Source organism: Gossypium arboreum, chromosome 13, assembly GCF_025698485.1.
Source record: "Gossypium arboreum isolate Shixiya-1 chromosome 13, ASM2569848v2, whole genome shotgun sequence".
NCBI lineage: Eukaryota > Viridiplantae > Streptophyta > Magnoliopsida > Malvales > Malvaceae > Gossypium > Gossypium arboreum.
Window position 1 is genome coordinate 56,458,060 of NC_069082.1, and position 72,089 is coordinate 56,530,148.

A 72,089-nucleotide genomic window follows, 5' to 3' on the forward strand; every position below is an offset into this window, starting at 1 on the left:
TTTTAAAGTTGCGACAGGGAACCCAGAAACCGTTCTGGCCCTGTCTTACAATAGCTTTAATATCTCTTAACATGTAACTCCTATGACCATTTCGTTTCTTCCATATGAAAATAGACTCATCAATGTTCATTTACATAGCTGATTCACTATTTAATACCATTTCTACAAATTTTGGTGATTTTTCACATTCACGTTACTGCAGCTGGCAGCATCTGTTTTAAGGTAGGTCTTACCTATTTTGTAGTCTCCATGAACCAACTAGTCTTGCCTTACATAGGTCCACATATGATCATTTTAACCATGCCAATGGCTGATCATGTGACCAACATTCCCATTTCCAATTCATAGTCACATCATGACACCATATATATATATATACAAACCGCAAATAGTTTAAGTTGATACTTCACTATTACGAGCCATTTTCGCATGGCCGCATACATATACATCATAACATATTTAAACCAACAAGGGTAGTCCTATACATGCCATTTCAAGTTCAACCAAGAATTTATACCAAAATGGGGGCTTGATAGTGTGGATGACTTCGACTTCAACGATCCCGAATCCGATTGCTATCGAGCGAAATCTAGAAAACCGAGAGCCAAAGTAGCGGAGTAAGCATTTTTATGCTTAGTAAGTCTCAAGGAATATAATCAACTCTAATTACAGCAATACATTCACATAGTTAAATGCATCATTTCATTAATGCACATTCACATAATCATACTTACTTCACCATCCCAACTCTTATGTTCATACACAAATAACGGCTTCATTAAGGCCGATAACTCGTTCCATCATAGGAGCGGATATTCGCGACGCTCTTACTCCTAGCGCCAAAGCACACACCGCACTTACCTTGTCATTGGGAAATTTCACAAGTGCATTAGCTGAAATTTTCCAGCAAGCTTATAATTTTCAAATCACATACCTTCGAGTTTAACCGGATGTCGCTACTCGATCAATCACCTTCGGGACATAGCCCGGTTATGGTAACCCGCACCAAGGCCTCACGGACTTAACCCGGATATCACGATTTGCACAAATGCCTTCGGTCTTAGCCCGGATAGAATGACTCGCACGAATGCCTTCGGTCTTAGCCCGGATGTAGCCACTAGCACAATTGCCTTCGGTCTTAACCCGTTATAATTTCCAGCATAATTGTCTTCGGGCTTAGCCCGGATATCATTCAATTTCTCATGCACACATACATCAATAATCATTGGACATACATATTTATTTTCGTTACTAAGGCTCAAACACAATTATAATCATTAGCATATTCGCCGGGACTTAGCCCGTGGAATTCAAATACTCATACACACATAATCAATAATCATACACATCCATATTTCATCTCACATAATTCAAGTAAGGTCACTTCTTGAGGACTTACCTCGGATGTTGTCGAACGGCTTTTACGGCTATTCGATTACTTTTTCCTTCCCCTTGTCCAATTGTGGCCCTCTTAGCTCTTGAGCTTAATCTTGATGCAAACTTAGCCAAATCTCCTTCTAGATCTCTTCCAAACCAAGCATGAAGCAAAAATCCTCCTTCTTCCTTAGTTTTGGCTCAAAGAAAGGATGAACAAAATTTTTTCTTTTCTTCTCTACAACTCACGGCAATGGGGGATTACCACACTCACACACATTTTTTTTCATTTTTTTATCACCCATACACCTTTGTTTATTATTTCACCCTAATGCACCAACAAAACATGTTTCATGACATGTTTAGCCCATCCTCCTTGTCATGGCCGCCACCACCTATAAAGGGGGAATTTGACATGCAAGTCCATTATTTTGCATGCATGCTTTAATTAGTCATCACACATTTCCTATCATACTTTCAAAGTTCATTACTAAGTCCTTTCTTGTGGAATTCACCCTTATAACACTAAATCAATCATCATAAAATGTCATACATGAGCACACACATATTATAGGCATCAAAATAAATTTTTAATTATTTTTATGCCTCGGTTTTGTGGTCCCGAGACCACCTTCCGACTAGGGTCAATTTTGGGCTGTCACATTCATCCTTTCTGAGTTCTCACAAAAGCCGAAAACGCAAATTCCTTCTCCTTGGTGCCGAGTTCTTCTTCCTCTCTTTTTCCTCCATTTTCTTTCTTCCTTTTTGCTTTTTCTTCTATTCGAAACATTTTGACCACCTTACTCACCTTCTCTGTCGATCCCATCCTGCACAAAACCTCCATAGCCGATTACCATAAAAGCCGAAATCCCGAAAACTCACTTCTTGTGCCGATTATTCCAAGCCAAAATCCTTCAGTTATTTTTGTTCTTTTTGATCAAATTTCATCTTCTCTAAACCCTTAGTATCTGTCGGCAACATTATTTCAAAGTTATATCCTCAAATCGTCATCTTCTTCATCACTTAAAAAGTCGAAATACCATAGATTTAGGGCCTTATAGCCGAAACTTCAGATCTCCTGGATTCAAGTTCTACTATCATTTAGAGGATAGATCTGTATCAGATCTACGTAGAAATCAAAGAGGAATAAGTGGTAAGTGCTCATCACCTTAGATCTAGTCTTATTTTACAATTTAGAAAAGCCGAAGTCTCTAAAATCTGGGGAGGCTGTCGATTTGGGCATAGGGCTTTAACGGTCTTTAACTGACGATTTCTTTTGGTGATTAGTGTCTTCTAGAGATTGGATCGAAGGCTTGGATCTTTGGAACAACTAGACTTAGATCTAGTTATCGGTTTTCGGCAAAAAGGTAAGATTCTAAAGGCTTAAGGGGTATGGTTCGAATATGGGTAGGTGAATATTGGGATTGGTTGTTGTGGTTTGCAATCTAAGAATTATGGTAATCAATTGTAGGACATCGTAAGGGATCTTAGTAGTACTCGTCGCAAAACAGGTGTGTATCGAACACCCCCTCATAGTTTAAATCGGCAAAAGCCGAAATGCAAAAAATCTGGCATTTCGTGGGCTTGTGAGTGTGTGAGTGCGCACAAGATGTTTAGAAATCATTAGATCTGAAATCGCAAAGTGGTAAGTTAGTCGTGTGTGAAATCTCGTGCACTTCGGTAATTGGGCCTCGATAGGCTAAAACTGGGCCCAATGGGCTTACGGGCCCATACGGGTAAAATAATAAGAAAATAGGCAATAAGTATGTTCTGTTAGATCAGAGAATCTAAATCGCTTAAACCAAGAACCGGTCATAAAACTTGAATTAAATGGGCTTAAATTGCTAGTGGACACCAAGGGCCCATTAGGGTTTTAGGCCCAATGGCTAAAATTGTGAAATTGAGACAAATAAATTATTGCGATGACAAATGGGCTAGTAAGGACAAGAATATTCGTAAGAGTCCTTAAACCGATAAAATTATCGAAATACCTTTATAAGTGGAAAATTTACAGATTTACCCCTATGAACAAAATTACTGATATACCCCTAGGGTTAAGGTTTACCTGAATGCATGTTTGACTGTCACATTATTTATCGCATGCCATGTTATTATCATCGATACATGGACTGGGTTATTGATGGAGGAAGTACTGAAAGTGGCTTGTCCACGATCGGAGGCTTTGCCTCAACTTATCGATATCTGAGCAAAGAATGTCGCAGAATCGTGGAGTGTAGGGCTGGAGGGGTTGAGCTATTCCCCAAATGGAGTGTAGGGCTGGTACGTGTGGAGTGTAGTGGTTGGTTATAGGCTGGGTTGGGCTTGCATACACAAATTTGTCTATTCTATTCTGGAATGGGCCTATGGGCTATACTGTTATCTGAAAAGGGACTAAGGCCCGCCATCAGATTCGAAAAGGGCTTGACCAAGACCGCTATTATCTGAATAGGGTTTAGGCCCAATGGGCTTGAGCTGACTTGGGCTTTGGATGGGTTTTCCATACACACTGAGTTTTCCAAACTCACCCCTTTCTCTTCCATCCTTGCAGTGAGCCCTAGTTGGTGGACTTGGAGTCAAGGAGATTCAGAGGGCCACGAAGATTAAATTTCTGGTTTTTTAAATAAGTTTCAATTAGCTTCCTTTTAAATCTCGCGTTTATTTTTGATTATTTCTATTTTGGTTAAAGTTGTAATAAGGCCGCTCTATTATTTTTATTTTGGGTTTTTAAATTACTTAAATCGTTTTCAACTTGAGATTCACATCACTTAAATTGATTCCTTAGAATTGGTTAGCTCTAGGGCTAGTTTTATAAAAGTTACTTATTTTCAAAATATCACAATAACCAAGCAAAGCTTCCGCAACGTAAATGTTTTCAAAGGAAATAAATATTTTAAATAGACTTAAACTTAATTTGTTGTTCGTGGACAAGTAATAAGCTTAAAGTGTGGCAATGGATGTGTGCATGTCTAGGATTGGATCATGGTAGAGCTAGGTACTTAAGCAGTCTAATTGACTCACCTCCTCTTTTCTTGAATCCTACCTGGTGCGCAGCTTCCATTCACTTTAATTTAAAACAAAAATGTTCTTTAAACACTAAGAAAGATTTTAGATAAAACATGACTTCTTTAATAACGCTTCAATGTGACACGCCAGATTTGGTCGTAACGTCTAGGCCAGGTTTAGGGTGTTACACATTCTTTGAACTTGTTTATTCTTTCAGCATTCATAATAAAAAGCATTTCCCTTGACTTGAGAACGTTAGAGATGAATAATTTTTTGTGATTCTCCCCTAATATCCTCCGGTTTTCGACATTCTATTGATAATAACATTTGAAGATTTCGGTCTCACCATTAATTTTCATAGTTAGCTCTTTTTTCTCTAAATCAATGGTGGATCTAGAAGTGGCCAGGAAAGGTTTTCCTAGTAAGATCAATATCTCCTGATCTTTCTCAAAATCAAGTATTGGAAAATCTACTAGAATAATAAAACTTCGCACCTTGACTATCACATCTTCTAGTACTCCCTTCGATGCACCAAAGACCTGTCAGCTAATTTTAATGTTATTTGAGTTGTTTTAAGATTCTCTAACCTGAGTTTTTCAAAATTGATAAAGGCATGAAATTGATACTAGCTCCTAAATCGCATAGAGCTATATTAAGATGAATGCTCCCTATTTCTATAAGAATAGTAATGCTTCTCAGGTCTTTCAACTTTCGAGGTACTTGTCTCGAAATAATCATACTACATGAAGCACTTAAATTAACTTGTTCTCATACCTTGATTTTCTTACGCCTTGCCATCATCTCCTTTAAAAATTTATCATATTTGGAAACCTTCTCAATTAGCTCGATTAAAGGTAGGTTAACATTTAAGGTTTTAAATAAATTCAAAGAACTTATAGATTCATCCTCATCCGGCTTTTTTCTTTCTTCTAATCTTGATGGAAATGAAACCTTCGTGATTTCGGTATCTTTAGATGTCTCTTTTCTTGTCTTAGTTGCCGGTGCATTCTCCTCTTCTGGTTTAGGTCCGTCTTCTAATTCTAGGGAATTGTCTCGAGGTTCATTAGTTTCATCCATAATTACCTTTAGAGTAGGTATTTCTGGGCTACTTAGTACCTTACCTGATCCAAGTGTTGTAGCTTTCACATGCTCTTTACCTTTCCTCTGTGGATTATCTCCCGTATTATTGAGAGTGCCTAAGCCAATTTGTCTTTTCATATCGCCCATCATGCTCATCAATTGGCTTATTTTATCCTCAAGCTTAGTCAATGTGTAATAGTTCGTTTTTAGTGAAATCAAAATAGTGGTTTTGGGACCATAAATCTGACATGAAAATATTTATTTTATTTTTATTTTAATGTCTATGGTGTGTTATTAGTGTTGTATAAAAATTTTGTTAAGAAATTTTGACGTTTGCATGCTTAATTAAGTGAAAAGGACTAAATTAAAAATGGTGCAAAAGTGGAGTTCTAGTAGTTAGAAGTATCTATTAGCCATGAAAATTTAAAGTTAAAGGAATTAAATGGTAATTAGTCCATTAATGATGTTAGTGGATGTATATGGCTTGGTATTAATGAAATTTTGGTGTTAAGTAAAGGTTAAATTTGTAAATTAGTAAAATAAGTTAAAGTAAAAAATTAAACAAACAACGTGTCATCTTCCAAAATTAGTTTCTTCCACTGAAAATAGATGAAGGAAAAATCCATGGATAGGGTTCGAAGCTTTGATTATTTTGCTAGCTTGCATGGTACGTGTTTTGATCCCGTTTTTAATGATTTTTAGGTTTTCAGGATCGTTGTGGCTTATCTAGCTAGCTCAGGGACTAATTTGCAAAACTGTTAAAGGTCTAGCATTTTTCCATGAATGTTTTTTCTTGATTTATGAATTTTTTTAAAGAAAATGAGTCCTTGTTGTTAAATAAAGAACTTTTGTAAAGTGATTTTCGATGAAATTATCATTTAGGGACTTATTTATAAAAATAGTAAAAGTATATGGTGAAATTGTGAAATAATGATTTGTATGAGTTGATATGTGTTCACAGTAAATTCGACTAGCATGGGTTAGGGATGAAATTGCATAAATTTCCATTTATGAGCTTAAAGACTAAATTGTAAATAAGTTAAAATGTTAGGGGCAAAAATGGAAATTTGTAAAAGTATGAATTTTGGATTAAATTGAATAATGTGTATTAAATAGATTAAAATTTCTTTTTTAAATCAAGATAAATCTTAGCTGGACCTAAATCGAGGGAAGGCAAAAGTCACGGATTAGCTCGATCATATTTCTTCATCCTAGTTGTCAAAGTAAGTTCGTAGTATTTAAATGTATAACTGAATTCCCATATATATTATCATCTTATAGCTATGTAATTAAATACTTATGTTAATTATACCTGAATTGCATATACGTGCCCTTGTTTGTACTTCGGTACCCTTGATTGCACACACGTGCCCCTGGTTGTACTTCAATACCCCTGATTGCACTCAGGTGCCCCTGTTTGTACTTCAGTACCCCTGATTGCACATTGTGCCCCTTTTTGTACTTCAGTACCCTGATTGCACATACTTGCCCCAGTTTGTACTTTAGGACCCCTAATTGCATATGTTAAGTAAAAAGATTTACTATGTTCTTACTAAGCTCTGTAAGCTTATATGTATCCACCGCCAGACTAGGGTTAGAGGCATTACCAGACATATCGGAACATTTCGCAATCATTTCACAATCAAAAGTCATGCATCGTCATATCATAGTCAAACATCAACATTAAGTCCATTTCTTAGGTCAATGAGACCATAAACATGCATTAGGAAGAGGTCGGGACTAAACCAAACACATACAAAATTTTTTCAAAACTTAACAATTTTTCTAAGTTACAAAGGTCACACGCCCATGTAATCAGATCGTATGCCTTACACGGCATTTGACATGCCCGTGTGTCTAGGCCGTGGCAAAACAGGGCATACATATTGACTTGTCCACACGGCCACAAGACACACGCCCATGTGTCTAGCCCATGGTTGAAACTGACTTGGCCACACGGCATGACACACGCCTGTGTGTGCGTGACTGTGTGGTTTACCAAGACTCATTTCGAAATGGCCCTCGAGCAACATGGCAGAGACACACACCCGTGTCTCTGCCCATGTGGACAAAAATAGGCCATTTACAAGGCCAATGTCCCTTCCATTTGGGTCATCCCTACAATTCCAAAATCAAGCATCATATATGCAGCATTTTCAGCCAAATTCAACTCCAAACATGTATCAATCAATCCATAATATCATCAATCAATTTCATGCTCATTCTCTATCTCAAAGCATATTAAATTCACATACTAAACATTACCAAATTCCCAACTATGAACATACCAAAATGACTATTTCACTTGGCCATATACATTTATATATATCTCTAAACATATCACATTATTTTCCTTTTCAAATAGTATTCAAATAACTAATGCATCATCAATGTTATACTCATTATTTTCCCTATAGGAATATGAAGCATAAGTAAAAAATATATCCAATATTTCACCTCAATGCTCAACCCAAATCATATAACCAATTACACCATACATATAAACCATGAATCATACTTCCCAAAATGAGCTCAATACATAACCAAATATACACAATATTAGCATCATAATTAAGCCATTTCTCGTGTAACACCCCGAACCCGAGACCGTCGCCGGAGTCGAACGCGAGGTGTTAACAGACTTCAACCCACTTATTGACAATTTTCAGACAAGCTGCCAATCTGAGTACTAGTCGCTCTAAAATTCATAACTTGAGTTTTACAACTCGAAAATCAGTTCCGTAAATTTTTCCTGAAACTAGACTCATATGTCCATCTACATATTTTTTCTAGAATTTTGGTCGAGCCAATTAGTACAGTTTATTAGTTAAAGTCTCGCCTGTTGTAGGGATCGACTACACTGACCTTTGTGCGTTACGAATTGGATATCTCCCTGTACAGGGCTTCAATACTAATGCCGTTTATTTCTATAGAAACTAGACTCAGAGAGGAATCTACACATATATGGAATGACTCCTAATTATCTCTGGTTAATTTACAATGATTTTCCAAAGTTGGAACAGGGATCCAGAAACCGTTCTGGCCCTATTTCACAAGAACTTTAAAATCTGTTAACTTATAACTCATATGACCATTTCGTTTCTTCCATATGAAAGTAGATTCATCAAGGTACACTTACATAATTTATTTGCTATTTAATACCATTCCTACTATTTTTAGTGATTTTTCACATCCACGTCACTGCTGCTGTCAGCATCTGCCTTAAGTAGGCTTTACCTATTTCATACTTTCCATGATTCAATTGGCCCTTCTTACATACATAGCACAAAGCGTGATCATGATTAACCATTCCAATGGCTAATCGTTTCAAAATAATTCCATACCTCATAAGGGTCAACATACAAACGATTATAGTTCTATGCTAAAACGTATATAAGCCATTTTCGCATGGCTATTCAAGTTTACACAAACCGAAGGTACATGACCTTCAACAAAGGATGGTCCTATACATGCCATTTCAAAGTTCAACCAAAATTTGTACCAAAATGGGGCTTCGATAGTGTGGATGACTTGACTTCTTTGATCCCGAATCCGATAGCTAACGAGCGAAACCTATAAAACAGAGAGCCAAAGCAACGGGTAAGCATTTTAATGCTTAGTAAGTCTCAAGCAATGAAATCAGCTTTGACTAAGGTATTTTATTCACATGGCTAATTAAACCACTTTACTAATTCACATTCCCATACTCATACTTATTTCACATCACCGACCCTTATGTTCATACACAAAAGAACAACTTAGCCCAAGGCCGGTAGCTCGTTTATCAACTTAGCGATACTTACTTGTAAGAATTCAATTAGTACAAGCACATACAAACATACCTCATTGCTGGAATTTTCACAAGTGTATAAGCTGAAATTTTCACAGCAAGATTGCTCACTTCGAATCACATACTTTCGGATTTAACCGGATATAGCGACTCAAGACGATTGCCTTCGGTCATAACCCGGATTTGGTGACTTGCACAAAGGCCTTCGGTCTTAGCCCGGATATATCAACTCGCACGAATGCCTTCGGTCTTAGCCCGGATATATCAACTCGCATTTAATGCCTTCGGTCTTAGCCCGGATATATCAACTCAAGACGAATGCCTTCGGCCTTAGCCCGATATATTTCCAATGTTCACTTACATATATATCAATATTCAAGACACGTCCATAGTTCATTTTCGTTACTAAAGCTCTAACACAAAATATCTATCAACCTTTACTATTTCGGCTCAATGGCCACACAAACAAGGAGCATAATTTTGATATAATTCAAGTAGGGTCATCACTCAAGACTTACCTTGGATGTTGTCGAGCGATTTCGACGGCTATTCAACTACTTTTTCCTTCCCTTTATCGGATTTAGCTCCCTTTGCTCTTGAGCTAATTTACACAAATTTAACTTATTAAAATCTCATCATGATAGCTTATGGCCGAATATGACAAGGAGTGTAAATGGTCATATGGCCATCCTTTAGCTCAAATACACAATGATCATGCACATTTTACATCACAACAAGCAATTCAATACATTCAAACATCAACGTGAAGTTCAAAGTACTTGGCCCTTATATACATTAGGCATCAAAGTTGTATATGTACGAAATCATAAATCGAACTCAACACATTAGTTAATATTCCTCTTAGCGAATTTTCTAAGCCAAGAATAGGCATCAATATGCTTGCCTCAAACCGAATGCATGCACACTAATTACCCTCATGTGGCCGAATATACACTTAATACCACACAAAAAACAGCATACATTTTACTACTAACACATTACATATCGTAATTCATTGCACATCTCTTATTTACTTCATAATCAACACATCATCACAAGCGAATATACACTTTGAATTAGTATATATGTCATACCAATCCATCATGTGCAAACATATATTCATGTAGGTGCAAGGGCCGAATTCTCAAGTGGCTTATATCCAAATATATACACATTTCCAAAGCTTAAATCTTACTTACCATGCAACATGCATGAATTATACTTATGGATATATCATGGCCGAATACCACAACACCACACCATTTCAATTTGGTCATGGTGAAACAAAGAACTTAGTGTCTCATTCAAAAAAAATGCTAAAAGAAAATCTAAGAATCTTCAATCCTCCATCACATGTATCACTTTCAAGCTTGTTATTTAACATGCAATGGCATTAACACCACATTCACTTTGGCGAATTTCATTCCCATGACATAACAAGGATTTGAACCATGGGCTAACAAGAACATTAAGCTAGCAACTAAAACATACATGAACCTCAAACATACCTTAATCTTGATGCAAGTTTAGCCAACCTCTTCCTAATCCTCTTCCAAACCAAGTATGAAGCAAAACTCCTTCCTTAACCTTAGTATTTTCGGCCAACAAGAGAGTGAAAAGAGATGAACAAAATTTTTCTTTCTTCCTTTAGGACATTCGCCAAGCTATGGAGGAAGATGGACACTTTTTTTTTTTTGTTTCTCATCTACTAACATTAATTGTTTATTCCATAACCCTTATTTTATTCTTTCCATCATAACCCATTTACCAAACATGTTTCATGACATGATTTTTGCCCATAAATCCTTGTCATGGCGGCCACTAGCTATGGGGGAAATTTGACATGCAAGTCCATTGTTTTGCATGCATCCTTTAATTAGTCATCACACATTTCCCTCATACTTTCAAAGTTTATTACTAGGTCCTTTCTAGTGAAATTCACATCTATAATTCTAAATCAAAGCATAAAAATATCACACATGAGTTAACACACATTATAGGCAATAAAATAAATATTAAATTATTTTTATGCCTTGGTTTTGTGGTCCCAAACCACATTTCGACTAGGGTCGCTTTTAAGGTCATCACAACTCTCCCCACTTTAGAAATTTTCGTCCCGAAAATCTTACCGTAAATAGGTTTGGATATTGCTCTTTCATAGAGTTCTCGGGTTCCCAAGTAGCTTCTTCTATCCCGTGTTTGAGCCATAACACTTTCACTAGCGGAACCCTTTTGTTTCGCAACTCTTTCATTTCACGAGCTAGGATACGAATCGGTTCTTCTTCATAACTCATATCGGCTTGAATTTCAACCTCGATGGACTAATTACGTGCGACGGATCAGATCTATAGCGTCAAGCATTGAAACATGGAAGACGTTGTGAATCTTTCCAAGTTCAGGGGCAAGATCAAACGATACGCGAATCGGGCCAACTCGTTCGGAGATTTCAGACGGCCCAATGAATCTCGGCTCAACTTGCCCTTACGGCCGAATCTGAGTATCTTTTCCACGGCGAAACTTTAAGAAACACTTTATCTCCCACCGATACTCAATGTCCTTTCGTTTCAAATCCGCATACGATTTCGACGATCGGAGGCTATCTTCGATTTTCACGGATTACTTTTACTTTCATTCAGCATCTTTAATCAAATCCACTCCAAAAATTTTGTTCTCACCGAGCTCGGTCCAAAACAATGGTGTACGGCATTTACGCCCGCATAAAGCCTCGTAAGGCGCCATCTTAATACTTGATTGAAAACTATTGTTGTGCGAATTCAATCAAAGGTAGGTACCGCTCCCACGAACCATCGAACTCGAGGATGCAACATCTCAACATATCCTCAAGTATCTCGAATTATACGCTCGGATTGACCATCGGTTTGGGGTGAAAGGCGGTCTTGAAATGCAACTTGGTGCCCAATGCTTCTTGTAATTTCTTCCAAAATCGCGAGGTGAACCTCGGATCTCTATCCGACACAATGTAAATCGGTACCCGTGTAATCTCACAACTCGAGAAACGTACAATTCAGCTAGTTTATCCAATGAAAATCCATACGCATACGGGGATAAAGTGAGCCGACTTAGTCGGTCTATCAATAATAACCCAAATTGCATCCTTCTTACTTGTTGACAACGGCATCCGGACACAAAGTCCATTGTGACTCGATCCCATTTCCACTCGGGTATCGTGATCACCAAGTAACCTCAAGGCACTTGATGCTCCGCTTTCACTTGTTGACATATTAAACATCTTGCAACAAAGTCGAGATGTCTCGTTTCATACCATGCCACCAAAACCGACGTTTCAACTCATTGTACATCTTCGACTCCCGGGTGGATTGCCATTCGGCTACAATGAGCTTCGCTTCGAATTATCGAAATAAGTTCAATTCTTTGGAACACACAAACGACTTCGAACCTCAAACAATCGTCATCATCAATTTGAAACTCCGATTCCTTGTTCGTAACACACTCACCCGCTTTTGCACGCAACTCCTCATCAATTTTCCGAGCTTCACGAATTTGATGAGTCAACAATGGTTTGGCCTTTAATTCGCTACTAACACATTGTCGGGTAGGATAGACAAGTGTACATTCATCGTCAGAAAGCAAACAAAGGATTTCGCTTAAGGCATCCGCAACCACATTAGCCTTTCCGGTGATAGTCAATGACCAGCTCATAATCCTTTAACACTCGAGCCAACGTCTTTGTCGCAGATTTAAGTCTCTTTGAGTCATCAAATATTTGAGACTTTTGTGATCCGAATACACATGGCACTTCTCACCAAATAAGTAATGTCGCCATATCTTTAAGGCGAATACGATGGCGACCAATTCGAGATCATGGGTCGGATAATTTTTCTCATGTGGCTTTAATTGTCTCGACGATAGGCCACAACTCGACCTTCTTGCATCAATACGCAACCTAACCCAAGTAGGGAGGCGTCACTATAGATGACAAACTCTTTGCCGATTCGGCTGTACTAGTCTTGGAGCTTCGAGTCAAATGAGTTTTCAATTGGTCAAAACTTTTCGACACTTTTCCGTCCATTCAAACTTGACATCTTTCTCAAGCGGTTTCGTCATGGGTGTGGCTATCATCGAGAATCCTTTTACAAACCGTCGGTAGTAACCGCAAGTCCCAAAAAGCTCGAACCTCGAATATTTCTTGGAGGTTTCAGTTGAGTATGGCTGAAATTTTGCTTGGGTCGACTCGAATACCGATGCGATACCACGTGACCCAAGAAGCTAACCTCTCTTAACCGTAACTCACACTTGCTAAACTTAGCATATAACCGCTTATCCCGTAAAATTTGCAACACTAATCTCGGTGCTCGCATGTTCGGTCTCATCTCTTGAATAGACCAAGATGTCGTCGATGAACACAACTACGAACCGATCCAAATATGATCTCAAGATCCGATTCATCAAATCCATAAATACCGCGAGGGCATTAGTGAGCCCAAACGGCATCACTAAGAACTCGAGTGACCATATCTCGCTAAGGCGGTTTTGGGTATGTCCGAATCTCGGATTCAAGAATCGATAATAGCCCGATCTCAAATCTATTTTTGAGAACACCGAGGTTCCTTCAGTTGATCGAACAAATCATCGATACGTGGTAACGGATACTTGTTCTTTATTGTCACTTTATTAAGTCGACGATAGTCGATGCACAACCTCATGGTTCCGTCCTTCTTTTCACAAACAACACCGGTGCACCCCAAGGTGAAAAACTCAAGCGAGCAAAACCTCTATCCATCAACTCTTGCAACCGAGCTTTCAACTCCTTTAATTCCGTTGGTGCCATACGATATGGAGCTATCGAAATCGGTGTGGTCCTGTACAAGCTCAATGCCAAACTCTATCTCCCGAACAGTGGCAAACCCGCAATTCTTCGAAAACGTCCGGTATTCACAAACCACCGCAGACAGATTTGGGTTCTATTCCTAACTCCTTATCATCAAGTATATACGCAAGGTATGCTTCACACCTTTTCTTACATATTTCGGGCCAACATTGATGATATTACACCGGCAACCCTTCAAGTTCGTAGACTCAACTCGGATCATCTCGTTGTTTGCGCATCTCAAATCAATAGTCTTGCTTTTGCAATTCACAACCGCATCATGCACGGTCAACCAATCCAACCCAAGAATAACATCAAATTCATCGAACGGCAAAAGCATCAAGTCCGCGAAAACAGTACCTCAATTACTAGGGGCATTTCTTACACACTTTGTCGACCAAAGACATAACGACCCAAAGGATTTGACACCGAATTACGAACTCAAGAGACTCAATAGGTAAAGTCTTCTTGGATGCTAAGGTTTCGCATATATAAGAATGAGTAGAACCAGGTCAATCAAAGCAATCACATTAGTATCAAAGAGAGTGAAAGTACCAGTAATAACGTCTGGCGAGGAGGCATCCTCGCGTCGCCAGATAGCATAAGTCCTAGCTGGAGCGCGAGCCTCGGATCTGGTCGCAAAGATCTCTAGATCCTCTCGACCACCACTAGCCTTGCCCGTATTTCCGGATGGTCTACCTCGGCGGTGGTAGTACCCGGTTTCCCACTCCGATCTACATTCTGCTTCGCACAACCTCGGGCAATCTTTAATGAAGTGGTCAACTGATCCACACTTGTAACAGAGCGGTCACGGAATCTACATGACTTCAAAATGCCATTTGCCACAATATCGCACTCGTCCTCTCTCGTCGATCATTCCCACCATCGGGCGATCAAGTGATTCGTGGTCACAGGGGTCGATCGCGATCTCGTCTAGAAAAGCCCGAAGTGTCTCTAGATCGGCCTAAGCCATCTCTAAGTTTCTTTGATGATCTTGGAAGGGCTTCCCGAATACCTCTTACTGAAACTCCCTTGCTCCCGCTTCGCTTTCCTTTTCTCCATACTAAACTCCTCGGCTTTGCATCGCTCGCCGACGAGAGTCACAAACTCTGATTTCCAAAATGCCAACATACAGCTTTATCTCATCATTCACCCATCTTCGTTGTTTACACATCACGACTTCAAGAAATGCATTCTCGCGCAGATCGGCTAAGCCTCACGAATTTTCGCTCATAGTCAGAACCGACATGGAACCTTGTTTAAGTTCGAGAAATTCCTTTCGTTTTTGGTCCATAAATCTCGACGATATACTTTTTCCAAACTCGGTTTGGAAGAACTCCCAAGTTACTTGTTCGCGGGCACAACAAGTCGAGTACTCCACCAATAGTAGGCGTAATCACGTAGCAAGGAGATGGTACACTTTAGGCATTCATCGGTGTACAAGATAGCTCATCGAGTACGGATCGTGTTGTCCAACCAAAATTCGCTTGCTCGGCATCATCACTATCCGTAGCTTTAAATTCAGTAGCCCCATGTTTTCGGATTCTATCAACTGGGGCTTATTCGACCTTATTTGGTCAATTACCGGAGGCATTGTAGGTCTTGCGGGCTGTGTTTGTTGGGAATGGAGGTTGTGGAACAGTAGTATTAGTTCGAATGTATTGGTTGAACCAATCATTCATCACGCTATAAAAGGCTTGTCTAGCCTCGTCATTCGGATTGTTAGCAACAGGTTGAGAGTCCGCGGCGCTGTCCCTTGTGCGGAGCAGCGCCACACTCTCCACATCATCAGCTATCGCTTTCGGTTGGGATCGGATCCATTACTATAAATAAACACAAGTTCAAACGTCGAAATCACCACACTATCATATAATCACATAAAATGGCATGTATAGCTAGACCCAAACGCATTACGGTAGTCCTAGAATCGACTAAACCGTAGCTCGATACCAATAAAATTGTAACACCCGAACCCGAGACCGTCACGAGTCGAACGCGAGGTGTTAACTGAACTTCAACCCACTTATTGACAATTTTCAGACAAGCTGCCAATCTGAGTACTAGTCGCTCTAAAATTCATAACTTGAGTTTTACAACTCGAAAATCAGTTCCGTAAATTTTTCCTGAAACTAGACTCATATGTCCATCTACATATTTTTTCTAGAATTTTGGTCGAGCCAATTAGTACAGTTTATTAGTTAAAGTCTCGCCTGTTGTAGGGATCGACTACACTGACCTTTGTGCGTTACGAATTGGATATCTCCCTGTACAGGGCTTCAATACTAATGCCGTTTATTTCTATAGAAACTAGACTCAGAGAGGAATCTACACATATATGGAATGACTCCTAATTATCTCTGGTTAATTTACAATGATTTTCCAAAGTTGGAACAGGGATCCAGAAACCGTTCTGGCCCTATTTCACAAGAACTTTAAAATCTGTTAACTTATAACTCATATGACCATTTCGTTTCTTCCATATGAAAGTAGATTCATCAAGGTACACTTACATAATTTATTTGCTATTTAATACCATTCCTACTATTTTTAGTGATTTTTCACATCCACGTCACTGCTGCTGTCAGCATCTGCCTTAAGTAGGCTTTACCTATTTCATACTTTCCATGATTCAATTGGCCCTTCTTACATACATAGCACAAAGCGTGATCATGATTAACCATTCCAATGGCTAATCGTTTCAAAATAATTCCATACCTCATAAGGGTCAACATACAAACGATTATAGTTCTATGCTAAAAACGTATATAAGCCATTTTCGCATGGCTATTCAAGTTTACACAAACCGAAGGTACATGACCTTCAACAAAGGATGGTCCTATACATGCCATTTCAAAGTTCAACCAAAATTTGTACCAAAATGGGGCTTCGATAGTGTGGATGACTTCGACTTCTTTGATCCCGAATCCGATAGCTAACGAAATAAACCTATAAAACAGAGAGCCAAAGCAACGGGTAAGCATTTTAATGCTTAGTAAGTCTCAAGCAATGAAATCAGCTTTGACTAAGGTATTTTATTCACATGGCTAATTAAACCACTTTACTAATTCACATTCCCATACTCATACTTATTTCACATCACCGACCCTTATGTTCATACACAAAAGAACAACTTAGCCCAAGGCCGGTAGCTCGTTTATCAACTTAGCGATACTTACTTGTAAGAATTCAATTAGTACAAGCACATACAAACATACCTCATTGCTGGAATTTTCACAAGTGTATAAGCTGAAATTTTCACAGCAAGATTGCTCACTTCGAATCACATACTTTCGGATTTAACCGGATATAGCGACTCAAGACGATTGCCTTCGGTCATAACCCGGATTTGGTGACTTGCACAAAGGCCTTCGGTCTTAGCCCGGATATATCAACTCGCATCGAATGCCTTCGGTCTTAGCCCGATATATCAACTCGCATACGAATGCCTTCGGTCTTAGCCCGGATATATCAACTCAAGACGAATGCCTTCGGCCTTAGCCCGGATATATTTCCAATGTTCACTTACATATATATCAATATTCAAGACACGTCCATAGTTCATTTTCGTTACTAAAGCTCTAACACAAAATATCTATCAACCTTTACTATTTCGGCTCAATGGCCACACAAACAAGGAGCATAATTTTGATATAATTCAAGTAGGGTCATCACTCAAGACTTACCTTGGATGTTGTCGAGCGATTTCGACGGCTATTCAACTACTTTTTCCTTCCCTTTATCGGATTTAGCTCCCTTTGCTCTTGAGCTAATTTACACAAATTTAACTTATTAAAATCTCATCATGATAGCTTATGGCGAATATGACAAGGAGTGTAAATGGTCATATGGCCATCCTTTAGCTCAAATACACAATGATCATGCACATTTTACATCACAACAAGCAATTCAATACATTCAAACATCAACGTGAAGTTCAAAGTACTTGGCCCTTATATACATTAGGCATCAAAGTTGTATATGTACGAAATCATAAATCGAACTCAACACATTAGTTAATATTCCTCTTAGCCAATTTTCTAAGCCAAGAATAGGCATCAATATGCTTGCCTCAAACCGAATGCATGCACACTAATTACCCCTCATGTGGCCGAATATACACTTAATACCACACAAAAAACAGCATACATTTTACTACTAACACATTACATATCGTAATTCATTGCACATCTCTTATTTACTTCATAATCAACACATCATCACAAGCTTAATATACACTTTGAATTAGTATATATGTCATACCAATCCATCATGTGCAAACATATATTCATGTAGGTGCAAGGGCCAATTCTCAAGTGGCTTATATCCAAATATATACACATTTCCAAAGCTTAAATCTTACTTACCATGCAACATGCATGAATTATACTTATGGATATATCATGGCGAATACCACAACACCACACCATTTCAATTTGGTCATGGTGAAACAAAGAACTTAGTGTCTCATTCAAAAAATGCTAAAAGAAAATCTAAGAATCTTCAATCCTCCATCACATGTATCACTTTCAAGCTTGTTATTTAACATGCAATGGCATTAACACCACATTCACTTTGGCGAATTTCATTCCCATGACATAACAAGGATTTGAACCATGGGCTAACAAGAACATTAAGCTAGCAACTAAAACATACATGAACCTCAAACATACCTTAATCTTGATGCAAGTTTAGCCAACCTCTTCCTAATCCTCTTCCAAACCAAGTATGAAGCAAAACTCCTTCCTTAACCTTAGTATTTTCGGCCAACAAGAGAGTGAAAAGAGATGAACAAAATTTTTTTCTTTCTTCCTTTAGGACATTCGGCCAAGCTATGGAGGAAGATGGACACTTTTTTTTTTTTGTTTCTCATCTACTAACATTAATTGTTTATTCCATAACCCTTATTTTATTCTTTCCATCATAACCCATTTACCAAACATGTTTCATGACATGATTTTTGCCCATAAATCCTTGTCATGGCCGGCCACTAGCTATGGGGGAAATTTGACATGGAAGTCCATTGTTTTGCATGCATCCTTTAATTAGTCATCACACATTTCCCCTCATACTTTCAAAGTTTATTACTAGGTCCTTTCTAGTGAAATTCACATCTATAATTCTAAATCAAAGCATAAAAAATATCACACATGAGTTAACACACATTATAGGCAATAAAATAAATATTAAATTATTTTTATGCCTTGGTTTTGTGGTCCCGAAACCACATTTCGACTAGGGTCGTTTTAAGGCTGTCACATCTCGCATGGCTATATATATACTCAAATCAAAATGAACCATCTCAAAACTAGCCTATACATTCCATATAACCAAAACTTAGAGATTTTATTTACCGAAGCGATAACCGAATAGTGTGATGACGTCTTCAACAACTTCCAACCCGAGCAAGTCTCTGAAACCCTATAGACATAGGAAAAACACACAGAGTAAGCTTTGAAAGCCTAGTAAGCCATAAGGAAACAAATCATTTCAATAATATCTATAAACCAATATCACTAAATTGAATTTATCCAATCTCAATCACATATACATTTATTATACTCGTAAATTCATATAACCACATTAAATAACTCCACTTACCTTATTTATCAATGAACGTATAACCATGCTTTCAAATTTGAATAACAACCGTTAACTCAATCATATAAGTCAAGCTCACACATATTCATTACATCGTTAGTTGAACTATGTTCTTTTATAATCATACATAAGGTTAAATCAACTTCTTTATAAACACTTCCAAACTCGAACATCCATAATTCCCTTATTGACATAAACCAAATTTGCATATATGAATCATATGGCCAACTCAACCATTTTAATTTCATTATCTATTCAAGTTTTTGAACCAAGAAATCATACATCAAAGCCATGTTTCATATTTTATAAATCTCATGTCTGAAACATAGAGCTTAATTTCATATAACGAGCATATATAACACATCATTCATTTATTCATATCATTCATTATCATATATTTCACATATGATCATATGATACATACTCACCTTTCGTTTCTAAATTTCATATCAAATCACACGTACCTGAATCAGATACAATTTCACATGGTTATTCATTTTTCGGAATGCTCGTTGAACCGATTGGAATGACTAAGGATACTCGGATAACTCATAAACTCGTACAATGCCAACGTCCCAGACATGGTCTTACATGTAGTCAAATATCGATGCCACTGTCCCAGACAGGGTCTTCCATGAAATCATATACGATGCCAATGTCCCAGACATGGTCTTACATGTAAATGACAAACCAATGCCAATGTCCCAGACATGGTCTTACAGGATAACACATATCGGAATCCTATGTATTGCAATATGTATCTGATAAACCGTAAATTATACATATTTTTACCACACGGCCTGAAGTAATCGAACACAGCATGTCCCTATCGAGCCCAAGTTGAGTCCAATTCGGAAAAGGCCAATTTTGAGGGTTTCTAGGCATTCCAAAGCCTATAAATACGCACTAGAGGAGGAGGAAAAGGTGGACGGAGAAGAGGGGTAAGGAATTACCCTAAGGAAGCCGATTGATCCATCTCAAAAGCCCGATTCATCATCAAGACTGAAGATCTCTCCTCAATTTCCCTTCAAGAGTTTTGGGTTTTCTTTATGTTTTTTATTCTTTATTCTTCTGAGATGTTTTCTTATTTAATTATGAAATAAATCCCCTAAATACCTAAGGGGAATGAAACTTAAGATGAATCTTTTTATTATTTTCTGAATCGTATGATAAATATTTAACTTGTTCTTAATTATGTGTTCTTAATTCTTGTTTTGATATCCCAGGATACTAATTCAAGACACGCTCTTATTCAGAGGAGGAATAGACCTTGTCTAAGAGTACATTTTCCATAATTAAGCGGAGTTGATTGCGCGCCTAGAAATAGGGTGACAAGATTTTGCCGGATTAGGGTAAACCTAATAAGAGGATCCATAGATCGAGTTAATGCAACCCTAGAGTGTCAATTAGAGAAAAGTCTCGGTTATTCAATCCAAGGATTAGACGTTATTGGTCTTGAATAGGGATAATAACATAACTTAGGGATCTCTACGAAACAAGTTGAATGAATAAATCGTCCGATTTGGAGCCAAAATAACAAGTAAAGTCTAGGTGGATTTTTCCTTAGGTATTGTCTCAAGTCAATCGATTTTCCCAAAAGCAATTCCCCTATTCTTTTCTCTGTGCGTTCTTAGTTTAAATAATTAGTTAATTAAAACAAACCCCTTTTATTCTTAGGCTAGATAATAAAAAGATAGTTATTACTAGTACTTTTGGTTCCCTTGGGTACAATATCCCGGTCTTGCCATTACTATACTATTGTTCGATAGGTGCGCTTTCCTTTTCGTCGTGATAATAGTTAGTCTAGGTCTGATCTCCATTATAAATATTTATTCCTTGTTACGAATCACTGCGATCAAATTTTTGGCACCGTTGCCGGGGAACTGAAATATTACGAACCCTAAATTTTTATCACTTTAGCCATTTATTTTTCTTGCAATTTAATTTAATTTTATTATTATTATTTATTAATTTACTTTTTCTTTCTCTTGACTGGTTTTTATAGTTTATGACTAGAAGAAACCCGTCAGGACCCTTACTTTTTGACGAAGAAATTGATCGAACAGTTCGTAGAAATCAAAGAGAAATAAGGCGTAGTTTACGATACACAGAAACGAACGAGAAGACAATATTCAACCTCCAACCAACGAGATGGCTGAAAACCAAGACAATCAGCTGCCTCCTGCAATTGCAGCTAATCAAAGTCCTGCTCCACGTACTATGTATGACTATGCTAAACCCTCTTTAACAGAAACTGAATCAAGTATAGTTAGACTTGCTATCGCTGCGAATAATTTTGAATTAAAACCTAACACTATTCAGATGATATAGCAGTTTGTTCAGTTTGATGGTTTGCAGGATGAAGATCCCAACACTCACTTAGCAAATTTCCTGGAATTTTACGATACATTCAAAATCAATGGTGTTTCTAATGATGCCATTCGTCTTCGGTTATTTCCCTTCTTACTGAGAAACAAAGCTAAAAAGTGGTTAAACTCATTACCACGAGGGTCTATCACTACTTGGGAGTAAATGACCGAGAAATTTTTACTAAAATATTTTTCGCCAACTAAAACGGCTAAATTATGCAATGATATCTCTTCTTTTGTGCAGATGGACTTAGAAACACTTTACGATGCATGAGAGAGATACAAGGATCTATTGAGAAGGTGAGGGGGTTACCTCTATGGCTGCAAGTTCAAACATTCTACAATGGTGTGAATCCCTCGACAAGACAAATGATTGACGTAGCTGCTGGCGGAACCATAAACAATAAAACATCGAAAGATGCCTACAAATTCATAGAGGAGATGTCACTGAACAACTATCAGTGGCAAGTCATGAGGAGTAAGCCATCAAAAACAGCCGGTGTTTATAACATCGATTCAGTCACCATGCTCTCTAATCAAGTAGAACTTCTCAATAAAAAGATTGATAGTTTTCTTGGTTCTACGCAGGTACATCTAGTAAAAAGAGGAGGTGTGCATACAGAATACCAATCCTTCAATCCTACATCTGAAGAAGACAAGTCAACTATATGGGTAACAATAACTTTCGATCTCAATATAACCCATACAGTAATACCTATAATGCAGGTTGGAAGAACCACCAAAATTTTTCCTGGAGAGGTCAAGGGAATCAAAAGCCACAAAATCCTCAGGGTTTTTAAAAGCCACCTTATCAATAAGAGAAGAAGCAGAACCTTGAAGAGATGCTTTCAAAATTCATATCAATGTTAGAAACTCGTTTCCAAAATACTGAGACAACACTTAACAATCAACAAGCATCGATCCAAGGACTAGAAACTCAGATAAGCCAACTTTCTAAACTAATCTCGGAAAGACCACCAGAAAAATTATTTAGTAATACCAAATCAAGAGAGCATGTCAAAGCAGTTACACTAAGGAGTGGGAAAGTGTTAGCGGAATCTGAAAAGAAGTTAGCACAAGAAGCCATGGAAAGCGAAAGGAGGGAAGAAAAACCCGAAAATAGTGACAAACTAGTGCCAGAGGAATATACACCACTGGTCCATATCTAGCAAAATTAAAAAAGACCGCATTGACTCACAATTCTGTAAGTTTCTTGAACTTTTTAAGCAATTACATATCAACTTACCTTTTGTTGAAGCTATCTCGTAGATGCCTACATACGCAAAATTTTTGAAGGAGCTTTTAACAAATAAAAGGAAGTTCGAGGACTTATCTACGGTAGAACTCAACGAAGAGTGCTCCGCCATACTCCAAAATAAGCCGCCAACCAAGCTAAAAGATCCAGAAAGTTTTACTATCCCTTGCTGAATTGGTAATCTGAATATTGAAAAAGCACTAGTTGATTTAGGCGCTAGTATTAATTTGACGCCCTATAAAATGTTCAAACAGCTTGGTCTTGGGGAACCTAAACCCACTAGGATGAGTATTCAACTAGCCGATAGATCTGTTAAATATCCCAGGGGTACTATAGAAGACGTACTCATAAAAGTAGATAAATTTATATTCCCTATTGATTTTGTTATGCTTGACATGGATGAAGCTGTGGAAGTACCCTTAATTTTAGGGCGCCCATTCCTAGCCACTACTAGAGCCGTGATTGACGTGGGTGACGGTAAATTGGTACTTAGAGTAGGTGACGAGGAAATGATCTTTAAAATTTATGATGCTATGAGATTCTCTAGGGAACAAGATGATTCATGTTATTTCATTGACTCTATTGATCATATTACTCAAGACTCTTTTCAGGAAATTATACAAGAGGAGGCGACAGAATCGTGTCCAGCTCAAGATGAGGCGATAGCTGAGGAACCTAATAACCATCCGTCAAAACAAGTAGAATATGAGGGTATTAAGATCAATGATGAACTTAGGAAAAAATCCTCGATTGATGAGCCTCCCACACTGAAACTTAAACAATTACCAAATTATTTAGAATATGCATTCCTTGGAAATAATTCTACATTACCAGTTATTATTGCTTCTAATTTGCAACCCAAGGAGAAAAAGGAATTAATCCAAGTATTAAAAGAACATAAGAAGGACATAGCATGGAAAATTTCTAACATTAAAGGAATCAGTCCTTTTTTTTTGCACCCACAAAATTTTAATGGAAGATGAATACAAACCATGTGTGCAAGCTCAAAGACGTCTGAACCACAACATGAAGGAAGTTGTAAAAGCCGAGGTAATTAAGCTTCTAGATGCTGGAATTATTTATCCTATTTCTGACAGTTCTTGGGTAAGTCCAGTGCAGGTTGTCCCCAAGAAAGGAGGCATGACAGTTGTGAGCAACGAGAAGAATGAGCTAATCCCAACAAGAACGGTTACAGGATAGAGAGTTTGCATAGACTACAAGAAATTGAATGACGCCACAAGAAAAGATCACTTCCCCTTGCCATTCATTGACCAATTGTTAGAAAGATTATCTGGGCATATGTATTACTGCTTCCTAGACGGACTCTTTGGTTACTTCCAAATCCTAATAGCTCTTGAAGATCAAGAAAAAATGACATTCACATGCCCATATGGTACGTTCGCTTATCGTAGAATGCCTTTTGGATTATGTAATGCCCCTGCTACTTTTCAGCGCTGTATGATAGCTATATTCGACGAACTCATGAAAGATCTTGGAAGTCTTCATGGATGATTTTTCGGTATTCGATAACTCTTTCCATCTCTGCCTTAAAAATTTAAAATGAGTTTTAATAAGATGTGAAGAAACAAACCTTGTGCTTAACTGGGAGAAATGTCACTTCATGGTTCAAGAAGGTATTGTACTAGGGTATAAAATTTCTAGTAAAGGGATTGAGTTGGATAAATCTAAAGTAGAAACAATCGAGAAATTACCACCTCCTAGTTCAGTTAAGGCTATTAGAAGCTTTTTAAGACATGCTGGTTTTTATAGAAGATTCATTAAGGATCTTTCTAAAATAGCTAGGCCTTTAACTAAATTGCTAGAAAAAGATATACCTTTTAACTTTGAGCAGAAAGTTTTAGAAGCATTTAATACTTTAAAGGATAAATTAATTAATGCTCCAATTATAATTGCACCTGATTAGAACTTGCCATTCGAACTAATGTGTGATACGAGTGATTTTGCAGTAGGTGCAGTACTGGGACAGTGAAGAGACAAGCATTTTCAACCTATCTATTACACCAGCAAAACCTTAACGGCTGCACAAAAAACCTATACTACTACGGAAAAAGAGTTACTAGCTGTGGTTTTTGCTTTTGATAAATTTCGATCATATCTCATATTGTCTAAAGTTGTTGTTTACACTGACCATTCTGCCCTTCGCTACCTTTTAACCAAAACCGATGCAAAACCTCGACTTATCTGATGGATTCTCCTTTTGCAAGAATTTGACTTGGAAATTCAAGATAAGAAAGGAGCTGAAAATCTAACAGCTGATCATCTGTCCAAGCTCGAGAAAACAAATACCAGAGAACTAGATGATGTGGAAATTAATGATTCATTCCCTGAAGAACAATTTTTCACTATATCTAACTCTGAGGTACCTTGGTTTGCAGACATCGCGAATTTTTTAACTGCTAACATTATCCCAAAAGGGTTAACACACCAGTAAAAGAAGCGATTCTTTAATGATATAAAAAACTACTTTTGGGACGATCCATTTCTGCTTCACAGATGTGCAGATCAAGTCATCAGAAGATGTGTTACAGGATTAGAAATATCAAAAATATTGGAACACTGCCACTCAGGGCCAATCGGAGGACACTATGGTGGAACAAAGACCAGACACAAAATACTTGAATCAGGTTTTTATTGGCCTTCATTATTCAAAGACGCCAGCAGGTATGTTACTTTATGTGACAAATGCCAACGGACAGGTAACATATCTAAACGTAATAAAATGCCTCAAAACTATATGCTTTCTTGTGAAATATTTGATGTGTGGGGTATCAATTTCATGGGCCCATTCCCTAGTTCATTTGGAAATAAATATATAGTTGACTAGATGTCCAAATGGGTAGAAGCTCAAGCTCTACCTACTAATGATGCTAGAGTGGTAGTACATTTCCTTAAAAAACTCTTTTCAAGATTTGGAACAACTAGAGCAATTATCAGCGACAGGGGCACTCATTTTTGTAATACCCAATTTGAAAAAACCCTTAAGAAATACGGAGTTCATCATAGAACGGACACCCATACCATCCCAAACTAATGGACAAGCTAAAGTAGCTAACCGAGAACTCAAACGGATCCTTGAAAAAAATGGTAGAATCAAACAGAAAAGACTGGGCAACAAAAATAGACGATGCCTTATGGGCTTACAGAATCGCTTTTAAGACTCCTATAGGGACATCACCTTACAAACTGGTTTATGGAAAAAGTTGTCATCTTCCATTCGAACTAGAGCATAAAGCTTTTTGGGCTATTAAATTTCTAAATCTTGATCCTGAACTTGCAAGAAAAAATAGGATGATGCAGCTGAACGAGCTAGATGAATGGCGAGCCAATGCATACAACTCAAGACTCAAATTGTTTCCCAAGAAACTAAAATCACGATGGTTAGGACCCTTCATAATTCAATCTGTTCATCCATATGACACGATAGAGGTAAGTCACCCATCATATGGTACTTTGAAAGTAAACGGACAACGTCTCAAACTTTATAATGGTGAGGATTTTAAAGTCGATAAAGAGGAGCTATGACTCCACAAACCGTCCTGAGTATACTAACAAGGTAACAATCGAGCTTAGACTATAAACAAGTGCTTCTCAGGAGGAAACCCAAGTACTAACCATTTTAAATTATTTTAAATTCAAGTTTTAAACATTTAGGTCACTAATAGAGTATTTGAAGCACAGGTTCCCAGCACCACATGGACGGTAACACGGTCATGTGTAAGGAAGTGTGCCAAACACAAAGAGAAACACGACCGTGCAATACGACCTTGCGAAAACAGGGTAAATGATTTCCCCAAAACACAGGATACGATAAATCCCCACGGCCGTGCGATGTGGCCGTGGGTGAACTTGATAGAGGAACACGGGCGTGGGAATGGAAACCCACGAGCGAGCTAGGTACAAGGCTCGATTCTGTTTCTTCGACACGGGCATGAGACACGCCCGTGCCACTAAGCCGTGGACAACAATACACGGGCGTGGTTCCTTAACATGGGAGGGGGAGAAGTGAACAAAGCTAGGCACGGCCGTACGATATGGCTGTGTACCACACATGCCCAAGACACATGGGCATGAGAGAATAACCAATCACGACCTAAAATTGCAAAATTTGAAACACACGGGCTCACCTTCATACGTACACGGGCGTGGCCCTAAGCCGTGTGGCCCTCCCCTATATAAGCAAATCACTGTTCATTTTCTTCTTCCTTTCAAAAGCCCTAGCCAAAATTTCCCCTTCTTCACTCCTTGATCCCTATTCTCAGCCACCACTACCCTCTCGTTTAGTTCATGTGGCAGCTTTATATGCTAACATCTTTGAGCACCTCATCAGATTCAAGCTTCAGTGTTTTCAACAATTTGACAACATTGATGCTACTCTACAGTAGAGTGGTCAGCACCTTCCCATCTCATTGCCAGTCTCGCCTCGCGAACCATCCAGCGATGAAGATGTTTAGAAATATTTATTTATTATTTTCTATTTTTATTTATTATTGAAACTATTTCTATTATTTTTATTAGATTTTAGAATTTTATTCTTTATTTCGGTTATTTCTTTTCGAATCCTTATACTTCCTAATATCTCCTAAAAAGTTCTTGATTTTATCACAGCTATATAGAACTCCTAAACTCATCATCACATAGGAACTACAACTCCACCAGGGAAGGACTTATGGCCTAATGAACCTCTACGACTGCCGGAGTATCCTCCTCCAGTCTCAAACCGATCACTCTCCAAAACTCTAAGTTTGAGTAATTCATCATACAGGAAGTTTCACTTCTCTCCGTATCTTATTTTTATTCTCTAACATCTATCATTGTACATTGAGGGAATGTACATCTTAAGTGTGGGGGGTATTTATTTCACTATCAGAAAAATCCCTGAATAATCACCTTGTTCTCATGAAAAACTCTCATATCATATTTAGGATAAATTTTAATTAATTTATGATTTTGATTGATATATCTTGAATTAAAACACAGGGATTCATGCATTGATTATTTAAACTTTAAGACATTAGAGAATCAAGCATGATAAGTTGATTTTTAAGAATTTTAAATTATAGGTTGTTTCCCCAAGTCTAGGTATTACTTTGAATTGGAATTCACGAGTCTAAACATCAAAAAGCCATAATTTTTGTGAGATTTTTGAGCCTTTTGAGCATCTATTCATCATTTCATGCCCACTTTTATTATTACTTTGAGTGCGTCAGTATTGAATTGTTATTCTAGTACTTGATTGATTATGCATGTCGAGACTACACCATTTGATTTGATATATCAAAATGATTAAGGCACTTAGGATTAACCCACTTATTCCATGAAAAGCCTACCTCCATGAACAAACCATTCCTTGTATTACCCTTAATATTAACCTTTAACCTATTATTGTTGAAATCCCCTAAATTAATCCATATTTTTGTCGAGATTTGAGTTGAATGGATTGCCTAGCTATGTTTTGTTCTTGATATTTAGTCTATATTATTTAACTTGTTGTTTAAAAAAACAAAAGAAAAAAAACCACAACTATGTATGCATATCTGTAATGTCACATTTTGAGAGAAGCTCTGTTGTACGCAAGTGAAGATTAACTCTTTTTCTAGTTAGGTAATTTTTCAATTCAATCTCAATTCTAACCCTTTCTTTCAGCTTGTGACAACATCCCCTAACCAAGCCTCATTACAACCCTCTAAAGACCTTTCGATTGATGTATCATCTTAAATTATAGTGGTGGAGATTTGATTTTCATGCAAGCCTATGGTAATGACTTTCCATTATTAACTATTGAGTGCTTCCTTTATTGTCCTTAAAACACCTCGAGTGATTTGAGTGAATCTTTAGTGAGGATGTGAAACTCTGTGATATTCTGAATTGAAGGTAAGTACTTAAATGAGGGGAGACACCTATGTTTTCGGAAATAAAATGCTCAACTTGGAATGATTGAAACTTTTATGTTCTTTTAGTTGAATTCTCACTGTATGATTACCTATGGATTATTTTGAGATATTATCGATAAGAATTATAAGTTGAGGAGAATTTATTTTGAGTACGAGTTGAGAATTTTGCTTGAGGACAAGCGAATGCTTAAGTGTGGGGGTATTTGATAAACCGTAAATTATACATATTTTTACCCCATGTTTAATGCATTTTATGGATGCTTTCTCATTAGAATTAGTGAGTTCGATGCTCCTAATGCTTTAATTTGACGTTTTATACATAGGAGAGCATAGGAGAGCGAAAGGAACGAGAAACGGGCTAAAAACGGAGAAAATGGGCCAAAGTATGAAATCAACATGGCCTGGACCTCCTCACACGGGTAGACCGCACAGCCGTGTCAATTTGGCAGGCTCGAACACGGCCTGAAGTAATCGAACACGGGCGTGTGCCACGAGCGTGTCCCTGCCGAGCCCAAGTTGAGTGCAATTCAGAAAAGGCCAATTTGAGGGTTTCTAGGCATTCCAAAGCCTATAAATACGCACTAGAGGTGGAGGAAAAGGGGGACGGAGAAGAGGGGTAAGGAATTACCCTAAGGAAGCCGATTGATCCATCTCAGAAGCCCGATTCATCATCAAGACTGAAGATCTCTCCTCAATTTCCCTTCAGGAGTTTTGGGTTTTCTTTATGTTTTGTATTCTTTATTCTTCTGAGATTTTTTCTTATTTAGTTATGTACTAAATCCCCTAAATACCTAAGGGGAATGAAACCTAAGACGAATCTTGTTATTATTTTCTGAATCATATGATAAATATTTAACTTGTTCTTAATTATGTGTTCTTAATTCTTGTTTTGATATCCCAGGATACTAATTCAAGACATGCTCTTATTCAAAGGAGGAATAGACCCTGTCTAAGAGTACATTTGCCATAATTAAGCGAAGTTGATTACGCGCCTAGAAATAGGGTGACAAGATTTTGCCAAATTAGGGTGAAACCTAATAAGGGGATCCATAGATCGAGTTAATTCAACCTTAGAGTGTCAATTAGAGAAAAGTCTCGGTTATTCAATCTAGGGATTATATGTTATTAGTCTTGAATAGGGATAATAACAAAACTTAGGGATCTCTACGGAACAAGTTGAATGAATAAATCGTCCAATTTGGAGCCAGAATAACAAGTAAAGTCTAGGTGGATTTTTCCTTAGGTATTGTCTCAAGTCAATTGATTTTCCAAAAGCAATTTCCCAATTCTTTTCTCTGTGCGTTTTTAGTTTAAATAATTAGTTAATTAAAACAAACCCCTTTTATTCTTAGGCTAGATAATAAAAAGATAGTTATTACTAGTACTTTTGGTTTCCTTGGGTACGATATCCCGGTCTTGCCATTACTATACTATTTTTCGATAGGTGCGCTTGCCTTTTCGTCATGATAATAGTTAGTCTAGGTCTGATCTTCATTATAAATATTTATTACCTGTTAGGAATCACTGCGATCAGTATCTTAACTATTCCTATGGTTCGTACAGGGTTTTTCAAACATTGTCACATTATCGAAACTTTCTCAATTTCACCTATTTGAACAACCCATGATCAAAATAGTTTCTCCAAAGCTTGAGTCAATTTGGTATCACACACACACACACACATATATATATATATATATATGTCTTTACAACTCAATTCAGCACATATAATGCACAGACATTTCAATTTAACAACATTTATTTACTTATGAACTTACCTCGTACTAACAAGAACGGACCGGAACGACTATTTGATAATTTTCGACTTTCCTCGATCCAAATTCGATTTCCTCCTTTCTTAATATAATTCAATTAAAATTCGACTTATTTAATCATATACTCAATCAAATTCATCCAAAAACAAATAAATGGGCTAATTACACTTTTGCCCCTGACATTTCATATTTTTCTCAATTTAGTTCCTATTTCACAAAACACAAAATATTCAAAATTTGACCACACCCATGCTTAGCCGAATTTCACTAAGGTCCCTAGCAGTCCATTTCTTTCATTTATTTCACATTTTTACACCTCAATTTACAAAATTCACAATTTAGCCCAAATTACACAAATTCATCAAAGATTCAAATACAAAACATATTTATCTATCATCAAGTTTCCATATTTCATCAATTAACATTTCAAAACTCACAAAATCAACAATGGTATAACTCAAACTCATCATCAAATTCTGAAATTGAGGCATGGGCTTGATAGAATACAAAGCAATGATTACAAAAATGTAGAAATTATCAAAAATGGATAAAAAATCACGTACCTAATTGATCTTCAAAGTGCCTAATGCTTAAAACCTAAAATGCTTTTTTCTTTCTTCTTCAATATTCGGCTGCACAAGGTGTTTTTGCATGCTTTTATTTTGTTTTCTTTATTATAATACATATTAACATGTTAATTACTTTTTTAACCTTATTTCATAACTCTAAAAATTCCACTATACTAGGCAATTGTGTCCATTCATTAATCCAATGGTCCATTTACATCTTAAGGACCTCATATTTAAAAAGACACATCAATTTGGCACTTTATCAAATAGAATGCCACTTTTTCATTTTACGCTATTAAGTCATTTTTCACAAATCGGTACTCAAACAATGAAATTTTCATGCAAAAAATTCACACATATCAATTCACATACTTTAAGCATGGAATATAATATTAAAATATTTTTCTGACTCGGATTCGTGGTCTTGAAACCATTGTTCCTACTAGCGTATAAACCGGGCTGTTACAACTCTCCCACTTAAGGATTTTCATCCTAGAAAATCTAACCAGAAAGTAGATTAAAGATTTGCTTCCACATAGTACATTTCAAATTCACACATGACTTCAAATTTCATATCTATTTAATCTCACAACTAAGATTTTGATCTATCTTCTACTATAAATCATAACAAGCTGAAACTGTTTATAATTGTACTGAATTACTTTCAATTTCTGCTCAATTTCATTGATGAATCTAAACCCGTGAATCCTTTTTTCTCACAAAGCTCTATCTCAAAGCAACGGAGTTCGGTAATTGCAACCATACAATGCCTCATACAATGTCTTTTTTTTTTTATAATCACATGGTAGTTTATCAAACAACAATAGTCTTTCTTAGTTGCTTTCATATTCTCAAACACAGTGACAAATAAATATTTCGAGAATTTTCAAAACAACCTCGTACCCATAGCTTACCATAGTTTCTCCCAAAATTACCATATAAATTTGAGAATTTTAATCTGAAATAATGATGACTGACACCATACGCAAACTGACAGCCTCTGTACGAATAACTCAGCTGATTTATTAAAAGAGAAATCCATGCGTACGAAAAGACTTATTTAGACAATCAACAATAATTCAGACAACATCTATCTTTTTCAATGACAAGAGATAATCCCTGTAACGCCCCCACGCCTGAAACCGTCACCAGAGTCGAGCTTGAAGGGTTACCGAACATAATTTATCAAATTAAGAACTTCAAATAATTTGTTTCTACATTCACAGCTTTCTAGCTACCTGCGTCATAGTTACAAGAAAAATCATATCTCGAGTTACGAAACTCGAAATAAAGATCCGTAAATTTGCCCTAAATCTAGACTCATATATATATTTACTAATTGTTTTTATAGAATTTTTGGTTGGGCCAATTAGTACAGTTTATTAGTTAAAGTCTCCCCTGTTTCAGGGTTCGACTGCTCTGACACCTGTGTATTACAAATCAGATATCTCTCTATACAGAATGTCAATGACTACAAGGTTTATTTTTCTTAAAACTATACTCAATAAGGAATCTTTACATATAAAGAATGACTTCTAATTATTTTTTTAGAATTTATTATGAATTTTTAAAGTCAGAATAGAGGATCCAGAAATCACTCTGGCCCTGTTTCACAAGGTTTCAAATATCTCATAAAGTATAATTTATATGCCTTTTTTTATCCATATGAAAATAGACTCATTAAGCTTCAATTTCATAACTTGCTCATCATTTATACTATTTTTAGTGATTTTTCAAATTCATGTCATTCTTTGACAATATTACATTTTAAGGCAAATTTCATCTTTTCATGAGTTGTTATGAACTAGATAACCTATTAAACTTCCATGATATCAAACATGATCTAAATTTAACCATCACCATGACTTATCAATATCAAACATTTTCTCAACCAATCATGGCCATATCATAAAATTATTTATAGAAAATAAGTATATTGCTATACATGCCATACTTAAGTTTTACAAGCCATTTACCCAGATGAAAGTCCTTTGGATAGTGTGATCGAACCTTCGACCCGTCCCGATTCCTAAGCTGGCTTGTTCAAAACTACAGTAAATAAAGAGGAGGGAGTAAGCATAAATGCTTAGTAAGTTCATATGTAAATAACAAGTAACATAACAAAACAAATATACCAAACAACTTTAGCATGGTATCACCAAAACATATATCACATTTCTAAACATCATTCATCATCTTACCACCTTATCGTTGTTGTATCTATTTTCAACCCGAGGGTTAAGGACATACCTGTCCAAAGTGTCTATTTCACAACACTTACCAAAACGTCGCTTGCATCTTAAGTGTTCTTCCATTTCACTAGAAATTTCACCCGTTGAACACATCGGAATATAACTCGGATACACGGATAATTTGCACATAAGTGCCTCATATGTAATCAAGAAATCATGTAACCCGCCCTTAAGTGAACTCAGACTCAACTCAACGAGCTCGGGCGTTTGCATCCATAAGTGAACTCGGACTCAACTCAATGAGTTCGGATGCCTAGTTACATTTCATGAACTCGGACTCAACTCAACGAGTTCGGACATTCGCATCCATAAGTGAACTCGGACTCAACTCAACGAGTTCGGATGCTCAACTATCCTAGTGACATGTCACTTGTATCCTAATCTATTCCTAAGGTTCAACGGGATTTTCCTCGAACACATATCCTTGCCATCTTCCGTAAAATACCAAAACCAATACTCGGTAGTACTTTATATTTAACAATTAATACACATAATTTGCATTTTATTCGAAAATAATCACAAAGCATATATTTCATAATAAAAATCAGCATATCATATAATTAACATCAATAACTTAAAAATAACAATTATGCTACATTATTTACACATGAACTTACCTTGGTACCAAAATATAAAGATTTTGCAATTTAGTCCACAATCTTTTCTTTTCCTCGATCGCGACTTGAATCTCGTTTCTCTTCATCTATAATGCTAAATTAATCTTATTTAATACATACATTCATCAAAACAGCATTTAATACGAACTTTGGAAAAATTACACTTTTGCCCCTAAACTTTTGCATAATTACACTTTTGCCCCTAGGCTCGGGAATTAAACTTTATTCCTTATTCTTATGTTTTATAACATGCTGATCATTTTTCCCTTCTATGGCAACATCAAATTCTTACTCGAACATATACTTGTGACTGTTAGGTATTTTTGCCGATTAAGCTCTTTTACTCGTTTTCACTCAAAACCGAGTAGCATAAGTTGTCTAACATAATTTAAAACCCCATATTCTATCATAAAACATCAAAATACACAAATTTCACCTATGGGTATTTTTCCAAATATAAACCCTAGGTTGAATTATTGCTAACATAAGCTTAATCGAGCTACCGGGATTCCAAAAACGTAAAGAACATTAAAAACAGGGCTTGGAATCACTTACTATGGAGCTTGGAAGCTTGAAACAAACCCTAACTATGGAGAACCCTTGAAATTTCGGCCTAATGAAGAAGATGGACAAAAATTGGCTTTTAATTCATTTTAATAACTAAATGACCAAAATGCCCTTACTACTAAACTTTCCAAAAATTCCATCCATGTCCAATTTTTGTCCATAGACTTAGAAATTGGTCAAATTGTTATTTAAGACCTCCTAATTAATATTTCAATGCAATTTCATACTAAAAACTTCTAGAATGCAAATTTTGCAACTTATTCGATTTAGTCTCTACTTTCAATTTAAGCACTTTAGGCATAGAATTTCATCACGAAATTTTCACACAATCATGCAATCATATCATATTCATCAAAATAATTATAAAATAATTATTTCTATCTCGGATTTGTGGTCACGAAACCACTATTTCTATTAAGCCCTAATTCAGGATATTACAATCCCGATACAAAATTCATCAAAATTCTATTTCCCCATTACTCAGATATCAAAATATGTTGAATTAGTATTGAAGACGCTTTATAATTAACTTTAACTTGTTGATAGCTCAAACATCTAACGCGAGGTCAGAAATATTACGTTTTATACCCATTTCTCAATACTACTTTCTCAGATTATCATGCATCTTGTTACTCCTGTATGAACAGTCTAACTGACACTGTGAGCCTCTTACAATAATGGTTATACAATCTCAGAGCTTATTGGTATACACACTCTATTTCAAAGAAACAAGCAATCATCAATTCCATATCTGAAGTTCTGAATCAGAAATCGATTTATGTTGAACCCCTTTTTAACTTATAATTTGATAACACATTTCTAAGTTTTACGAATTCACTTAGTAAGCATCAATTTAACTTCTAATCTAGCTAACATATAATCATCCTCTGATAAGATCAATCACGTATTCAACGCTCGTAAAGCACACAAAAGTTTCTTATTCAGATCATTCGAAACTATAATCATTTCCCTTAGATAATAATATTTACTTACAGAATCAAAAGTTGTTTGACGATTCGAGCTAGCTTTGCTGTGCCAAGTTCAGATCTCACTCTGCAACATCAAACATTTTTAAACTCTTGTAATCATCAAATATGTCATATAACTCTTTTCATGCAACTTAAACCATATGGAATCACATGATATCTCTGTACACTCTATTATTAGAACACACTTCAAACTGTTCATTGACACATGATTGAATATCATAAACTTTTTCTTCAAACTAGACTGAACCAGTACTGATGTTTAAGTTGACAATATCTCCGTGCAAAAAGGAAAACTTCAACAATCGAACTAACTTTAATTTACCACAACATTTCTCAGATAGAATTGTTTCGATAGATATAATTTTGTATCAAGTCTTTAAGAATACGAGTTCTTGCTCCAGACTATCCTTCAATTTACACATGTACGTTCAAAGTTTATTTCCAATCCGGTGGAGAGATTCAAACACATATAACCCAATTAACTTTTCAATCAAATAACTTCAGATTAGATTAAACTACTGAATCGGTCTTTTCAAATAAATCTTTTCCTCTCGTTAAAAAGGATAACCCAGACATATCATTATACAGATGCCACAATCATCAAATAGAAATCATAATGTCATAATAAAACCAATGTCTTACCCGTAACAATAGCTAATATACAAGCTGTTAATAAAGCATTTGAACCTAGAAGAAAATCAAATATGATTTGAACAGCAACCAATGCAGAAGTACAAATTTTATAACTTTGATAACGGTACTGCAGAACTCACAAATTTCAGAACAGGAATTATGATTATAATAGATATAGCCATTTCCATCAAATAGATATCTCTTATAGATAATCACATAAAATCATAAGAAAACTAGAATAGCGAAATTTTTAACATCTGTAGCTACACAGAATGTCAGAAAATTACAACCCATATAGAATGATATCAACTTCGATGATATCCCAGAAAATGTCCAGAAAGAACAATATCACTCATCAATACTGGAATCCACAGTAAGAGAAACAATATAATCTTTATGTATTTTCAGCAAAACAATAGCCAATAGAAACGGAGTATTAGCATCATACAGATTTTACCGTCGACTTTCATATCCACACAATGGAATAAATACCAGAGAAAGACATAGCAATGTCAAGCATAACTCAAACAGACCAACGATACTTTCTTCTATTAGCATGTTTAGCTAATGTTCTCATACGATAAGAATTCCTTCTGAAATCAAACAATCACATATACTTTTGAGGATAAATGTACACATAGACTGTCTAGAAGAAGTCATAGAACTGGCCGACTATAACTACTGCACTCAGCCATCAATATAATTCAAACATTATTCAATTGTCTAATTCTGTCATCATTAAGTCCATATTATCCCATCAACAAAAAAAATCAATTCAAAAGAACTTTTAGTTAATACCTTTCTTTAGATATCATACCTGAATACTTTTATTTCATCGAATTCAACTTCTTCGTTAACAGTGACTTTATATAATTTGAATAGTCTTCAGAACTTTTCAATATCTTCTTTAGTACTATCTTCATTTGCTGGTTCATTCACTTCTCTAGCCACATTATTAATCTTCCGAACACAGACTTCTGTAATTCCACACTTATCAGCTTATTCAACCCAAATCTTATAGATTTCATTGTAACATTTTACCGATAAGGGGGTGAGGGTAGTAAAGCCTCAAATTTAACTCTCTCATACATGAACTTAAGACATACTATCACAACTAGTCAATTCATTTCTAATTTCACATTCTCAAAATATTTAATAAAAATTTTCTTTCAATCACTTTTGTTCTTAACACATACTTCATATGTCAACTCAAATCACTAATTCACGATCAAAGCATTTTATATAATAATCATAATCCAAATATCATAACCCATATACTCATATAATTGTAACATTTACCAATAACAATATGTCATACTTTTTGATCCATACCTTTATGAGTTTCAACTTCTAATCAACACATTTTGTATTATCAGAATTAGCTCGGTTGGAAAACTTATCTGTCTCATCAAAATAATTTTAGTCAGAGTCGGGAGATATCACACTATGGCAGGTTAAATGTGGCATGTATGGCTAAACTCACATTAGCTATGTTAGTCCTAGAACTGAGTAAACCATAGCTTTGATACCAACCAAATGTAACACCCCTAACCCATATCCATCGCCGGACTAAATTTAAGAGGCATTACTGGACATATCAGAACATTTCGCAATCATTTCACAAGCAAAAGTCATGCATCATCATATCATAGTCAAACATAAACATTAAGTCCCTTTCTTAGGTCAATGAGACCATAAACATGCATTAGGAAGAGGTCAGGACTAAACCGAACACATACAAAGTTTATCTGAAACTTAACAATTTTTCTAAGTTACAAAGGTCACATGCCCGTGTAAACTGGCCGTGTGCCTTACATGGTATTTGACACGCCCGTGTGTCTAGGCTGTGGCAAAACAGGGAAAACATATTGAATTGTCCATACAATCACAAGACACGCCTATGTGTCTAGCCCATGGTTGAAATTGACTTTGCCACACGGACACGCCTATGTGTGTGCGACCGTGTGGTCCACCCAGGCTCATTTTGAAATGGTGTTCGAGAAACACGATAGAGACACACGTCCGTGTCTTTGCACATGTGGACAAAAATAGGCCATTTACATGGCCAATATGCCATCCATTTGGGTCCTCCCTACAATTCCAAAATCAAGCATCATATATGCAACATTTTCAGCCAAATTCAACTCCAAACATGTATCAATCAATCCATAATATCATCAACCGATTTCATGCTCATTCTCTATATCAAAGCATATTAAAATCACATGCTAAACATTACCAAATTCCCAACTATGAACATACCAAAATGACTATTTCACTTGTCCATATCCATATATATATCTAAACATATCACATTATTTGCCTTTTCAAACCGTATTCAAATAACTAATGCATCAACAATGTTATACTCATCATTTTCCCTATAGGAATATGAACTATAAGTCGAAAATACATCCAATATTTCACCTTAATGCTCAAGCCAAATCATATAACCAATTATACCATACATATAAACCATGAATAATACTTCCCAAAATGAGCTCAATACATAACCAAATATACACAATATTAGCATCATAATTAAGCCATTTTTCGCATGGCAATATATATACTCAAATCAAAATGAACCATCTCAGAACTAGCCTATACATGCCACATAACCAAAACTTAGAGACTTTATTTACCGAAGCGATAACCGGATAGTGTGATGACGTCTCTAACAACTTCCAACCCGAGCAAGTCTCTGAAACTCTATAGACATAGGAAAAACACACAGAGTAAGCTTTGAAAGCTTAGTAAGCCATAAGCAAACAAATCATTTCAATAATATCTATAAACCAATATCACTAAATTGAATTTATCCAATCTCAATCACATATACATTTATCTTACTCATAAATTCATATAACCACATTAAATAACTCCACTTATCTTATTTATCAATGAACGTATAACCATGCTTTCAAATTTGAATAACAATCGTTAACTCAATCATATAAGTCAAGCTCGCATATATTCATTACATTGCCAATCGAACTATGTTCATTTATTACAAATCATACATAAGGTTATATAACCTTTTTTATAAACACTTCCAAACTCGAACATCCATAATTCCCTTATTGACATAAATCGAATTTGCATATATGAACCATATAGCCAACTCAACCATTTCAATTTCATTATCTATTCAAGTTTTCAAACCACGAAATCATACATCAAAGCCATGTTTCATATTTTATAAATCTCTTGTTCGAAACATAGAACCATAATTTCATATAACGAGCATATATAACACATTATTCATTTATATACATTCATATCATTCATTGTCATAAATTTCAATATGATCATATGATACACACTCACCTTTCGTTTCTGAATTTCATATCAAATCACACGTAACTAAATCGGATACAACTTCATATGGTTATTCATTTCTCAGAATGCTCGTTGAACCGTTCGTAATCAATAAGGATACTCGGATAACTCATAAGCTCGTACAATGCCAACGTCCTAGACGTGGTCTTACATGTAATCAAATATCGATGCCACTGTCCCAGATAGGGTCTTACATGAAATCATATACGATGCCAATGTTCCAAACAGGGTCTTACATGAAATCATATACGATGCCAATGTCCCAGACATGGTCTTACACGTAAATCAAAAATCGATGCCAACGTCCCAGACATGGTCTTACACGATAACACATATCGAAATCCTATGTCATGACATACGTATCCTAACTATTCCTATGGTTCGTATGGGGCTTTTCAAACATTGTCACATTATCGAAACTTTCTCAATTTCACCTATTCGAACAATCCATGATCGGAACAATTTCTCCAAAGCTCAATTCAATTTGGTATCACATATATATATTTATTTACAACTCAATTAAGCACATATAATGCACATACATTTCAATTTAACAACATTTATTTACTTATGAACTTACCTCGTACTAACACGAATAGACCAGAATGACTATTCGATAATTTTTGACTTTCCCCAATCCAAATTTGATATCCTCATTTCTTGATCTAATTCAATTCAAATTCGACTTATTTAATCATATACTCAATCAAATTCATCCAAAAACACATAAATGGGCTAATTACACTTTTGCCCTGACATTTCACATATTTCGTAATTTTAGTCCCTATTTCATAAAACACAAAATATTCAAAATTTGACCATATCCATGCTTAGCCAAATTTCACTAAGGACCCTATCAGTCCATTTCATTCATTTATTTGTCATTTTTACCCTTCAATTTACAAAATTCACAATTTAGCCCAAATTACACAAATTCATCAAAAATTCAAATACAAAACATATTTATCTATCATCAAGCTTCCATATTTCATCAATTAACATTTCAAAACTCACAAAATCAACAATGGCATAACTCAAAATCATCATCAAATTCTGAAATTGAGGATGGGCTTGAAAGAATACAAAGCTGTAACACCCCGTACCCGAGTCCCCTGCCGGAGTCGGACACGAGGGGTTAACAGCTTAAACCATTCACTTTCGCAGTCCATTTTAAAAATTTTCCAGGCAGTTGGCTAACTGCGTCACTGTCACTTTAAAAATCATATCTTGAGTTCCAAAACTCGAAAACCAGTTTCGTAATTTTTCCCTGAAACTAGACTCATATATACATCTACAGATTTGTTTTTCTAGAATTTTTGGTTGGGCTAATTAGTACAGTTTATTAGTTAAAGTCTCCACTGTTATAGGGTGTGACTACACTGACCTTCATGCATTACGACCTGGATATCTCCCTGTACAGGGCTTCAATACTGATGCCGTTTGTTTCTATAGAAACTAGACTCAAATAGGAATCTATACATATATGGCATGACTCCTAATTATCTCTGGTTAATTTACAATGAATTTCCAAAGTCAGAACAGGGAATCCAGAAACCATTCTGGCCCTGTTTCACGAAAACCTCAATATCTCTTAACATACAACTCATATGACCTTTTCGTTTCTTCCATATGAAAGTAGATTCATCAACATTCATTTACATAATTTATTCACTATTTAATTTCATTCCTACTATTTTTAGTGATTTTTCACATCCACATCACTGCAGCTGTCAACCTCTGTCCTTAAGGTAGATTTTACCTACTTCATAATTTCCTTGATTCAACTAGCCCTTTTAGCATACATGGCACAAAAGATGATCACGATTAACCATTCCAAGGGCTAATCAATTCCAAATATTTCCACATCTCTTAATGAACAACATAGAAAATGATTATGATACCATGCCAAAGTGTATACAAGCCATTTTCGCATGGCTATCCAAATTTATACAAAATCAAAGGGTCTATGACCAACAAACGAAAGAGTAGCCCTATACATTAACCAAAATATCCTCTCACTACTAGTCTATTCTATACATGCCATAAGATATTCCAAAACATAGCAGTACCAAACAGTGGATAGTGATAGTGTGACTAGTTCTTGACGATCCCCGAGCCTCAGTAGCTTCAATGAGACCTATAAGGCAGAGGAAACAGAGTAAACGGAGTAAGCATTACAATGCTTAGTAAGTTTTAAGCAGTGTCAACAGATAACAATCAAATTATAACATAGTTGTTCGTATTTTTATTTCACTTTTCCTTCGGGCATACCATCCCTTTACCGAATATGCACATCTCATCATATACAATAGGCAGATAAACTCTCACACTAATCCGATGTCACATAATCATAGGAATAGTCCCATAGATTGCTCTCGTATGCATCATATATAAACTTGGAGTACATACCTGTTTAACCTTTCGCATTGCGTATATTTATAAGCAATTCTTATTACGAAGTCTTACCCGGACATAATCTCCACACGTAGTCATCGGGTCATACCCGGACGTAATCTCCACACGTAGTCATCGGGTCTCACCCGGAACATATTTCTAAGTTTCATGTACACTTAATCACATGTTACAACATTCACATTAGCCATTCGGCTTTACCACATATATATACACTTTCACATTCATCACGTCGGCCATTAGGCCTTATCACATATGTATACACTTTCACATTCATCACGTCGGCCATTAGGCCTTATCACATATATATACATTTTCACATTCATCACATCGGCCATTAGGCCTTATCACATATATATACATTTTCACATTCATCACATCGGCCATTAGGCCTTATCACATATATATACATTTTCACATTCATCACATCGCCATTAGGCCTTATCACATATATTATTATGTACGACTTGATCTTGGCGAATCTACATCAATCATTTTCCAACGAATAATTCAATTTCACGCCATACTATCATTTCATATTCGAATACTCATAAACTTACAATTTCACAAATTTTGATATCAAAGATCCATCTAACACTCATGTATCATTTTACAAGATCACAATTTAGAATTCAAGTATGGGATCAATCAATAGCTTATGAGCAACTAAAACAAGTTTTTATCCATGTTTACAACAAAATCACATATTCGCTACTGAGCTGTTTTCCTGAGCAATGGTCACTAAATTATTTATACCGGAGCTACAAGACTCCAAATCACTTGCCGTTAATTTTCTCAGAATGTAGACTCATATATCTTCCATACATGAAATTTTAAGAATTTTGGTTTGGCCAATCAATACCAGATTTTTCTTAAAGTTTCCCTGCTTCACTGTTTGACTAATCTGACCACTCTTCGCTCTTTAATCAAATTTTTCATTGTACAGAATTCATAATGTGTTCTATTTGATTCCATTTGAAACTAGACTCATTAAGGAGTCTAAGAATATAAATCTTACCTTATAACCATGTTTGTACAAATTATAATGATTTTCCAAAAACAAAACAGGGGATTTCGGAGTCATTCCGACACTGTCCCGCACAACTTTAAATATCTCTTTATAGGAAATTTCTTTGCTTCCACGGTCTCTTTTATAAGAAACTAGACCAACTAAGCTTTGATTACATATTTTATTCAGCCTATAATTCCACACCAAAAATTTATAGTGATTTTCTAAAATCACATTACTGCTACTGTCCAAGCAAATTATTACAATTTGCTCTTAAATTTCCAAGTCCAAACACTTATGAACTTACCATTTGGGTTTAAGACATATCATGGCCACATCATATCTTATTAAATCAACTCATTATGTCCTATCATGATTGAATTTACTCAACGTTTAATCACTTAAAACTTACCTCGAAAGTGGTCGACGACTAGATATCCACGGCTATTCGTTTACTTCCTCTTTTCCCTTATCCGACTTTGATCCTCTAGGCTCTTGAGCTAAATCAAATAATTTACTTCCCAATCAAACACAATCACACGGCATCCATATACATTTTAGAACCATTCTTAACATATTTACTACTCAAGCATGTAACTTAACAACTTAACCATTAGTTGCCGAACCACAAACAAAACATATTCATACGTCAATATCTCAAACCTTACCATAACAACCAATATGCAAGATATCACATATACATAACTTAGCTTATGAGAACATATGTATTACATCATAAACACATCTTTTACCAATTACCTCACTTAAGCCAAATTTTTTATAATCAACCACAAAGAAAAATATACCACAAATCACACTTCCAAAATGAGCTACTTCCATAGCCGATTATATTTCATCATTAACATACCTCATTTTTGAATCATATAATCAACATCACAACACATCTCCAAAACACAAATCATGCCAATCATATTTACTCATATGGCCAAATATACATATCCCCATATAATATCATTTTCATCTCATTTAACACTTAATTTCCGCCACATAAACACTTGGCCGAATAATCCTAAACTAGCAAAACTCCACATTTGTTCATACCATCTTTTAAATTCACATATATCTATTTAGGTAGCTCATATTTTCTCCTTTCTAATATTTCTATCCAAAACATCAAAACACTATCCTTTTTTTACATTTACCCCATAATACCGTATGCACAATTTGTCACCAAAACTAAAGAAAAATCAACATATGGGTTGCAATAAGAGCTTGACTACTAGCTAGATTCTCATAAAATCAATAGAAATAACATGAACTCCTACCTTATTTAACCTCCAAGATAGCCGAATGCCCTAGACAAGTTCCTTCCTCTTTCCTTTTTTGTTTAATTGTGCAAGAAGGTAAGGAAGATGAACACTCTTACCTTTATTTCCTTAAAGGTGACCCATGCCTTAACTTCAATTTCTTCTCTTTAGGTACGGCAATGGGGGAAAGGAGGATGAACATGCCTTGTTTCTATCACTCTTCCATTCTTTTAATTATTCTTTCTTCCATACTATAAAACCATTAACTATTATCATGCTAAAAAAATGCATATAATATCTATCAACCATCATCATGGCGGCCACTAAATTAAAAGTGGTCCATTTGACATGCAAGTCCCTCATGTCAATAACTCACGCATTATTTGGCCACTTTAAATTTCACCTATCACATTTTCAAGTCCTATCACATGGGTCCTTTCTTATAAATTAGCACCTAATTGATAAAATCAAGGCACGGAATATTCACACATACAAATTCCACATACAATAAGCACAGAATATAACATCTAATTATTTTTGTGACTCGGTTTTGTGGTCCCGAAACCACTCGACTAGGGTCACATTAGGGCTGTCACAAAAGCAATGATTACAAAAACATAGAAATTATCAAAAATAGATCAAAAATCACATACCTAATTGATATTCAAAGTGCTGAATGCTTAAAACCTAAAATGATTTTTCTTTCTTCTTCAATATTCAGCTGCACAAGGTGTTTTTGAATGCTTTTATTTTGTTTTCTTTATTATAATACATATTAGCATATTAATTATTATTTTAACCTTATTTCATAACATTAAAAATTCCACTATACTAGGTAATTGTGTCCATCCATTAATCCAATGGTCCATTTACATCTTAAGGACCTCATATTTAAAAAGACACATCAATTCAGCACTTTATCAAATAGAATGCCACTTTTTTATTTTACGCGATTAAGTCCTTTTTCACAAATTGCTTAAATGATGAAATTTTCATGCAAAAATTTCACGCATATCAATTCATATACTTTAAGCGTGGAATATAATATTGAAATATTTTTCTAACTCAGATTCGTGGTCCCGAAACCACTATTCCGACTAGGGTCTAAACCAGGCTGTTACAAGGGCATTTTGGTCATTTGGTAATTAAAAGAATAAAAAGGGAAAATCAAAACAAAAATGTGCTCATATTCTCCATGCTTAACCGAAATTCTCAAGACACCATAGCTAGGGTTTTGTTCAACTTTCAAGCTCCCAAGCCCCGTTTTTAATGTTATTACATTTTTGAAGTCCTCGTAGCTTGATTTACCTATTTCCACCCTTATTTTAAAGTAGGGTTTATGTATGAAAATTTACCCATGTGTGACATGCATGTATTTTGATGATTTATGGAGGAATATGAGAGTTTGGTGTGTCATAAACATCTTTTACTAGGTGATTTTTCATGAAAACCACTAAAAAGGACTAAATTGAGAAAGGTGAAAAATAGGTGAAAAAAATCTATTTTTGATGAAAATATGGGCTGTTATAAGTATAAGGAAAATTCGTCTAAGCTTAGGTAACAAAGAAAATGCATGCACTTCATTTTACGAGCCTAGGGACTAAATTGTAAATAAGTAAAAAGTTAAGGGCAAAAAGGTAATTTTATCAAAGTATGAATTATGGATTGATTTGGACAATGTGATTATTAAACAAGTTAAGTTTGGCATTATAGATCAAGAAAAACGAGATACAGGTCTTGATCGAGGAAAGAATAAAGTTTTCGAAGAATAGGTCCGATTATCATCATTTTGTACTGAGGTAAGTTCATATGCAAATAATGTGGTGTTATAGCATGTTTTTAATGTTTTGATATTATGTGATAAATGTTTTCTCATTTTTATGAGTTATATGCTTATTGGTTGTTATGAAAGCATAAATGAGATTATGGCTGTTATAAACGACATCACGAGCAAGTACGACAAAGTATGCCATGTGCAAGTGAGGACAATCCCGTTTGAACATGAGGAATAGTCTAGGATACAAATGACATGTCACTAGGAATTAAGAAATCCAAACTCATTGATTTGATCTAGGTTCGTGATATGTATGTAGCATCCGAGCTCGTTAAGTTGGTCTGAGTTCATAATGGATGCGATACATGTAATTGGGTTCCGAGAAATGGTCTTGTGTGTCCTACTGGTGGCTAGGTAATCCTTAAGTGGGTCAGATACCTGGCAGCTTGTGTGAGCAGCCTGTGTACTTACTCCTTGACCGATAGCTTTTATGAGCAGGCTCGTGAGTAGCTCCATTATGAGCGTTACATGTTATGAGGTAGCCTTGGTTACATATGTATATGTGGCACTTATGTGCAAGTTATTCCACATATCCAATAGTATTTCGAGTGTTCAATGGGTAATGCAATGGATAATGTGATGAAAGACCCAAGGAGGGCATGTTAAAGAAGGTATGGTTATGTAATATACTACGAGTGAGTACAGGCATGTACGCTAAACACATGAGTAATGCCTTGATGAAGAATGACTTGTGGTGAGAAAGTTTAGGTATATGAATATATATATGAACATATGATAAGTATGCAAAAAAAGGCTTGAATGATGAATAATCTTTATGGTTATGTTATTATGTCATTGTATGATAATTGCTTACTATCATTGCATATTATTTGCATGTGGACTTACAAAGCTTTAATGCTTACCCCCTTTCCTTTCCATCCTTTGTAGTTCTGCCAAGCTAGCTCGGGGATCGGAAGTAGTCGGAGTATTCGATCACACTATCAAAAGAATATTGGGTATAGTGAATTTGATAACTTGAGTATCGCATGAATAGAGAACTTGGTTATTTTGTGATATGTGTCATGCAAAATTTGGCCAAGTTGTAAAGGCCTCTAATATTGATGATTCATTTTGTAATGGCCATGTGACATGGCTTATATTTGATCATTGGGTTGTAATCTAATTACCCATGCATGCATGTGCTAATTCCTTGATAATGTGATATGTTATTGCTTGGTGGATGAATGATGAGGCATGGAATAGATGCTAGGAGATAAGAATTTACTTAATGACTTAAGATGATCATGGTCATGAATATGAATTATGGAATTTGGATAACAAATTTGATTATGCATGAAATTGGTTTGGAATGCTTTTAAATGGTGTAACTAATTGAATACGTATTAAGATGATATTTTGAAGACATGAAAATGCCATGGAATTGGATATTGAGTGATTAAACATGCTATGTTGCATGCTATGAATTATGTTTGTAAGTATGGATGATTGAGGGTGACAATTAGCTTGGAAAATAGTTTCTAAATTGTCCACATGGTTTGGCACATGATTAGACACACGGGCATGTGTCTCGACCATGTGTGACACACAGTCTACCCCATGGGCGTGTTGTCCGGCCGTGTGTCCCCTGCACCTAAATTTTCCAAGTTAGTATGCCTAGTAGTAAACACATGGGTTAAGACATGGGCATGTGTCTTGGCCATGTGAGAGACACAGCCTACCCACATGGGCATATGCTCTGGTTGTGTGAAGACTGCACCATTTTATGAAAAATCCATTTATTTTTAATTGACTACATCGTCTAGCCAAACGGGCGTGTGATACAGCTGTGTGACCCTAAATTGGTGCTGACATCATAGTTAGAAAGTTACAAGGTTAGAGGATGCAGGCGTGTCGAGAGCCCACAGGCGTGTTCCCTGTCTCACACGGGCATGTGTCTGTATTAAAGAAATTTTCCCTAACTTTTTTAAAGTTCTCAATTTAGTCCCTGATCACCCCCAATGTATGTTTTGGGCCTCGTAGGTTCGTATGAGGGACAATATGCTTGTGTTTGAATGTTTTTGAACTGGTTACAATTTTATGGCCCGGTTTTTCATGTATGTGTATGTTTAAGTCCGGTAATACCTCGTACCCTTCCTGGCGTCGGACTTGGGTAAGGGGTGTTACATTTAGCAACACTCCCCATTTTAGGGATTTTTGTCCCTGAAAATCTTATCAGTAAAAAGGTTTGGGTATTGTTTCTTCATAGTCTCCTCGAGTTCCCATATAGCTTCTTCAACCCCATGTCTTTTCCATAAGACCTTCACAAGAGCAATACTTTTGTTTCTCAATTGCTCAACTTCTCGAGCCAAAATTTTAATCGGTTCCTCACCATAAGTCATATCTGGTCGAATTTCAACCTCTATTGGAGCAATCACATGTGAGGGATCAAATCTATATCAGCGAAACATGGACACATGAAATATATTGTGAATCTTTTCTATCTTAGTCAGCAAAGCCAAACGATAAGCAACAGGCCCTACTTTCTCGATAATCTCATAAGGTCCTATGAAACGAGGACTCAACTTGCCTTTTCTATCGAATCTCAAAACCTTTTTCCATGGATACACTTTCAAGAATACTTTATCACCGACCTGATACTCAATTTCCTTTCTTTTTAAATCCACGTACGACTTTTGTCTATTCGATGCCGCTTTCAAACAATCACGAATTACCTTCACCTTTTCTTTGGTTTCTTTAACCAAATCAACTCCATGAATCTTATTCTCCTTAAGCTCAGTCCAATATAATGGTGTACGATATTTACGTCCATACAATGCCTCACAAGGCACCATCTTCAAGCTCGACTGATAACTATTGTCCAAAGGTAAGTAGTTTTCCCAACTACCTTGGAATTCAAGAACATAACATCTAAGCATATCTTCAAGTGTCTGAATTACTCTCTTGGATTGTCCATTAGTCTGTAGATGAAAAGTGGTACTAAGGTTCAGGTTTGTACCCAAAGCTTCTTGTAACTTCTTCCAAAACTGCGAAGTGAACCTCGGGTCTTTATCTGAAATAATCGATAGAGGTACTCTGTGAAGTCTCAAAATTTCAGAAACATACAATTCATCTAATTTATCAAGTGAATAATCAGTGCGTACTAATATAAAGTGAGCCGATTTAGTCAACTTGTCGAATACTATCCAAACGACATCTTTCTTTCTTGTTGTCAATGGCAAACCTGTCATAAAATCCATAGTAATTCGGTCTCATTTCCATTTGGGAATCAAAATAGGCTGAAGTAAACCTGAAGGTACCTGGTGTTCGGCATTTACTTGCTGACAAATTATACACCACGATACAAACTCAGATATATCTCTTTTCATATCGTTTCACCAATACATTTTCTTTAAATCATTGTATATTTTCGTGCTACCCGGGTGAACTGACATACACTGTTATGAGCCTTATGCAAAATACTCTGAATCAACTCAGTATTCTTCGATACACAAATTCTACCATGGAACCTCAAACAACCATCGGAGTCTCTCTGAAATTCTGGTTCACCGTTCGGCTCACACTGAGATTTCTTTGCTTGTAACTATTTATCAGTTTTCTGAGCATCACAAATCTATTCTAGAAAAGTTGGTCTAGCTCTCAACTCTACTAGAATTGCACCATCATTGGATAGGGTCAGCCGCGTGTTCATAGCTCTCAAGGCAAATAAAGATTTCCTGCTCAAGGCCTCGGCGACCACATTTGCCTTACCAGGATGATAATCAATCACAAGCTCATAGTCTTTTAACAATTTGAGCCATCTTTGTTGCCTCAAATTCAAGTTCTTTTGGGTCATCAGATACTTAAGACTTTTTTGGTCTGTATAGACATGGCATTTCTCCCCAAATAGATAGTGTCGCCAAATTTTCAAGGCAAATACAATGGTAGCCAATTCTAGATCATGCATCGGATAGTTTTTCTCATGAGGCTTCAATTGCCGTGAAGCATAAGCTACTACTTTACCTTCTTGCATAAGCACACAACCTAGTCCATTCAAAGATGCATCACTGTAACTCACAAATTCTTTCCTGGATTCTGGCAAAACTAATACTGGTGCCTCGGTCAATACATTTTCAACTTCTCAAAACTCTGCTGACATTTTTCCGACCATTCAAACTTGGCATCTTTTTGAAGTAATCTCGTCATAGGAGTGGCTATCATAGAGAACCCTTTCACGAAACTTCTGTGGTAACCGGCCAACCCAAAAAGCTCCCAACTTCATCACATTCCTTAGCGGTTTCCATTCGACAATAGCAAAAATCTTACTGGGACCAACTCGGATGAAATCACTTGAAACAATGTGGCCTAAGAATCCGACCTCACGAAACCAAAACTAGATTTTACTGAACTTAGCATACAACTGTTTATCCCTCAAAGTCTGCAAAATAGTTCTCAAGTGCTCGGTATCCTCTGCCTTATCACTCGAATAAATTAGGATAATTGGTTTTTACTTAAATAAATCTTGTCTTTAGTCAGTAGGTTTTTAAATAAATATGGATAAAACATGACATAAAAAGCCTGCTAGTCTAGTGGTAAGTGGCGTGTAGAGTGTCCCAAGAGGTCTGAGGTTCAAGTCCTACAGACGTGTGGGAGTGTTTATTTTGCTGTAAGTGTGGTGGGAGAGTTCTGGGTTGGCCAAAACTCCAAGGTATTTAAATAGAGTTTGAAAAAGTATGAATGAAACTCAAGCTACGTGTTGAGTGGTTGAGGGATCAGTTTGAGGTTGTTGTGGTGAGATTTGAGGAGGGAATCGTGGAAAGTTTAGGGGAGAGAGGTGTTGTGTCGAAACTGGACTATTGGCACACAAAGAATTCGTCTTTGGGGGGGGGGGAATTCAGCTGTGCAAATCACTCTAGTTACCTGTTAGACTTTTGTTTCTTTTTCTCAGTAAAGCCGAGTATGGCATTTGTTTCTGGGATGTCTTCTTGTTTGGTGGTCTGTTTCGAAATTACACATTTTTCTTTAGCCAAATATTCCACTTCTCTTTCTCTCAACTCTTTTGAGCAACAATTCTCTCTTTTGTGCCTTGCTATCTTGGCTGATAACTCTCATTTCTTCTGCTACCCCAATCGATTTTTGTTCTCCTTGTAACCGAATCTTTCCCTCTCCATAAGTCTCTTTCTTTTCTCTTCTGGTCTTCTCTTTTCTCACTCTCTTTTCCTTATCCTCTTCACTTTTGAGGCTTGGTTGGTTACTGCTGCTCTTATTGCTCCACGGTGCTGGCTTTCCTCTCATTGATATCTATCGTCTCTAAAGTCGTTTCTATACTTTGGTTTTGCATTTTGGTAAGTCTGATTTTCAGTGTGGGTTCACGATTCTTCTTCTTTCTCCCTCTTTGCCATATTTCTCATGTACCTAACTTTTCCTGTGCTGCCATTTTAGGATAGGAGTACAATTATTTCGTTTGCCTCCATTATATTGGGTACATTCGGCTTTGGTGTGGGTGTAGGCCGATTGTCCCTTTCCTCTAGTCTTGACTTGGAATTTCGGTAAGTGGTTAGTCATCTAGTTCTACTGTTCTTTTGACTAAAGGGTTATAAGACACGATTAAAATGTAGATAATCCCTTAAGGCATTAGGATTAGGCTTATGCAACGAAGCAAGTGGGCAAGCCTAAACCGACTGATTCAGACGTGTGATAGGTAATATTAAGGATAAGGGCTTTGATTAAGGTTCGCGTCAATTTAATTGTTAGGTTACTAACCGAGGTTTTGTGAACATAGGTTGGAGTGCTCGTGGTCTAGTATCGCATTTTCGCAATCAGGTGTGCAACCATATTACTTTAACCATAAACCGACAAAAGCCAAAAAATATGACTACTGATGCTATACGAACGTGCGTTCGCTCGTGTGGTAATCCGAACGCATAAATGTGGGCATTTGATCGTGGAGGCCACCATGAGCTATTTCATGGGCTTAGGCTATTTTGGGCCACGTTGGGCTAAAATGGACAGTGTGGGCCCCACAGGCCAGTGGGCCCTACACAGGTAAACCACACGGACGTGTGGAGATTATTGGGCCAGGCTGTGTAATTCACACGGCTAAGGCCATTTTTTGGCTATGTGGGCCATACGAGTGTTGGGCCCACATGGGCCTGCAATATGGGCTGTGGGCCCATTATCACTGATTTTCTGCTAAGGTTGGACGGGTCGCCCAAGACGACTGTGGACCTACTGTTCGGACGGTAAATGTATCTAGACCCTTATTTTTGAAATGGCTGATATTCCCATATGTTGCATATGACAGTTTGAGCATGCCATTTTTACTGTATATACATTTATATTATGTTGCATTGCATGGGGTAGGATATATAATATTGGAGGAAGTGTACTGAAAGGCTATAAGCTTATTACCAGCAGCTCTGCAGCAGTTACTATTTTAGTGTTGCAACCGGTGCTACTTGGTGTGTAGGGCTAGGTGGGTCGATTTTATCCCCACATGATGTGTAGGGTTGGTACGGAGATGGTGTGTAGAGGCTAGATTGGGTAGGATTTTCTGATTGCATACCGTACTGATTCTGTAATGGGCTTAGGCCCCACTGATATTGCTACTGAAACTAGCTCTGGCCCACACTGTTTCTGACTCTAAAATGGGTTAAGGCCTTAATTGAAACAGAAAGGGCTTAGGCCCAAATTGTATTACACACTAACTTTTTGTAAACTCACCCTTCTGTTTATCTGCATAGGTAATCCTTAGACGGATTGGTGCTGCGAGGGACTCGAAGGTGGCCAAACAACAGCTTACGCTTCTGTAATTATCTTTTAAATTATGAGTAGTTTAATTTGGGTATTTTTATGTAATAAGGCCTCTCTGGATTTTATTTTAATCTGGGGATTTATATTTGCTTTGCTTTGCTTTAATACAGCTAGCAATAGGAAAAACACACGGGTTTTCAAAAAGATAAACGATTTTCAAAAATACCACGATTTCGTAAACGGTTTTAAAAGCTTCCGCTACAAATGAGATTTTAAAATTAATAACGTTTTAAAGTAAATACTTTTGATAACGAAGCAAGTTTTAAATCATCTTTTAGAGCACACAAAGAGGTTTAATAAAGATTGGGCTTTACAAACGACATCATGCTTTACGAAAAACTCTTCAATGTGACATCGCCAGATTCGACCATAACGTCCAGGCAGGTTTGGGGTGTTACATTTAGTGGTATCAGAGCCAAGTTACAAAACACAACTGTAGATTCAGGTTCCTTTTAAAATCGATATTTCAAAAAAGGACTGTTTTAAGTGATTTGAAAAACTTGAAAATGTTTTACTGAATGTATGGACACCGAGTCTCCGGTACTAATTTTTTTGTAAGTTCTCTGAAACTCCTGTCTGTTTAAATTGAAATACTAAGACTACCACTGTAGGTAGTAGACTTACTAAAATATTTTGTTTAGGGTAAACTGAAACTTTAGAGAAACTACGATCTGCGAAAATAAAACTCTGAACAGTTGATACTATTTTTCATAAAATATCTGTTAATAAACACTGGAACTATAAGTTAATGCATAAAACTGTTAAAATAGAAAAAATCATAATTTGATAATGAGCACTAGAGGTACTCATGGAAGGGGTACAAGAGGCCGCGGCGGAGGCTGTGGAGGTGCTTGGGCTGGGTCTTCGTCATTGGGCCACATGCCTAACTTGAAAGCTAGAGAGGCACCGGCTTCACCCGTAACCAAGACTGGGTCTCGCGATTGTGTGGTTGGGGATGACGTATTGTCCCAAGCTATGTTGCAAATTCTTGAGAAGGTCACTAGAAGCAACGCTGGAACTGTGGGTCGTGGGCTGATTACAGAACGACTCCAGTCTAATAGAGTTGAGCTTTTTAGGGGTATTGCTGGAGTTGCCCCTAATGTGGTTGAATATTGGATTGAGACCACAGAGAGGATCATGGATGACCTCTCTGCACCCCCGAGCAGAAACTAAAAGGTGCAGTGTCATTGCTTCGAGATGAAGCCTATCAGTGGTGGCTAACAGTTAAAGAGGGTACTGAGCCTGACTGGTTGACTTGGAAATTCTTCAAGACTGCATTCCAAGGAAATTATTTGGGCACTAGTTATGTGGATGCCTAGAGGAGAGAGTTTCTGAATTTGACTCGCCGGACAAATCTGTAGTTGGATACGAGGCTGAATTTTTGCGACTTAGCCGCTATGCGCGTGGGATGGTGGCAACTGAATATGAGCGTTGCGTTTGTCTTAGAGATGGCCTTAAAGATAGTCTACGGGTTTTGATAACCCCACAGGGGGAGTAAGATTTTGCTGCTTTAGTGGATAGGGCGAAGATCGCTAAATATGTGAAGCGCGCTAAGTGGCAGAACCGTGAAAAGGAAAGGGGTAGGAATAAGAGGGATTCAGAGCCCTCAAGCCCATTTTTTAGGCCTAAGAAAAAGCCAAAAGTTGATGTGCCGGTCATAGCTGAGGTCCCTGTTGCTGTTACTGGACCACAGCCCAGTGCAGAGTGTGGGAGGCACCATCAAGGTGAGTGCTGGAGAGGGATTGGGGCATGTTTTAGGTGCAAATCTTTGGAGCATCGTATTAGAGATTGTCCACAGAGGCTCGATCAGATGCAAGCTACTGGTATGGATACTGTTCAGCTACTGAGAGGTGTTCAGCAGCCATCGAGAGGCCGTGGTCAGGCCAGGGGTAGAAATGGTATGGGCCATGGTCATGGAGCGGAGGGCAGAGGTGTTGGTTATACCGAGGCAAGACAGCCAGTACTAGTTTATGCTGCACATTGCCAAGAGGACGAAGACACCCCAAATGTTGATACAGGTACGTTCTTTATCCATAGTGTACCTTATGCTGCAATGAATGATGTTGGACCTGTGCATTTCTATATATAGCATGTACGATGCCTGAGAACTTGGGTTTAATGGTAGAAAGCCTTATGAGTGTGACACCCCGAATGTGACCCTAGTCGGAGAGTGGTTTCGGGACCACGAAACCGAGTCACAAGAATAATTAAGTGTTATATTCCGTACTTATTGTATGTGGAATTGGTATGCGTAAATATTTCGTGTCTCGATTTTTATTAATTAGGTGCTAAATTATAAGAAAGGACTTAGTAGTGAACTTTGAAAGTACGATAGGGAAATAGGTGATGACTAATTAAAGCATGCATGCAAAATAATGGACTTGCATGTCAAATTCCCCTTTCTACAAGTAATGGCCGGCCATGACAAAGAAATATGGGTCAAACATGTCATGAAACATGTTTTGTTGGGCATTAGGGAGAAATAGTAAACAAATAAGCATGGGTAAGAAAAGAATGAAAAAAAAAAATGTGTGTGAGAGAGTGGCATACCCCATTGCCGTGAGTTGTAGAGAAGGAAAGAAAAAATTTTGTTCATCCTTTCTTTGAGCCAAAACTAAGGAAGAAGGAGGATTTTTGCTTCATGCTTGGTTTGGAAGAGATCTAGAAGGAGATTTGGCTAAGTTTGCATCAAGATTAAGGTATGTATGAGGTTGTGTTGGGAGTTTCATGCATGTTTTGGTTGCTAACTTGATGTGCATGTTAGCCATGGCTCAAATCTTTGGTATGCCATGGAAATGGTATTTGGCCAAAGTTGTTATAGTGATAAAGCCATTGCATGCTAAGTGTGAAGCTTGATGATGATGCATGCAATGATGGATTTTCTACTCATGAGTAAGATTTTGAGTTTTCTCTTTGTTTTATCATGATTAAAGTTGAAAAGGAGCATGATTGTCATACTTGGCCATGATGCATTCTTGAGCATGATTCATGCTTCTTGCATGTTAGTTAAAAGTTTGTGTTTTGGATGGCTATGGACACCTTGAAAATTCGCCATGCTCATATATGCATATATATGATTGCACATTATGTTTGGTCATGAACTAAGTGCTGAATATATTGATTTAAAGAAGAAAATGTGGAAGAATGCTTGTGAAATTGCAAGCACAATTCGGCCTAGCACACATATAAGTGCTTGATGCTATATTATAAGTTTTGGGCCACAATGTGCAAAGCATAAATTAGTAGATTGCATGCTGTTTTTGTGAGGTATTAAGTGCAAAATTGACCTCAATATGTACATGAATATTCGGCCTTGGGTAGCCTATTGAAGGCCTTAGCATTTCCTTGATGCTCAAATAAATTGTATTGAATTGCTTGATGTAGTATAAAATGTGCATGACCATTGTGTATTCAAGCTAAAGAGTGGCCATATGACCATTTAAAATCCTTGTCATATTCGGCCATAAGCAAGCACAATGAGGTTTTAATAAATTGAATTTGTTTGAATTAGCTCAAGAGCTAAGAGGGCCACAATTGGACAAGGGGAAGGAAAAGGTGATCGAATAGCCGAAAAAGCCGTTCGACAACATCCGAGGTAAGTCCTCAAGAAGTGACCTTACTTGAATTATGTGAGATGAAATATGGATGTGTATGATTATTGATTATGTGTGTATGAGTATTTGAATTCCACCGGGCTAAGTCCCGAAGGCGAATATGCTAATGATATTAATTGTGTTTGAGCCTTAGTAACGAAAATGAAATATGTATGTCCAATGATTATTGATGTATGTGTGCATGAGAAATTGAATGATATCCGGGCTAAGCCCGAAGACAATTATGCTGGAAATTATATCCGGGTTAAGACCCGAAGGCAATTGTGCTAGTGGTTATATCCGGGCTAAGGCCCGAAGGCATTCGTGCGAGTTATTCTATCCGGGCTAAGACCCGAAGGCATTTGTGCACGTGATTATATCCGGTTATATTCCGAAGAATCTTGGGCTGGAGGTGAGTGTTGGTTGCTGAAATGAATTTAATTAGTACACTCGGACAGCCCAAAGGATAAGGTACGTTATATGTGCATTGGAAAGTCGACGTGTTTGAGCAACATTCGCTCAATCGACTAATGAATTTCAGTTATTGAATTGATTGATGCTTTGCGAACTTATACAATGATGAAGTATGAAGTAAGAATGTGTATTAATGAAATGATGCATTTGGCTGTGTGAATGTATTGCTGTAAATTATAGTTCATTATATTCCTTGAGACTTACTAAGCATAAAAATGCTTACCCCGTTGCTTTGGCTCTTAGTTTTCTAGATTTCGCTCGAGGCAATCGGATTTGGGATCGTTGAAGTCGAAGTCATCCACACTATCAAGCCTCCATTTTGGTATAAATTTTGGTTGAACTTGAGATGGCATGTATAGGACTACCTCTTGTTTGTTAAATACGTTGTAATGTAAGTATGTATGGCCATGCGAAAATGGCTCAAAAAGGGAGCATGAACTTAGACTTATTGTGGGTTGTATGTATATATATTTGGGGTCATGATGTGGCTATGGTTTGGAAATGGGAATGTTGGTCATATGATCAGCCATTGGCATGGTTAAAATGATCATATATGAACCTATGTATGGCAAGATTAGTTGAATCATGGAGACTACCAAATAGGTAAGTCCTACCTTAAAACAGATGCTGCCAGCTGCAGTGGCGTGAATGTGAAAAATCACCATAATTCATAGGAATGGAATCAAATAGTGAATAAGCTATGTAAATGAACCTTGATGAGTCTATTTTCATATGGAAGAAACGAAACGGTCATAGGAGTTACAGGTTAAGAGATATTAAAGCTATTGTGAGACAGGGCCAGAATGGTTTCTGGGTTCCCTGTCGCAACTTTAAAATTCACTATAAATTATCCAAAAAGAATTAGGAGATATACCTTATATGTACAGATTCCATTTTGAGTCTAGTTTCATTAGAAACAAACGACACCAGCATTAAAGCCCTGTGCAGAGAGATATTCAAGTTATACCGCGCGAAGGTCAGAGCAGTCGATCCCTGTAACTTGGGTAACTTTAACTAATAAACTGTACCAATTGGCCCGACCAAAATCCTAGAAATAAATCCATGGATGTATATATGAGTCTAAATTCAGGAAAATTTACGAAACCAGTTTCCGAGTTTTGAAACTCGAGATATGATTTTAAGGCGACAGTGACGCAGTTTTCCAGCCTGACTGGAAATGTCAAATTGGTGGGCAAAAACATGTGAACTTGGTTTGTTAACCCTCGGTCCGACACGGCGATAGTCTCGGGTTTGGGGTGTTACAATTTTATTGGTATCGAGCCACGGTTTAGTCGATTCTAGGACTACCGTGATGTGTTTGGGGTCTAGCTATACATGCCATTAAATGATGAATCGATAGTGTGATGAATTCGACAATTTGACTTCATGTTTGTTTATAGCAATGGATCCCGATCCCAACCGAAGCGATAGCTGATGATGTGGAGAGTGTGGCGCTGCTCCCGCAAGGGGACAGCGCCGGCGGACTCTCAACCTATGGCCAGCAATCCTAATGACGAGGCTAAGCAAGCCTTTTATAGTGTGATGAACGAATGGTTTAATCAATACATTCGAACCAACACGGTACTGTTCCACCACCTCCATTCCCGACGAATGCAACCCCGCACCTACAATACCTCCGGATCGACCCAATAAGGTCGGGTAAGCCCCGATCGATAGGATTCAAAACATGGGGCCACTGAATTTAAGGCTACGGATGATGATGATGCCGAAGCGAGCTGAATTATGGTTAGATAACACTATCCGGTGCTTGATGAGCTATCCTGCACACCCGATGAGTGCTTAAAGTGTACCATCTCCTTGCTACGAGAGTCCGCCTACTATTGGTGGAGTACTCGACTTACGTGGTGCCTAGAGAGCAAGTGACTTGGGAATTCTTTCTAACCGAGTTCGAAAAAAGTATATCGATCGAGATTCATCGACCAAAAGCGGAGGAGTTCCTTGATCTTAAGCAAGGTTCTATGTCCGTTACCGACTACGAACGAAAGTTTGTGAGGCTTAGCCAGACGCGCGAGAATGCATTTCGTCCGAAGCTATTATGTGCAAACGCTTGAGGATGGGCTGAACGATGATATAAGGATGTTTGTTGGCATTCTCGAGATACGAGAGTTCGTAGTACTTGTTGAGCGAGCTTGTAAAGCGAAGAGCTTAGAAAGGAGAAACAAAAGCTGATGTGGGGATTGGAGAATTCGAAGAGGTCCTCGGAAAGTCTCTTCAACAAGCATCGAAGAGATTTCGAGATGATGCGAGCCGGTCTAGAGGCGTTTGGGATTTTCTAGACGAGGACGCGATCGACCCCTGTGACCACACGAGTCACCTCGATTGCGGTGGCGGAAATGATCGCCGAGAGAGGACGGAGTGTCCACATTGTGGCAAATGGCATTCGGGAGCTGTTGGTTTCGTGATCGCTCTGCTATAAGTGTGGATCGGCCGACCATTTTATGAAGGATTGCCCGAGGATGCATGAATGAATGCAAGTCGAGTGCAAACCCGGGTGCTACCATCGCTCGAGGTAGGCCACCTAGAAATATGGGCAATGTCGATGGCGGTCGAGAGGATCTAGAGATGCTACCATCGATCTCGAGGCTCGTGCTCTGCTAGGACTTATGCCATCTGCGCACGCGAGGATGCTGCCTCTCCAGATGTTATTACCGGTACTTTCACTCTTTTCAATACAAATGTAATTGCTTTGATTGACCCTGGTTCTACTCATTCTTATATATGTGAAACCTTAGCATCCAGTAAGACTTTGCCCATTGAGTCTCTCGAGTTTGTAATTCGGTGTCAAACCCCTTGGGTCATTACGTGCTTGTTAACAAAGTGTGCAAGAAAAGTCCCCTAGTGTTCCGAGGTTCTTGTTTTCCGGCGGACTTAATGCTTTTGCCATTCGATGAGTTCGATGTTATTCTTGGTTTGGATTGGTTGACCATGCACGATGCGGTTGTAAATTGCAAGAGCAAGACTATCGATTTGTGGTGCGCGAATAATGAAATAATTCGGGTTGAGTCCACGGACTTAAAGGGGTTGCCAGCTGTAATATCAGCGATGTTGGCCCAGAAATATGTAAGAAAAGGGTGCGGCGTACCTTGCGTCGTACTCGATGACAAGGAATCGAGAAGAAACCCGAATCTGTGCCCGTGGTTTGTGAATACCGGATGTTTTCCCGAAGAATTGCGGGTTTACCACTGTTCGAGAAATAGAATTTGGCATCGAATTGGTACTGGTACCACCCCAATTTCGATAGCTCCGTGTCGTATGGCACCAACGAATTGAAGGAGTTGAAAACTCGGTTGCAAGAATTGGTGGATAGAGGTTTTGCTCGCCCGAGTTTTTCGCCTTGGGGTGCGCCGGTGTTGTTCGTGAAGAAGAAGGATGGAACCATGCGACTATGCATCGACTATCGTCGACAACAAAGCGACGATAAAGAACAAATATCCGTTGCCACGTATTGATGACTTGTTCGATCAATGAAGGGAGCCTCGGTGTTCTCGAAAATAGATTTGAGATCGGGCTACTATCAATTGCGAATCCGAGATTCGACGTGCCCAAGACGCCTTGAGCGAGATATGGTCACTATGAGTTCTGGTGATGCCGTTTGGGCTCACTAATGCCCTACGGTATTTATGGATTTAATGAATCGAATCTTTAGACCATATTTGGATCGATTAAGTAGTCGTGTTCATTGATGACATCTTGGTCTATTCAAGAAATGAGACCGAACATCTTGAACACCTGCGGTTAGTCTTTGCAAATTTTACGGGACAAGCAATTATATGCTAAGTTCAGCAAGTGTGAGTTACGGTTAAGAGGTAAGCTTCTTGGGTCATGTGGTATCTCAGATCGGGTATTCGAGTCGACCGAATAAAATTTCAGCCATACTAAATTGGAAGCCTCCTAGAAATATTACTGAGGTTCGAAGCTTTTTGGGGCTTGCCGGTTACTACCGACGATTTGTAAAAGGCTTCTCAACGATAGCCACGCCGATGACGAAGCTACTCCAAAAGGATGTTAAGTTCGAATGGACGGAGAAATGCCAAAAAAGCTTCGATCAACTGAAAACTTATTTGACTGAAGCCCCAATTCTAGTGCAACCCGAGTCCGGCAAGGAGTTTGTCATCTATAGCGACGCCTCTCTACTTGGGTTAGGTTGCGTATTAATGCAAGAAGGTCGAGTTGTGGCCTATGCGTCGAGGCAATTAAAGCCACATGAGAAAAATTATCCGACTCATGATCTCGAATTGGCGCCATCGTATTCGCCTTAAAGATTTGGCGACATTACTTATTTGGTGAAAGGTGCCATGTATACTCGGATCACAAAAGTCTCAAGTATTTGATGACCCAACGAGACTTAAATCTGCGACAAAGACGTTGGCTCGAGCTGTTAAAGGATTATGAGCTGATCATTGACTATCACCCGGGAAAGGCGAATGTAGTTGCGGATGCCTTGAGTCGTAAATCATTATTCACTTCTGACGATGAATGTGCACTTGTCTATCCGATCCGACAAAGTGTTAGTGGCTGAAATGAAAGCCAAACCATTATTGACACACCAAATTCGAGAAGCTCGTAAAGTCGATGACGAGTTGGTTGCAAAAGCGGGTTGCGTGTGTTCGAACAAGGACTCGGAGTTTCAAATCGACGATGACGATTGTTTGAGGTTCAAAAGTCGTCTGTGTGTCCCAAAGAATTGAACTCATTTCGATAATTCAATGAAGCCCATTGTAGCCGAATGGCAATCCACCCGGAGTACGAAGATGTACAATGATTTGAAACGTCGATTTTGGTGGCATGGTATGAAGCGAGACATCTCCGACTTTGTTTCAAGATGTTTAATATGTCAACAAGTGAAAGCGGAACATCGGTGCCTTGAGGATTACTTCACCAATCACGATACCCGAGTGGAAATGGGATCGAGTCACAATGGACTTTGTATCCGGACCGCCATTGTCGACAAGTAAGAAGGATGCGGTTTGGGTCGTGGTAGATCGATTGACTAAGTCGGCCCACTTTGTCCCCGTCGTCACGGATTTTCAATGGACAAATTAGCGGAATTATGCGTTTCTCAGTTGTGAAATTACACGGGTGCCTATTTCTATCGTGTCGGATAGAGATCCGAGATTTACCTCGCGGTTTTGGAAAAAGTTGCAAGAAGCTTTGGGTACCAAGTTGCATTTCAAGACCTTCCACCCCCAAACCGATGGTCAATCCGGCGGGTAATTCAGATACTTGAGGATATGTTAAGATGTTGCGTCCTCGAGTTTAGTGGTTCATGGGAGCGGTATTTGCCGTTGATTGAATTCGCTTACAACAACACTTTCAATCGAGTATTAAGATGGCACCCTACGAGGCTTTGTGCGGGCGTAAATGCCGTACACCATTGTTTTGGACCGAGCTTGGTGAAAGCAAGATTTTCGGGTGGATTTGATTAGGGATGCGAACGAAAGTGAAAGTAATCCGTGAAAGTTTGAAGATAGCCTTCGATCGTCGAGAAGTCGTGCGCGGATATGAAGCGTAAGGATATCGAGTATCGGTGGGTGATAAAGTGTTCCTCAAGGTATCGCCTTGGAAAAAATACTCGAGTTCGTAGTAAGGGCAAGTTGAGCCCGAGGTTCATTGGGCCATATGAGATATCGAGCGAGTCGGTCCGTGGCATATCGTTTGATTTTGCCCCTGAACTCAAAAGGTTCACGATGTCTTCCACGTTTCGATGCTTGACGTTATAGATCCGATCCATCGCACGTGATTAGTCCATCGAAATTGAAATTCAAGCTAATATGAGTTATGAGGAAGAACCAATTCGTATCCTATCACGAGAAGTGAAAGAGTTGCGAAACAAGCGGGTTCCGCTAGTGAAAGTGTTATGGCTCAAGCACGGGATAGAAGAAGCTACTTGGGAGACCGAGAACTCAATGAGAGAGCGATATCCGAACCTATTTACCGGTAAGCTTTTCGGGACGAAAATCTCTTGAGTGGGGAGAGTTGTGACACCCGAATGTGACCCTAGTCGGAGAGTGGTTTCGGGACCACGAAACCGAGTCACAAGAATAATTAAGTGTTATATTCCGTACTTATTGTATGTGGAATTGGTATGCGTAAATATTTCGTGTCTCGATTTTTATTAATTAGGTGCTAAATTATAAGAAAGGACTTAGTAGTGAACTTTGAAAGTACGATAGGGAAATAGGTGATGACTAATTAAAGCATGCATGCAAAATAATGGACTTGCATGTCAAATTCCCCTTTCTACAAGTAATGGCCGCCATGACAAAGAATATGGGTCAAACATGTCATGAAACATGTTTTGTTGGGCATTAGGGAGAAATAGTAAACAAATAAGCATGGGTAAGAAAAGAATGAAAAAAAAAATGTGTGTGAGAGAGTGGCATACCCCATTGCCGTGAGTTGTAGAGAAGGAAAGAAAAAATTTTGTTCATCCTTTCTTTGAGCCAAAACTAAGGAAGAAGGAGGATTTTTGCTTCATGCTTGGTTTGGAAGAGATCTAGAAGGAGATTTGGCTAAGTTTGCATCAAGATTAAGGTATGTATGAGGTTGTGTTGGGAGTTTCATGCATGTTTTGGTTGCTAACTTGATGTGCATGTTAGCCATGGCTCAAATCTTTGGTATGCCATGGAAATGGTATTTGGCCAAAGTTGTTATAGTGATAAAGCCATTGCATGCTAAGTGTGAAGCTTGATGATGATGCATGCAATGATGGATTTTCTACTCATGAGTAAGATTTTGAGTTTTCTTTGTTTTATCATGATTAAAGTTGAAAAGGAGCATGATTGTCATACTTGGCCATGATGCATTCTTGAGCATGATTCATGCTTCTTGCATGTTAGTTAAAAGTTTGTGTTTTGGATGGCTATGGACACCTTGAAAATTCGGCCATGCTCATATATGCATATATATGATTGCACATTATGTTTGGTCATGAACTAAGTGCTGAATATATTGATTTAAAGAAGAAAATGTGGAAGAATGCTTGTGAAATTGCAAGCACAATTCGCCTAACACACATATAAGTGCTTGATGCTATATTATAAGTTTTGGGCCACAATGTGCAAAGCATAAATTAGTAGATTGCATGCTGTTTTTGTGAGGTATTAAGTGCAAAATTGACCTCAATATGTACATGAATATTCGGCCTTGGGTAGCCTATTGAAGGCCTTAGCATTTCCTTGATGCTCAAATAAATTGTATTGAATTGCTTGATGTAGTATAAAATGTGCATGACCATTGTGTATTCAAGCTAAAGAGTGGCCATATGACCATTTAAAATCCTTGTCATATTCGGCCATAAGCAAGCACAATGAGGTTTTAATAAATTGAATTTGTTTGAATTAGCTCAAGAGCTAAGAGGGCCACAATTGGACAAGGGGAAGGAAAAGGTGATCGAATAGCCGAAAAAGCCGTTCGACAACATCCGAGGTAAGTCCTCAAGAAGTGACCTTACTTGAATTATGTGAGATGAAATATGGATGTGTATGATTATTGATTATGTGTGTATGAGTATTTGAATTCCACCGGGCTAAGTCCCGGGCGAATATGCTAATGATATTAATTGTGTTTGAGCCTTAGTAACGAAAATGAAATATGTATGTCCAATGATTATTGATGTATGTGTGCATGAGAAATTGAATGATATCCGGGCTAAGCCGAAGACAATTATGCTGGAAATTATATCCGGTTAAGACCAAAGGCAATTGTGCTAGTGGTTATATCCGGGCTAAGGCCGAAGGCATTCGTATGAAGTTATTCTATCCGGCTAAGACCAAGGCATTTGTGCACGTGATTATATCCGGTTATATTCGAAGAATCTTGGGCTGGAGGTGAGTGTTGGTTGCTGAAATGAATTTAATTAGTACACTCGGACAGCCCAAAGGATAAGGTACGTTATATGTGCATTGGAAAGTCGGCGTGTTTGAGCAACATTCGCTCAATCGACTAATGAATTTCAGTTATTGAATTGATTGATGCTTTGCGAACTTATACAATGATGAAGTATGAAGTAAGAATGTGTATTAATGAAATGATGCATTTGGCTGTGTGAATGTATTGCTGTAAATTATAGTTCATTATATTCCTTGAGACTTACTAAGCATAAAATGCTTACCCGTTGCTTTGGCTCTTAGTTTTCTAGATTTCGCTCGAGGCAATCGGATTTGGGATCGTTGAAGTCGAAGTCATCCACACTATCAAGCCTCCATTTTGGTATAAATTTTGGTTGAACTTGAGATGGCATGTATAGGACTACCTCTTGTTTGTTAAATACGTTGTAATGTAAGTATGTATGGCCATGCGAAAATGGCTCAAAAGGGAGCATGAACTTAGACTTATTGTGGGTTGTATGTATATATATTTGGGGTCATGATGTGGCTATGGTTTGGAAATGGGAATGTTGGTCATATGATCAGCCATTGGCATGGTTAAAATGATCATATATGAACCTATGTATGGCAAGATTAGTTGAATCATGGAGACTACCAAATAGGTAAGTCCTACCTTAAAACAGATGCTGCCAGCTGCAGTGGCGTGAATGTGAAAAATCACCATAATTCATAGGAATGGAATCAAATAGTGAATAAGCTATGTAAATGAACCTTGATGAGTCTATTTTCATATGGAAGAAACGAAACGGTCATAGGAGTTACAGGTTAAGAGATATTAAAGCTATTGTGAGACAGGGCCAGAATGGTTTCTGGGTTCCCTGTCGCAACTTTAAAATTCACTATAAATTATCCAAAAGAATTAGGAGATATACCTTATATGTACAGATTCCATTTTGAGTCTAGTTTCATTAGAAACAAACGACACCAGCATTAAAGCCCTGTGCAGAGAGATATTCAAGTTATACCGCGCGAAGGTCAGAGCAGTCGATCCCTGTAACTTGGGTAACTTTAACTAATAAACTGTACCAATTGGCCCGACCAAAAATCCTAGAAATAAATCCATGGATGTATATATGAGTCTAAATTCAGGGAAAATTTACGAAACCAGTTTCCGAGTTTTGAAACTCGAGATATGATTTTTAAGGCGACAGTGACGCAGTTTTCCAGCCTGACTGGAAATGTCAAATTGGTGGGCAAAAACATGTGAACTTGGTTTGTTAACCCTCGGGTCCGACACCGGCGATAGTCTCGGGTTTGGGGTGTTACAATGAGTGAGGCAGATTTACCTTTGGAGGACCAAGGAGTTATCTTCTTGGTGGATTTGATAGAACTCCCTTTGCAGAATTTGACCTACTACTGGGCATGGACTTGTTGGTTAAGCATCAAGTGAATTTGGATTATGTTAACACTCAGGTTTAATGTGGTAGTGTTTGGAATTAGAATGCGCAGTAGAAGCGCAGTGGTGTAGTCTGTATATGCGACTAATCTGATCGTTCAAAATTTCGGGGACAAAATTTCTTTTAAGGAGGGTGAGTTGTAACGCCCCGAATTTTGGGTCTAGAAGTTTTAGGTCTTGAGTGTGTGTAGCTAGGAGACTACACATAAATGTTTAGTCGTGAAAGAAAGTGACACAACTGTGTATCTACTTCAGTGGTTAAGTGTTCTGAGTGTTGTGAGAGTGTCTGAGAAGTCTTGGGTTTAAGCCTTTGCTTTTACAAAATTTTTGTTTTACTTGAATAAATCCTGTCTTTAGTCAGTAGGTTTTTAAATAAATATAGATAAAACATGACGTAAAAACCTGCTAGTCTAGTGGTAAATGGTGTGTAGAGTGTCCCAAGAGGTCTGAGGTTCAAGTCCTGCTGACGCGTGGGAGTGTTTATTTTGCTGAAAGTGTGGTGGGAGAGTTCTGGGTTCGCCAAAACTCTGAGGTATTTGAATAGAGTTTGAAAAAGTTTGAATGAATTCAAACTACGTGGTTTAGTGGTTAATGGATCGATTTGAGATTGTTGTGGAGAGATTTGAGGAGGAAATCATGGGAAGTTGAGGGGAGAGAGGTGTTTTGCTGAATTTGGACTATTGGCACACAAAGAATTCAACTTTGGGGGGGAAATTCGGCTGTTAGACTTTTGTTTCTTTTTCTCGATAAAGCCGAGTATGGCTTTTTTTTTAGGATGTCTTCTTGTTTGGTGGTCTGTTCTGAAATTACACTTCTTTCTTTAGCTGAATATTCCAGTTCTCTTTCTCTCAACTCTTTTAAGCAACAATTCTCTCTTTTGTGCCTAGCTATCTTGGCTGATAAGTTTTATTTCTTTTGTTACCCCAATCGGTTTTTGTTCTCCTTGTAACCGAATCTTTCCCTCTTCATAAGTCTCTTTCTTTTCTCTTCTTGTCTTTTCTCTGCTCACTCTCTTTTCCCTATCCTTTTCACTTTTCAGGCTTGGCCAATTACTGCTACTCTTATTGCTCCACAGTGCTGACTTTCCTCTCATTGATATCTACCGTAGCTGAAGTCATTTCTATACTTCAGTTTTGCATTTTGGTAAGTCTAATTTTCGATGTGGGTTCACGATTATTCTTCTTTCTCCCTCTTTACTGTATTTGTCTTGCACCTAACCTTTCCTGTTCTGCCGTTTTAGGATAGAAGTACAATTGTTCCATTTGCCTCCATTATATTGGGTACATTCAGCTTTGGTGTGGCTATAGGCCGATTGTTCCTTGCCTCTAGTCTTGACTTGGAATTTCGGTATGTGGTTATTCATCTAGCTCTACTGTTCTTTTAACTAAAGGTTGATAAGACTCGGCTAAAATACAGATAATCCCTAGGCATTAGGATTAGGGTTATGCAATGAAGTGAGTGGGCAAGCCTAAACTGATAGATTCAGACGTGTGATATGTAATATTGTGGATTAGGGATTTGATCAAGGTTCACTTCAATTCGATTGTTAGGTTATTAACCGGGGTTTTGTGAACATAGGTTGGAGTGCTCATGGTCTAGTTCGCATTTTGGCAATCAGGTGTGTAACCACACTGCTTTAACCGTAAACCGGCAAAAGCCAAAAAATATGACTACTAACGCTACCGAGCATGCACTCGCTCGTGTGTTAATCCGAATGCATAAATATGGGTGTTTAATCGTGGAGGCAACCATGCGTTATTTCATGGGCTTAGGCTGCGTTGGCCCCATGGGGCCGTGGGCCCCATACGGGTAAACCACACGGACGTGTGGAGATTATTGGGCCAGGCTGTGTAATTCACACGGCTAAGGCCATTTCTGGGCTATGTGGGCCATACGAGCGTATGGGCCCACATGGGCCTACAATATGGGCTATGGGCCCATTATCACCGATTGTCTACTAAGGCTGGACGGGTCGCCCAAGGCAACTGTGGACCTACTGTTGGGACGATAAGTGTAGCCGGACCCTTATTTTTGTAAATGACTGATATACCCCTATGTGATATATAACTGTTTGAGCATACCATTTTTACTGTATATACATTAATATTATGTTGCACTACATGGGGTGGGATATATGATATTGGAGGAAGTGTACTGAAAGGCTATAAGCCTATTATCGGTAGCTCTGCTACAGATACTGTTTTAGTGCCGTAACCGGTGCTACTTAGTATGTAAGGCTGGGTGGGTCGATTTTAACCCCACATGGTGTGTTGGGTTGGTACGGAGATGGTGTGTAGAGGCTAGATTGGGTAGGATTTTCTGATTGCATACCGTACTGATTCTATAATGGGCTTAGGCCCTACTCATACTACTACTAAAACAGGCTTAGGCCCACACTCTTTCTAACTCTGAAATGGGCTAAGGCCTTAACTAAAACTGAAAGGGCTTAGGCCCAAATTGTGTTTACACTGATTGGTTGCTTATATGGGATTACACACTGAGTTTTCGTAAACTCACCCTTCTGTTTATCTGCACAGGTAATCCTTAGAAGGATCGGTGCTGCGAGGGACTCGAAGGTGGCCCATAACAGTTTATGCTTTCGTATTTATCTTTTAAATTATAAGTGTTTAATTTGGGTATTTTTATGTAATAAGGCATCTCTGGATTTTATTTTAATTTGGGGATTTATATTTGCTTTGCTTTAATACTGCTAGCAATAGGAAAAACACGCGGGTTTCCAAAAAGATAAACGATTTTCAGAAATACCACGATTTTGTAAACAGTTTGAAGTGCTTCCGCTACAAACAAGATTTTTAAATTAATAACGTTTTAAAGTAAATACTAAGTTTTAAATCATCTTTTAGAGCACACAAAGAGGCAATAAAGACTGGGCTTTACAAACAACATCAAGCTTTACGAAAAACACTTCAATGTGACATCGCCATATTCAGCCATAACTTCTAGGCCAAATTTGGGGTGTTACAGTGGTTGAGGTTCCTTTTGGAATATTAGTTGTTTGGATAAATGGTGTAATGTCATATTTAGGAATGTTTTAGGTATGTTTCAAGGCTTCAATGTATGTGCAAATGACTCATAGGATCATGCTTGATTAGGGTGAAGTAAGTGGCTTGAATTTGGCCTATTTCTTATCCACATGGGTGTGTGTCTCAACCGTGTGTCCCCTGTAGGTTTCGAAGGGTAGCAAGTCAAGCTGACACACGGCCTAGCATATGGCCTAGCATTCGGCCTGTTACACAGATGTGTGAGGCCATTTCGAGAGCTACACAGCCTGGAAAATGGGCTTGTGGCTTGGCCATGTGGCCCAAGTCAGAGAGTTATAGGTCACGGACATGGGTTGGGACACGATAGTGTGTCCCTATTTTGAATGTTACAAGGCCTAAGACACGGGCATGTGTCTCAGCCATTGAGGCACACGGCCTGGCCACATAGCCATGTGACCCCTACAGGTGAATTTTTCTAACTTTTTTCATGTGTTTTTGATTTAGTACCAAATCATTTCTAAAATGTTTCTAAGGCCTCGAGGGCTCGAATAAGGGACGATATGCATGGGTTTGAATGGATTTTGCTATGATTTTTGAATTATTTGGAAATTATTGATTTTAAGTTACATTTTTAAGGTAATGTTTCGTAACCCTATTTTGGCAACAGGTACAGGTTAGGGGTTTTACATTTAGTGGTATGAGAGCTATAATTTAGTCGTTTCTAGGACTAACATAGCAAAGTAGAGTTTAGTATATACCTGTGATAGTGTGATGCTTTTGATCTATTCTAACGTTTTATTTCTTATAGATTCAATATGTTGGCTGAATCGAATCGAGCTATAGTTAATGAAGTTGAAAGTAATGTTCAAGCTTCGAATCCTAAGGCAAGCAATAGTGCGCCTATTCTATAATCCGTGGGTGATGAAATGAAAAACGTATTTCTGGGAATGATGAACCAATTGTTTAATGGATTCAAACAAGTAATTTTTGCAACTCCACCACCTCCACCCCTATTGTGCCTCCTCTGACACCTCTGAATACTCCAAACCCTATATCTATGACAGTTACTCGAGTATCTGTGGACAAAATTTGAAAATATGGAGCAGAAGAATTCAGAGGTACGGTAGATGATGATCCTTCAAAAGCCGAGTATTGGCTATTAAACACAAAAGGAGTTTTTGCAGAGTTATTGTGCACCCTTGAAGATTGCTCGAGATGTGTGGTGTCCTTACTGAAAGATAAGGTGTATCTATAGTGGGATATTTTGAGCACGATGGTGCCGGATGATTGGGTCAATTGCAATTTCTTTCAGAGTGAATTCAAGAAAAAGTATGTTATGTAGCAGCCTATTTTTAGTCAAATCAGAACAGTGGTTTTGGAATCATGAATTCGAGGATGAAATATGTATTTTATTATTATTTTGAGGTCTATAGTATGATAGTATAATTGTGTAAAAATTTTGTTAAGAAATTTTATCGTTTGAATGCTCAATTTGATAAAAAGGTCTAAATTGCGTAAAGTGTAAAAGTTGAGTTCTAATAGATAAAGGGGTGTAATAGCTATAGAACTTCAAAATGGAAGTCCTTATGTTGTAATTATACCATTGTTAATATGAGTGGACAAAGATGGACATGAATTAAGTGTTTTATGTATTTAATTAACAAGGTTAAATTAGTAAATTAATAAACAAATTAAAGTAAAATTACATAGACAAAGATATCATCTTCTTTAGTTAATTTTTCCCCCGAAAATAAGAAGAAAGAAACTCCATTGTTGTGGTTGAAGGTTCGGCTAGGTATTAACCTTGCATGTAAGTGTATTTTCATCCCGTTTTTAATGATTTCTATGTTTTTGGAGTCGTTGTAGCTTAATCTAGCCAGCCTAGAGACTAATTTTTGAAACTGTTAAAAGTATAGGGTTTTACCTATAACACCCCTTACCCGTATCCGACGCCGGGACAGGGTACGAGGCATTACCAAACTTGTACTCATACATTCATGCAAAAAGTCGGGCTATACATTTTTTTCTTTAAAACAACTTCATTCACACATACATAAATTGTACTTAATATGTGCCTACGAAGCCCAAAACAACCATCGAAAAAGAATCGGGCCTAAATTGGTAACTTTCAGAAAAGCTTGAGAAATTTTTTCTCGTACAGAGCCATATGCCCGTGTGAGATAGGGGACATGTCTGTGTCCTCTCAACACGTCCGTGTCCTCTCGACACGCCTGTGTCCTCTAGCTGTATAACTCTCTGACTATGACGTCAACAACAATTTAGGGTTACACGGCCGCATCACATGCCCGTGTGGCCAGATCGTGTGGACAATTAAAATTAAATAAATCTTTCATAAAAAGGTGCAGACTTCACATGGCTAGAGTACACGCCCATGTGGGTAGGCCGTGTCCCTCACACCACCAAGACACACACCCGTGTCTTAGCCCATGTGTTTACTACTGGGCAT